Source organism: Sphaerodactylus townsendi, linkage group LG11, assembly GCF_021028975.2.
Source record: "Sphaerodactylus townsendi isolate TG3544 linkage group LG11, MPM_Stown_v2.3, whole genome shotgun sequence".
NCBI classification, from domain to species: Eukaryota; Metazoa; Chordata; class Lepidosauria; order Squamata; family Sphaerodactylidae; genus Sphaerodactylus; species Sphaerodactylus townsendi.
Window position 1 is genome coordinate 12,660,251 of NC_059435.1, and position 71,884 is coordinate 12,732,134.

The 71,884-nt window shown below is 47.9% G+C and overlaps 1 protein-coding gene across 1 annotated transcript; it reads right to left on the reverse strand.

The window, feature by feature from the left end:
- Window positions 1-7,641: 7,641 nt before the first annotated feature.
- On the reverse strand, window positions 7,642-52,133 carry IGFBP3 (insulin like growth factor binding protein 3). Its single transcript, XM_048511865.1, has 4 exons — window positions 51,161-52,133; window positions 41,745-41,965; window positions 30,623-30,742; window positions 7,642-8,125 (listed from the first exon to the last, which is right to left on the reverse strand). The coding sequence occupies exons 1-4, from the start codon at window positions 51,564-51,566 to the stop codon at window positions 8,000-8,002; spliced, it is 873 nt and encodes a 290-aa protein (XP_048367822.1). The 5' UTR covers window positions 51,567-52,133; the 3' UTR covers window positions 7,642-7,999.
- Window positions 52,134-71,884: the final 19,751 nt, after the last annotated feature.

Sequence of the window (71,884 nt, forward strand, 5' to 3'; positions counted from 1 at the left end):
CCCTCGCATCTCCCAGAACTAGCCAGAATTCTGTTGGGCCAAGAAAATGCACCCGTTTCCTCCCAGCATCAGGAGACGGTCTACACAGAGTTTGCAAAGAGTGCTGGGAAGAAGGGTAGCTGGTCTTCCGGCTGTCCCATGGCTCAAGGTTTTGCTATTGCAGGCGGCGGCAGTTTTTGAGGTCTTTCTCTTGAGAAAGTAATTCGGCAGGAATAAGAACAGATAGTTTAATTGGGGGAAGGGGAAGAAGCAGGCGGACGTTCCTTGGGTAGAACAGAACAACCGTTAGGTCATGCACCAATGGCTCTTTTTCAAAACAGCTCTCCGTATAAACACTTCCTTTTAAATATTAAACGCCTGCCATCAAGCAAAGTTGCAGAGCACTTTTCATACTTTAAATATAATTTGAATGGCTAATACAGAAAATCTCTGTGGAGCCATCCACGGTTACCGAGCTCTTTTTTTTTTGTTTTTTAAGAGTGAGCAGAGATACCAAAAAATGATTTCCCCACAGATTTATAAAAAACTATTACTTAATTTTAGTGCTCGGGTCAATAAAGGATTATGCTGTGCTAATATTTCTATGGCATTTACTCGTAAAAAGTTCAGACTGTACTAAAAACTAATTAATTCTGTGGTTTTGGTATGCATTGAACCTTCCGTCTCCCCATGCACAAATAGCTAACGTTATGCCCGCTGGGCTGTGCGTGCCAGAGAGGTAGAAGGAGGTATTCTGAGTTCAGAAGACTATGGCACTGTATGTCAAAGCAGAAAGGACACTTTCTCAAGTCGCTTGGGAGATAATGAGTCCGACTGAGGGCTTGTATTAGCTTGATTCCTTGTCGTTTACGGGGGATTTATACAGCTATTTATTGCTCTCCTTAACATAAATGCTAACCACATCAGTCTTACGTTGCACACGGTTCCCATATAACAGCTCATTATGAATTACTAGCTGGCACAGACTGTAGTCCCATGAGCGGAGAACGGCCCTTTCCCCTCCTCCATCATGTCGGCCAATGGGATCCCAATAAGCCACCTCCATAGTCTTTTGTTTGAGACACCAAAAATGGGGTGGGGTGGTAAAAGTACCAAATGCTATTGAATTGCAGTTGACTTATGGCGACCCCACAGGGTTTCCACGGCAACAGACATTCAGAGGAGGTTTGCGGTTGCCTGCATCCATTGGTGGGATCCAGCAGGTTCTCACAGGTTCCCGAGAGTAGGTTACTAATTATTTGTGTGTGCCGAGAGGGGGTTACTAATGGGTGATTTTGCCACGTGATTTTTGCCTTAGTTATGCCCCTCCTCTCAGCAGTAGTGCGCAGAACTTGAAGCAGTCTAGCAGGAGGTGCACGTGTGGCAGCCTGCGCCTGTGTGCATTCGTTTCCTGCCCAAGGACCGACGCAGCGGCTGCGTCCTTGCCACAGCCCTGCCCAGGAATGTCCCGCCCCCGGAATGCCCGGCCACGCCCCATTGGCGCTACGCCACAGTTTGAATCCCACCACCATGGGAACCTGTTACTAAAATTTTTGGATCCCACCACTGCGTGCATCTGTGCAACAATCCTGGAATTCACTGGTGGTCGCCCATCCTATTGCTAACCAGGGCCAGCCCTACTTAGTTTCTGAGTTCTGACAAGATCAGGCTAGCCCGGGCCATCCATGACAGAACAATAAAGTACCTCGAGGACTGGAATATATATGGCAAGATGGCTGTATTCAGCTTAAAAGACCACACGTTGTACAGGCTTGGTTAAGTATCACTTCAAGGCTCTTCCCCATCCAATTTCAAGCTTTTTTGATTCCATCTCTCCCTGGTGAGACCAGAACCTCTGTATCTTTATTTTTGTGCCATTCTCTGTTTTCTTTCTGCGGCAAAAAAAAAGTGTTCCGGGAGTTGGATCCAACCACTTTTTCTGCTGGTAAAAAAAGAGAGGGTCCCTTTTGATTTTCCTGGGAAAGTCCTGGAAATTGAAGGGTGAAGGGCGGGTAGAGTAGGGTTTAGTGCGGGGAGAGACTTAATAGGATATAATCAGTGGTGGGATTCAGCAGGTTCGCCCCACTTCGGCAGAACCGGTTGTTAAAAGGGTTCTTGTATGCAATCAGTTGTCAAATTATTTGAATCCCACCACCGGAACTGGTTGTTAAATTATTTGAATCCCACACTGGCGTAGGAGGTTAAGAGGTCGTGTATCTAATCTGGAGGAACCGGTTTTGATTCCCAGCTCTGCCGCCTGAGCTGTGGAGGCTTATCTGGGGAATTCAGATTAGCCTGTACACTCCCATACATGCCAGCTGGGTGACCTTGGGCTAGTCACAGCTTCTCAGAGCTCTCTCAGCCCCACCTATCTCACAGGGTGTTTGTTGTGAGGGGGGAAGGGCAAGGAGATTGTCAGCTCCTTTGAGTCTCCTGCAGGAGAGAAAGGGGGGATATAAATCCAAACTACTCCTCGTCCTCGTCCTCGTCCTCTTCCTCTTCCTCTTCCTCCTCCTCCTCTTTTTCTTTTTCTTTTCCTTTTCCTTTTTCTTCCTCTTCCTCTTCCTCTTCCTCTTCTTCTTCTTCTTCTTCTTCTTCTTCTTCTTCTTCTTCTTCTTACCTCCAAATAAGACATTTTCTCCAGGGGACCTGATCTCTGTTGCCTGGAGTCCAGCTCTAATTCTGAGAGGTTTTTGGACCCCACCTCCCATATGAAGGTTGGCAGCTGAACCTTTGACCATCCCCACAAGGCAATGCTGACGATGAGGTATCTTCTTAGCTCCACACCTTCTCACAAACATGATACAAGAGAAGTAATAGAAGATTGTGAACCCTCCCCCCCCCCCCACCCCGGCAAATACTGGCGAAAAATGGAACAAGTATTTTACAAAGGCCCGTGCAGCTAATTCATATACTTTCCCCGATTTCTGAGGGGAAAAAAAATTATTAACATTAATCAGGTGTAATCATGACAGTTTTCAAACTGGTTGTTTTCATTGGGATTTTTAGAATTGCCTTCTAAATCACAAGCAAAGTGTTTGTTTAATAAGATATCGAGCTGAGAGCAGAATGAAAATGCGAGCCACGAATGCACAAAATGAGGCATTAAGTCACCTCGGCAGCGTTCTGCCTTTGGCTTGCCAAAAATAACAGAGCTAATTCCACACATTTTACTGAATTATGTCCTGTGCTAATTACAGCTGGCATCCTGGAGGAGTCGGTTTTTAAACTTTCTGGGTGGAGGGAGAAGAGAATTTCCTCGGGCCAGTTTCAGCTGTAGAAAAGAGAAAACTGTGATCCCCTTCATTTTAATCAATGTTTTGGTGATAGTGGCAAGATTCCTATTAATTGCCTACCGAGGATAGGATGAAAAAAAAACACAATCATTTCTTCAGCTCAAAGCTACAGTAACAACTATGAATGCTTGGGAGTTGCTTTGCTGCATCTAGCATGCATTTCTTATTCAATGTTAGCTGTTTTATAAGCATTAGCGATTGGGAGGGGTTTTTTTTGAGTGAAATTAGTCGCTTTGTTATTAAATTTCGTGTATTTTTATTTATTTACTTCCTTAATACCTCAACAAGGATCCAAAGAAGCTTACATCATTCTCTATTTCATCCTTATAACAGCTCTGTGAAGCAGCTTAAGCTGAGGATGTGACTGGGTGTGTGTGACCCCTCCCTGCAATGCTACCCCTCCCCCTCTCTCCCCTCCCCCATGGGGTGGGAGGGCCATGTCCAGATGCTGGGCCCTCTCCCTTGCATGCCACCCTCTCCCTCCCCTTCACTTGCATGCCACCCCTCACTCCTTCCCCTCCCCGGTAGTCAAGTGTTATTGCTTGTGATGCCCCAGAACTTAGTTGAAGGTCCTTTATCCATGCAATTCTTACCCCGAGGCTATCTGCTCCACTATGAGGTCTCCCCACGTTTCTTAGTTTACGCACGAGGAAGTGCTCTGCCGGGTTTGTCAAGCCCAATCGCCATTTTGCTTGCCCCCTGCTTCTGGGTCGAGAGGTTGTTTGCCACCTTTTCTTTTTCAGGAGGTGTTTTAACGATCTATCGCTCCTACAATAGATCCAAACCTTTATTAATTAATTAATTAATTAATTAATTAATTAATTTTAAAAAGGAAGCCCAGTTGATCTCCTGGAAATGCTGGCTGAGAAGTGGGCAGAACTGCTCCTGCATGGAGTGTGTGTACATGTGTGAGAGAAGTAGAAAATCTGAAGAAAGGGCAATTCCGCGCACAAGTAAAATAGGTTCGACCCAGTTCCCTGAGAAGGGTACTAACCTAGGTCAAAGCCATTGTTGTTCCCCACTGCAACCAGCTTGATCCCAGCTCGGAGGGTGGAATCATCCTGTGCCTCTTCGCCACTCCGTTCCGATTGGCTACTGTTCTACGGCCATGTTCCGTCTATCCCCACACACGTTATAAAATAAACTGCCACAGGAATGGAGGGACGAAGGTGGCGTTTTTTGATTGGCCAGCTGTATGCATGCCCGAAACACTCAGCTGTGATTGGCTGAATGGGGGACTCCTGGCACCAGAGATTCCGCACTTTACTGGAATCGAGCTGAGTTCGAGCGTGGTTCCCTGAAAAAGTAGTAGTTCCCAACTGGAGTTGGAAATTTGACCGTTATACGGGGCGAAGCTGGTACAAAACCACGTCGATCCCAGTGGTTGTGCGGAGCACTTAGGTCAAACGCAGCTCGAACATAGGTTGATAATGCAAGTGCAGAATCAACCAAAGACAGGCAGCCCGTTCAAAGGCCAGGTGCCAGAATGTGGCGCCACAGTTGCACCTGCCTGCTGTTCCTGAGGAGGCTTTCCAGCAGCGTGGGGAGGCTAAAAACACCCAAAGCCTCCCTGCTGCCAGAAAACCCTCATTGCGCTTAATGAACTTACGCCACCAAAAAGGTAGCAGAAGTCCAAAGCCTCAGCTGCCTGTGCAACAGAGCTAATGACTGGGTAGACCGGCCATGCCCCCAGACTGTCCCTGCTACCCTGGCAACGGCAGGGCCGCAGGGATGCTAGCACAACATTCAGCAACCCATCTCGCTGCCATGGAGGGCTGTGATAGCTGCCTGTTGGTGGATCTGCTAGGGCAAATGCTTTAGAGGGCAAATCTGCTGGCGTAGCCCTGCTTCACTCTCAGCAGATTTGGCCCCTTGGATGGGTCTGAAACACTGGTCTGCTTCGCTTTCCCTGCGCAGACGGGTGAAAAGTCACACTTTACCCGCTTTCACAAACTGTGGGGATTATCTGATCTGTCACATGTTGGCCAACAGAATCCAGGTCACACCTGCTTAGTGTTCTTGATGAAAGCAAGTTTAGAAGAAGAAGTGTTTGGATTTGTATCTTCCCTTTCTCTCCTGCCCTTCCCCCTTGTCCTTCCCCACTCACAACAAACACCCTGGGAGGTAGGTGGGGCTGAGAGAGCTCCGAAGAACTGTGACTAGCCCAAGGTCACCCAGCTGGCGTGTGTGGGAGTGTACAGGCTAATCTGAATTCCCCAGATAAGCCTCCACAGCTCAGGCGGCAGAGCGGGGAATCAAACCCGGTTGCTCCAGATTAGATATATGAGCTCTTAACCTCCTACGCCACTGCTGCGCCATTGTTATGATGGGTTTGGATGGCGATTTTATTTCCTTGGTTTTGCCAGAACTATCGTGAGTTGCAGCTTGCCCATTTCAGGAAACAAATATCGCATTTGTGTGAAACCTGCTTTTGCCACTGCTAAGATCATGTGACTTCATACCAAAGAATTGTAAATCCTTGGACTAGTTGCTTATGTCTTTCACTGCACCATAGAACTTACCATATCGGGCAACACTTCAGTGCCCTTGAGACCATCGGAAAAAAACGCCTAAAAGTCCCAAGGCCTCTGCAGGAGTTGTGGTCCATATTTTTTTTAAGTCAATCTTTATATACATTTAAATACATATATTTTTCTTAAACCATATTCTAACTATATATAGGTATCTGTTTATTGCTGCCCGAGGGTTAGTCCTTCCCCATAAAGTTTCAAATAACTTCAAAGCCAGCCAGAAATATTGCCACAGGCCATTAAGCTTTTTACAATGTTTTTCCTAGGGAAAGAGGCAGAACTCTGCTTGCTTGCTCTTCTCCTGAGAATGCTCTCGTTCACATTTTCAGCAGGTCACATACAAGGGCTGACTGATATACGCAAGGAGCAGAGGGTTTTCATGCGTCCCAGAATACTGGCCAAGAGGGTTTCTTGCTCGTTTGCAGCCACTTTCCGTGCAAAGTTTACAGGACAACAATCTAGCACAGGGTCTCTTTAAGGAAGTGTGATTCACACGCTGCACAGTTCGTGTGACAGACAAATGGACTAGGAGATCCAGGTCTGGAACTTTATTATCAGGCGGGTGTGGACATGGTTTACACTGGGAGCTTAACAAGGCCATTCTATGAAGTTACTCCAGCCTAAGTCGATTTGGCCAATTTGGATGGGCCAGGCTAGCCTGATGTTATCAGATCTCAGAAGTTAAGTGGGGCCACCCTTGCTTAGTATTAGATGGGAGACCACCAAGGAAGTCCCAGGTTGCTACACAGAAGATCTGAAGATCAGCTGCAGCTGCCATTTTGTGGCTTGCTCCACCTCCCCTGGCAGCCATTTTGTAGCAGCATCCACTATGCTGAGTTTGAATTTTAAAGCCACTCCAGCCTCAAAAAGTCTGAGGGACCCCTGAGCTAGATAATCAAGAATCTCTTTCTCCCTCTCTGAACTGGCTAATGAATGGCTACAGGGAAATGGCTATATTAGTCTGGAGAATATGGAGAATGGAAACTGCTTCCAAAAAGCCCCTCTTCTTACTGATCCTTTTTGCACAAATCCCCCCAAAAACATTTCTAAAACATTTTCAATCCCCTGCCCCTCAAAAAGACCGCACAGGCAAATTAAACAATTTTGAAAATGTTTCAACTAAAGAATCGTTGTTAAAACGGCGTTCAATTAAAATGTTTTGAGGCTGCAAATAAAACGTTTTGGTGTAAAGACAATGCAGAACTCTATGGAGGAAACATTTTATTTCTTGCCTCAAAACATTTTAAAGTGTCTGCGGAGAAAGGGCTACTGTCTCAGTGGACTTGTAAAATATAGACTCTTGCTGTCACGAGGGGTGAAGGCCCTTTTCTTCGATCTTCCACTCCTTTTTGTAGATGGAGCCATTGGGCTTTTGTCAAACCAGCAGGGGAAGGAAATTCCAAACATACTGTTTGTATACGATGATGTATCCATATGTTACATTTAAATAGTTTATTAAAAAACATTTATATTAAATACAGACTAACAGAATATTCATAATACAGTATATTTTACAGAAAAAAATAGCCATGTAGAAACATGTTTCTTTTAAAAAGTTCTTTGAGCTTTTCATAATAAAACATTTTTACCCGTGAAGATAAGTTTCCCGTCAGACCTGTATAAAAACAAAACAGAAGCTTAAAACTTAAAACCTCGGCACAATCCAACTCAGGCTAAGCATTCCTTCGATTTCAACGGGAGAGCAACAAGTTGATGCTTCGCTCTCCTGCTGAAATCTACAGGACTGAAAAGTGCTTAGTTTGGGTTGGATCGCACCCGATGCATTTAATATCTTTAACAAAGCTTACAATCTATAAATTCTTTATTTTTTTTTAAAGTCATCTTTCGGGATCAAATTGGTCACAGGCCGTTATTTAAAACAAAACAAAACAAAAGTCAGTGGAGACTCCCTGAATCCATTCTGAAGTGCCTATTTTCTCTTATTCTTTCTGGGGATCAATAGTGCAGATTTATTGGGGATTTCAGAGCTCCCTGCATGCACTTATAGAAAGCTGGAAGCTGGACGGTGGCCGGATGCAGCTGCAGCGTCCACAGAGTCATTCATTCCCCCAATATAAGCAGGGGGCAGGACCCCGAATTCCCAAGTCCAACACAGTCCGCGCTATATCCCAGTCACTCTGAGGTCTCTAGATGCCACACACAGATTCCATGGAAGATGGTGCACGTCGTCTCTCATTTGCTTTCTAAATTGTAGCAGTGAACGTCTCCCTTTCCCTTCCCATCATACGCAGGGAGGGGTTGCCCATATTTATCCACACACCAGCAGTAGCCTCTTTTCCGGCCTCTGGAAGGACGACACTGTGAAACGAGACAGAAGATACCGGTTGACAATATTTGGAATTTGGTACCATAATGCATTCAGATAACTAAAGGTCTTCTGACACTTTTACTTATACCCTGCTTTTCTCCCCAGTGGACACTAAAAGGAGGTTACGTCCAGCAGTGGGATCCAACTGGATCAACCACTGGTTCCCGGGCCCCCCCTCATTGTAATGAACTGAGTCAAGACAATTAGAATCTCCATAAAAGAAAGGGATCTTTATTGCAAAGCTTAGGTCCGTCCAAGGCTTTGTAGCCAATGAAGCAAAAATCACAGATAGAACTTCAAGAGAACTTTGGCCCAGCCCTCTCAGACTCATTCTCACGCCAGGCTAGGCCAGTCTGGGAAAGACGCCAAAAGAGAGGCAGGCAAGATAGCAGTAGAACAGTAGAACAAACAATGAACTCTAACAGGTGTTAACAGTAACGGTACACATTCCAATTCCCTCTTCACACTTACCTGGCTGCTGCGCCCGGCCCTCCCTTTCCGATGTTGGGTGGGGGAGGTGAGGGAAGATGGCTGTGGTGAGGCCCTCCCCCGAAGGCTGCGCACCATGCCATCACCCCAGAGTGGCCGCCAATTGGGCCGCGTGTCTCTGGGCCGGTGGCCCGATCTGCAGCCACCCTGGGGTGGTGCATTGGTGTGATTCAGTTGGTTAGCTACCGGTTCAGTAGAATTTCACCTCTGGTTACATTGCTCTCCCCGAGAATTGACGCAAGGTCACCTTGTGACCTTCCATGGCAAAGTAGGGGATCTGAATCTCCTAGGTCAGGGGTAGGGAACCTGCGGCACTCCAGATGTTCAGGAACTACAATTCCCATCAGCCCCTACCAGCATGGCCAATTGGCCATGCTGACAGAGGCTGATGGGAATTGTAGTTCCTGAACATCTGGAGAGCCGCAGGTTCCCTACCCCTGTCCTAGGTCCTCATCTCGACACGCTAACCACCACACTACGCTCACTTTGGCCCCTTCCGCACACGCAAAATAATGCGTTTTCAAACCAGTTTCACAACTGTTTGCAAGTGGATTTTGCCATTCTGCACAGCTTCAAAGAGCACTGAAAGCAGTTTGAAAGTGCATTATTCTGCATGTGCGGAATGAGCCGTAGTCTTAAGAGTGAATCCAGCTGTAGCACCCTAAGAGCTATCACAGTGGGCTCCTTAATCATGATGCACACTTAGCTTTGCAACCTTGGTTCAAACCAGACAGAAAACTAAAAGCAGCATTTCACTTTTCCATTCCGAGGAAGGAGGAATTCCTTGGTCTGGCTCCATTCCTTACACATTAGATAGGCTGTTCACCTTTGCTAGTGATTTGCTTTGTTTGCATTCCTGTTCATTCTCCAGTGGCGAATCCAAACAACTGACATCACTCTCTTGTCACAATAACCCGAAAGGTAGGTTAGGGGAGGAAAGGGTGTACAGAATAGTCCAGTATGAAAGCTAAGCAGGGTGGGAGAACACCACGGCAGGCGATGCAAAAGAAGGCATTTGTGAGCAACCTCCACTCCTCAGTTGCCTAGAAAGCGTCTTGCTGAGGTTACCGCAAGTCAGTTGAAATGTGGTGGCCCTTATATACATAATGAAGGCTGGTCTGAGAAAGACACCAGGCCAAAGATTACCCGGCAAGTTTCCCTGCCGAAGTGAGGATTCGCCTGTAGCTCTCCCAGATACCAGCCTGCCTTTTTGTTTGGAAGTGCTGCACAAACAATTATTTGCGAACGATACCTTCATCAAACGTTTGGGAAAACTCGAAAAAACTGCTCTGGAGAATGGCAGGGGTGGGGTTGACCCAGTACGTCTTGAATGATGCTGAAAATCCACAGAAACAATTTGTGGCAAAGCTTGCCTGAAAACATACAAATGTATGTGTATCTGTGCTATTAAACCACCTCCCTTAAAATAGAAAGACTCATCCACAGCCAGGGGCATAACGAGGCAAACTGTAGCCCTGGGCAAAACCTGAGTTGGATGCCCCCCCACCCCCCATGGGCGGCCACTCCACCATGACCAAATTTTTTTTGCACCAGGACATTGGTGCATGCAGGGGGTGCATTTTTAGACATATCAGCACCACAATTTCAGCGTATCATCAGGAGACTGTTCTTATGCTACCCCCCAAGTTTGGTGAGGTTTGGTTCAGGGTGTCCAAAGTTATGGACTCCCAAAGGGGGTGCCCAATCCCCCATTGTTTCCGAAGGGAGCTAATAGGAGATGGGGGCTACAGATTTGAGGGTCCATAACTTTGGCCCCCCTGAACCAAACTGCACCAAACCTGGGGGGTATCATTAGGGCAGTCTCCTGATGAGACCATGAAAGTTTTGAGACTGTGCCTTCAGAAATACGCCACGCCCCGACAGCCTACCCCATTGACAGCAATGCAGAAAACTCAATGCAGAACAAAGGTTCTTGGACAAATTTCGGGATGCTCCTGCAGGGAGGGCATTCTTGGACGTATCAGCACCAAAATTTCAGGGTATCATCTGGAAACTGTCCTGATGGGACTCCCCAAGGTTTGGTGCAGTTTGGTTCAGGGGGGCCAAAGTTATGGACCCTCAAAAGGGGTGCCCCATCCCCATCCTTTGCTAAGGAGATGGGGGATAAAACTTGTAATGGCAACAGGCCGTAAAAAGAGAGCCTCCGTTTGAGAATATTTTAATGAAGCCACTCTACCTATGGGTAAGGCAGGCATGCATGCAAAATGCAACACAGCAACAAAGAAATGCAAGGCCTGGTTTCCTGCGTGGAACATCATCATGAGAAGAACTATTTATGCAGAAAACCACTGATTACTGATTTAAATGGTGATTTAAATCAAATCCGCCCTGATATTAATAACACCTCATTTAAGTCAGTGCAACTTAAATGTGCTTAACTTTGAGTGTCCTCACTGGCTTATTCTGGTATAAGGATTCTGTGTGTTCCTGCCAAGTAAAACACTAGAACTGTGCAAAAGCATTTAAGATCAGGCTTGGGTTTACATGCTCAAACCAAAAGGTTTGGGTAATGTCAGAAATTTCCACTGAGTGGGCGCAGACTGAGGCTCGAGGCCGGGCATCTTTATCTTATCGAATGAGTGGAATTTTGATGATCCTCGCTGAAGAACGACAATGAAAGTTTACCTCCAACGCCAAACGGCTATTAAAGTTCTACTTATCACACCATAAAACCTATTCTTAGGGGAAAGCCTTATAAATCACTTGAAGTAACACTACACACCACAGCTGTCCGCCAACACGAAGCTGCATCGGACTTTTAACGGGCCTGCGGTAATCCCAGGGGTAACTGAATTAAAGCATGGACCCTTTATTTGGGAAAGAAAGGCAGTCGATTCTTGATAGGTCTCAAAGACAGCACATGCCCGGCCAAGACGCTTTTGGCAGAAGTAACAACTTCACTTGCATCTGTCTGCCAGAGGAATTCTAAGCTTGTAGCTGACATTTATTAGCAGATACATAATCCTCTGCTACAGAGTTCTTCAACAACTGCTAGGGATACTGGTATATTGAAGGGGGGGGTGTCTATGTTTCTCTTTTCCTATATACAAGGTTGCCTACATACACAACCGAAGTAATTCCGAAACAAGGCAATCAGCTGGTGTGACTGAGCTAAAGATGACCTTGCCCCAAAAAACATTTAATAAAAGTGTGTGTGTGTGTTAAGAGGAGGGAGAAAGAGGTCATTCTTACCTATTTCACACAGTGGCGTACCGCCCATTGGGCCAAGTGGGCAGTTGCCCAAGGCGCAGAAATTTTTAGTCAAGTGGGGGCGCCTGATTTCTAAGCCCCGCCCACTCTGGCTAAGCCCCACCCACAAGCCACCAGAGGCAGAGTAGGAGGACGTGGAGCTCTGCCTCTGGTGAACTTGGGCTGCCCAGGAAGGGTGAGTGACACGGCCGGGCTGCTCCATCCATGGGGGGGGGGCATCAAACTCAGGTTTTGGCCAGGGCTCCAGTTTGCCTACTTACGCCACTGATTTCACAGACCTGCCTGCCTATTCTTTAAGTCCCCATTAACACAGCAAGTTTTTTTTTAAAAAAAGCTAATTTCCATAGCATGCGCAGCATTTATTTTACTAAAATAATTTGCACCCCACTTTTCCAAAACAGCCTTTCTTGAATCGTCTATAAATGAATTAAAACAAATACCCAAAAATGTAATATGTGGCACCATCGCATTTATGGTGATGTTTCTTTAGAATACCCACTTCCTGGAGATGTCTTGTCGGCAACGTTGTGTGGAATGCTGTCTTATGCATTCCATGGTTAACCTCATTCTCCCAAATTGTGGAACAAACCGTCCACATGTGAATTGCTCAAATGATAGACTTAATGGCACGCGGTGCCCAGCTGCTAAAACATGTTCTACAGAGCTCTGGCAAAGGCCATTTTGCTAAAGAAGAATTATTTTTAGGGGAGCGTGGCTTCAATTCGACTTGTCCTGACCTAGCAAACTACCAGTATGAGTGCACAGATATCCTCAGGGAAATGCCATTTGGTTGAAAATCCTAATTCAAAAAAATTAAAGGAAGACTGTCTTGACAGTTAACAGAGCTGGTTTGATGTATCTTCATTCATGCTCATAGAAACTGTGGCATTTATGAGCTACTTCAGATACTGTGGTTTTTAGGGGCAGACCAAAGATAGACCAAAGATGCTCTATTTACAGTGTAATCCTATGCAGAGTTACTCCTGTCTATTTCCATGACTTTGTAGAATCATAGAGTTGGAAGAGACCCCAAGGGCCAACAAGTCCAACCCCCTGCAATGCAGGAACACATAATCAAAGCAGTCCTAACAGATGGCCATCCAGCCTCTGTTAAAAAACCTCCAAAGAAGGAGACTCCACCACACTCCGAGGCAGTGCATTCTACTATTGAACAGCCCTGATGGTCAGGAAGTTTTTCCTGATGTTTAGGTGGAATCTCTTTTCCTTCACCTTGAACCCATTACTCCTGGTCCTAGTCTCTGGAGCATGGCAAGACAGCTGTGTTCGTGGCTGTTACAAAAGTTGGCTGAGATGTTTAGATGTGGCAATGTTGCTGTTAAAAGCATTATATTTGTCTTGCAGCCCAATCCAAAGGGGAATGGCTTAAGCATGGCCTGGAAGCTGCATGGGCCCGCTCCGACATGTTTGCCCACTCCACCAGTGTAAATGACACCTATGTCAGTGGGGAGGGTAAACAGGGCAGTGGACAGGGGTCGCAGAGTTCTGCGGCGCCCAACCCAGAAGAGGTGCCTCCCCCAGAGCTGCACTGGCATAACGGAGGATCCTAGCACAAGTGGGGATGGACTAGGCGCATTCCCATGGGTGGATCAGCGTTCATTTGGCTTCCACTAGGCTTTTGGCCCAGTGAGGTTCAAATGGAGTAACACTGCTTTAAATAGTAAGAGATCTGATCAAGTTGCCATTCTCTCACTAGACAGCCTGTGTGTTGCAGTGGTTAAGAGTAGGTGGACTCTAATCCGGAGAACCAGGTTTGATTCCCCACTCCTCCACATGAATGGCAGACTCTTGTCTGGTCAACTGGATTTGTTTCCCTGCTCCTCCACATGAAGCCTGAAGGGGGACCTTGGGCTAGTCACAGTTCTCTCAGAACTCTCTCAGCCCCACCTGCCACACAAGGTGTCTGTTCTGGGGTGAGGTTGGGAAAAGGAGTTTCTAAGCTGCCTTGAGACTCTTTACAGGAGAAAAAGGTGGGGGTATAAATCCAAACTCCTCTTCTAGCTTTTCACAACGTTGTCTAAATTTGGTTTTCCTCAGAAATTTTGGAAACGGATTTGAATTTGTTATTCATCTCCCATATCCAAGGTGCCGACTAATGGTATATTTTCTGTACCATTTCCTCCTGAGAGAGGTACTAAACAGGGTTGTCCACTTTCTCCTCTTTGTTTTGACCTATATCTACCACCTCTGGCTTGCGCCAGGGGATAAATAATAATATTCATGGCTTTGTACATAACTCCTAGGAATTTAAAATTATTCTTTATGCAGATGATCTTTTATCATTTAGTTCAGTCTTCCATTCCTGCATTAATATGACTAATACCTTTTAAGACCTGTCTGGATATTTGTTTAATTAGGCAAACTTTTGAGTTGATGCCAATACGAATCAATATATCATGGAGTGCATTCGCCTGTGGACATTTTTAGTGGTGCCCAGATGTCATTGAGATATTGATTCCTAAATGTGATTATGCTAAATTTTAACATGCCCCTTGATGATGTATCTTTGGATTTGGACGGACGGACGGACAACTTTAAACTGTCAGGACTGCAACTCCCAACATGCACTGGTTCCCGCCTTTTCCCCCAAAGTGCGGGAAAACAAACTGAGAAGCTACATTCCACCAGAGCTTCAGCACCAATGGGAGACCAGGAGCTGGGAGGAGGGGAAGAGTTGATTGGTTGCTGTCTGTTTTTGTAAATAGTTTAAATACTGGAACTGAGGACAAGAATCCTCAGTTCCAGCACCCTGTACCTAGGGCGACATATATCAATAAAGTTCTTTTTTAAGCTGCTTTGTTTGAGTGTGTTCAGTCTTACATAAACTTGTCTTTATGGGGCAATACAAATACATTCAAAATGAATATTATTTACTTAGGATTATTTATATTGTATGTGAAATTTCTTTCAACATACCTTCCAGATGTATTCATAAAATTAATATTTTGTTTTGGAAACTTAAATGGGGTTTGTTCTGGGAAGAAGTTATTGCTCATATACATTTTAATGTTAATTGCTTTTCAGGATACTAGTCTTTCCATTTCTTGGAGGATAACGGATGGTGAATAAAAACAAACCCTCCACGCTCTTACTACCCCTAAGAGACTCATATTGCAACGCTGGAAAGATAAAAATCCACCTCCAATAAATCAATAGACTGAGGAAATTAGAACTCAGAACTCTATCAATATTGAATGTATATAGACGACAATATTATACAGACTTATTTTTAGATATTTGGAAACTTGTGCGTAGATCAGGCACCACTGCTGTCAAATTTTTGTCTCTATTTTATACGAATCTTTTCTTTTGAGTGGTTGATCTCCACCCACCCACCCTTAAAAGAACGAAATAATAATAAAGAAGAATGGAGTAAAGAGAGGATCGAAACGCCAAAGATGTGCACATGAATGAATGCAATGTACACATGAACCACAATGAGCACATTCATGCTGATCAAGGAACCGGGGACATGATTTCTGCTGAGTCACAAAGGAACAAATCAGTGCGTGCTCGAGCGCGGCATGAAATGGATCGCTGACTCAAGAGTTTACTAATGGTATTCTCCAGCTGTCACAGTGAAACTTGCTGAGTCACAAGCTGATGGTAGCTTCGTTTTCTTCCTTCTCCCATGACTATTTCCAATACTAGACAGCACACCGACAAACCCCTATCATAAGAGGCCATATATTATGTTGAGAACCTGGGCATTCTCAAGTGTTGCATGTTTACACGAGGTCGTATATTACTACACGGCAAATATCATTCCACACAGATGAACCACAGTGAGGAAGTCTCCTGGGTGCCCTCAACTATGAAGGATCTTGGATGTGACCATGTTTTCCTAATAGAAGAAGAAGAGTTTGGATTTATACCTCACCTTTCTCTCCTGTAATGAGTCTCAAAGTGGCTTGCAAACCACTTCTCTTCCTTTCCCCACAAACATTTCCTTTCTCCTCCTTCCCTCCCTCTCCCCACAACAGACAGCTTGTGTGGTAGGGGGGAGCTCAAAGAGTTCTGAGAGAACTGCGACTATCCAAAGGTTGCCCAGCAGGCTTCATGTGGAGGCGCGGGGCAATAAATCCAGTCCGCCACTCATGTGGAGGAATGGGGAATCAAACCGGGTTCTCCAGATTAGAGTCCACCGCTTTTTCCCTCTACGCCACCCTGGTTCTCCACACATATTCTTGCTGACACATAAATATTCTTGCTCAGTTTCTCAACCTGCACACTGAGAAATCAATATTTTGAGAGAAGTGGCCTGGCTGTCATCCAGAAATAACATTGGTCTTACCTGTGAAGGAGACTTCTCCATTGAGCATTGGATGACATCTGGGTTATTGTCAGCTACCATTCAGATGTCATCCTGCTCAATGGAGAATAAATAGCAGCCAGTGTGGTGTGCTGGTTAGAGTGTCAGACTAGGATCTAGAGACCCAAGTTTGAATGCTAACTCTGCAAAGGATGTGTGCTATTGTGAAATGTGTCACACGCTCTCAGCTGCACCAGTTTCACAAAGTTGTGAGGCTAAATAGGAGGAGAGGAAAATGATGCATATTGCATTGGGTCTCCATTGGGGAAAAGTACAAATTGACTGTCCGAGATATGTGGGCATTAGGAATTTCTCTCCCAGGCTGGCCCTAGACAAATCTGAACGTGACTCTGACTGTTCTGTTGTGGAGCTTCTGTTAAACAACACAGATGTCATGCTCTTGGAAAAAGCAGCAAAATTTCTTTTACAAGTGACCAAACTTTCTAAGTAATGTAATATACAGTCTTCCTGTCTGCGCTTTGAATGTACTCTTGATTTGTATTTCAAAAATGTCTGGCAATGCTCTAGAACCTATTTTTAAATGCCAAATAAAGGTTGTTGTTGTTGTTGTTGTTACAAATGAAGTAAGTAAATAAATGAAATTGTCAAATGGCAAATGTGGAGAGAGAGGGAGTGCAGCTTCTTTAGAACTATTAAAACCTGGACAAAATGTTTCTGGCTAACAGAATTCCATTTACTCAGAAGAGTAATTTCCAGGAGACTAAATTCAATTAGAACAGCGATTTTTTAAAAAGACACGGAGCCATTTCAAATTAAAGGGAAAACACTGATGTTTGCAAGACGCTGGAAACCTTGGAACGCAACTTTGATAATAAATCCCACCCATATTTGTCCCCCAACTCATTTTACTTCTTTTATCCTTCTGCTGGGCAGCAGGAGCCCGGCCTACAGATTCCCCTACTCTCGAGGAGGCCAACCTGCTCCGTGGATGGCCACAGGGGCTTAGGAGGATTCTCAAGCTTCACCAACGACGTGCAGGAACATTCAGCAAAACAGGAAACTTTCTTGGTCTTAGAGACTGTTTGGGTTCTTTTATCCCCAGCATGTGTTAGCTCTACAGTTCCTTGTCTAGGACAGTTTGGGAGGAGCAGGTAGCCGGAGTGATTTCTTAGTTGGAGAGCCACCCCCTCTGGTTACCGTCTCCCGCCACGGAGCCAGCGTCACCCACAACCTTCCAAGGGCTTGCGTTCCTCAAAAAGCTAGGTATTGTGCTGGGCAGACTCCTCACCCTCCCAAATGTTTGTTTTATCCATGTTTATATCATTACAGTATATGAACGAACGCCACTTACTCTAGCTGAAAAATAAAGGGTGTATTCTCTTTATACCTTCGGGCAGGAAAGGCAAGCATCATACCGCATGCTAGAATAACACAATGCTGGCTGCCCTTGAGTCCTTCAAGGGCCAGACTCTTTGGCCTTGCCCGAACACAACAACCCGGTGGACTTGGATGCAGCAAGTTTGAGAAAGAAGGATGAAGCTCGGCATGAACACAGGCTTATTGGGGGGGGGGGGGGGGGCCAGAAGCCACATCGCATTTTGCTCATTAATTGCACAGCTGACACTTCCCAATGCATCTGTTTCCAGTGCAATTTCTTCAGTGGCCTAATTTATACTTGACCTTTAACTGGAAGCGTTGTCAACGGTACAGCAAAAGCGGAGAGTGAGATTTTTCCCCTCTGCATCTCTAAGTATACGAGAATTCAAAATTGGTGGGGGGTGAAAAGTGTTGTGAAGATACAGACCACTGTAGGGTTTTCAGGGCTAGAGATGAGCAGAGTGGTTTGCTCTCCCCGGCCTCTGCAAAGCAACCCTGGACCTCCCATCCAGGTTCTAACTGCGGCTGACCCTGCTTAGTGGGACAAATGCCCATATTTGGGAAATGGATTCATAAGAACATAAGAACTAGCCTGCTGGATCAGACCAGAGTTCATCAAGTCCAGCACTCTGCTACTCGCGGTGGCCCACCAGGTGCCTTGGGGAGCTCACGTGCAGGAGGTGAAAGCAATGGCCTTCTGCTGCTGCTGCTCCCAAGCACCTGGTCTGCTAAGGCATTTGCAATCTCAGATCAAGGAGGATCAAGATTGGTAGCCATAGATCGACTTCTCCTCCATAAATCTGTCCAAGCCCCTTTTAAAGCTATCCAGGTTAGTGGCCATCACCACCTCCTGTGGCAGCATATTCCAAACACCAAGCACACGTTGAAGAAGTGTTTCCTTTCATTAGTCCTAATTCTTCCCCCCAGCATTTTCAATGAATGCCCCCCGGTTCTAGTATTGTAAGAAAGAGAGAAAAATTTCTCTCTGTCCACATTTTCTACCCCATGCATAATTTTATAGACTTCAATCATATCCCCCCTCAGCCGTCTCCTCTCCAAACTAAAGAGTCCCAAACGCTGCAGCCTCTCCTCATAAGGAAGGTGCTCCGATCCTTCAATCATCCTCGTTGCTGTGAGAATCATCCTCGATTCCAGTGAGAAACTGCACTGAAATAGCTAAGTCCTGCCCGGTCCTGATTGGCTAGGGGGGAATAGCCTGAGAGGAGAAAAAGAGGCATCTCCAGAGCTGTGGAGGTTCTTTTTCCTCTGGGGAGAGTTGGAGTGAGGGAGACGCCAGAAAAGGAGTCTGAGCCAGAAAACCTATGAGGGCTACTGAATATATAAAATTAGGGTGACCTTAGGAACGTGTCTTTGGGGCTTGCTTACTCTCCCTTAAGGGGAGGTCTAGATTTGGCTGCAGGGAAACGCCTGAGGGAGACTGGTCAGTTTGAAGTGGAAGACCAGCTTCCTGAGGACGGAGCTGTGACCCTTCTTGGTTTAAGCCAGTAGACACGGGGGTTCTAGGCAGGGACCCAAACTGTCGGTCATAGGACCATCTGAGAGCCTAAACAAACAGTCTGAATGAACAGGTTGGCCTCCATGTCGGACAGGATGCTGAACTAGATGGACCACTGGTCAGAACCAGCAAGGCTCTTCCTATGTTCCACAACTTTCCCAACTAGCAGCAAAAGAGGAGCGTTTTCAATGCTGACACATTCAAGGAAAATGTTCTCCTTGTAGATGACCTGACCTTGTACAAACTGACCTCTTACTAAAAGTGGCCTTTGGCATTTTATTTCTGCTCTCCATGGAGGAGACAGTGAAGAAGAAGAAGAAGAGTTTGGATTTATATCCCCCCTTTCTCTCCTGCAGGAGACTCAAAGGGGCTGACAATCTCCTTGCCCTTCCCCCCTCACAACAAACACCCTGTGAGGTGGGTGGGGCTGAGAGAGCTCCGAGAAGCTGTGACTAGCCCAAGGTCACCCAGCTGGCGTGTGTGGGAGTGTACAGGCTAATCTGCATTCCCCAGATAAGCCTCCACAGCTCAGGCGGCAGAGCTGGGAATCAAACCCGGTTCCTCCAGATTAGATACATGAGCTCTTAACCTTCTACGCCACTGCTGCTGTCTTACAAACTCCTTCCCTTCCTCTCCCCACAACAGACACCTTGTGAGGGAGGTGGGGCTGGTTTTTAAGCAACTGGTTTTTTTCCATTTGTTTTTAGAAGAAGAAGAGTATAAGAGTTTGGATTTATATCCCCCCTTTCTCTCCTGCAGGAGACTCAAAGGGGCTTACAATCTCCTTGCCCTTCCCCCCTCACAACAAACACCCTGTGAGGTAGGTGGGGCTGAGGGAGTCTGAGCTGTGATTTCGCCCAAGGTCACCCAGCTGGCGTGTGTGGGAGTGCACAGGCTAATCTGAATTCCCCAGATAAGCCTCCACAGCTCAGGCTGACTATTGGTGAGCTGAGAATCCCAAAAACCCTCCGGTTCCTCCAGATTAGATACACGAGCTCTTAACCTCCTACGCCACTGCTGCTCCTATGCCACTGCTGTGAAGTAGATCTCTAAAGATGAAGCAAGTAACCTAACGACTGTCAACTCCTCCATCCGGTCCATCATTTCTCCTATCTGAATGAAAACAAATCACGCTGGCGGGAAGTGTGAATAAATTACTTACAAGCAAAGCCAGCGATGGGTTTATTATGGAGGTGAATCAGCAGTTTAGCAGACCTACAGCCCATTCCTATTGCGGGGGCGGGGGGGGGGGGGCAGAATGGGTGCTTGGAGTTGGCACGGCACATTTGCCCACCCCGCTGGCATAACTGGCAATGACACCAGCAGGGAGAGCAAACTGCGGGGGCGACCCACAAGAGAGTCTGACCCCCAGAGCTACGTTGACGTCCAGGAGGATGACAGCACGGCTGGGGGTATTCTGGTGGCAGAGCTGGACTTTGGATCTGGGAACACTTCTGGCGAAACTCTGGAGCGTGCTTTGGGGGCTTTCAGGCAGCCGGGGAGTTTCTGGTGTTTGCTGCCTCCCTGCACCAGCCGGCAGCCCACTGGAGGCAGCGCAGCAGCAACCGTTCCCAGTCAACCCTGTTGACTGGGCTAGTAGAGTAACAACACCTAGGGCAGGTACCAGGACACCACCGGTCCCTGACAATAGTGGGACCCCACCTGCAAACAGTAAGCTTCTATCCCTCAACATAATTACAGGGGAGGAAGCTTGAAAACAGGATGCCTGAAAGATTTCCAGTGTAATTTGCTGAGAGTGAACCTCACTGAAAACACCTGAGTAGGATTCCAAGCAGACATGCTTGAGGAAAGCACACAGGCGACCCTGCTGCTCAGATGGGATTAATGCCAGTGAAGGAGATTCCCAAGGCAATGCAAAACCAATTCCTATCACCTTCTGTTCTGCAGCCCAAAAGCCTTCTGGGAATATTCAACACAAACGGCGCAAGCTCCGCACAGAGCCAGTTGGCTGGGGGAAGGAACTGCTGTTGTCACTCTTGGTTCACGACAGCTTTTTACAGCGGGGAAGCATTCTTTTGTTTTCCAGAAAACAAATGCTACTGACTGTTGTGCGTATTCCGGGGCGTTTGGCCGTGGTCTGGCAGCTTTCGGTCCTAACGTTTTGCCTGTGGCAGATGCCAGCCCCAGGTGCAGCCAAAACGTAAGGAGCAAAAACTACCAGACCACAGCCACTTACACCCCCCCCCCCCCAAAAAAAAAATCCACAACAGCCAGTTGATTCTGGTCATGAACGCCTCCGGCAATACAAATGCTACAGAATTTGCATCCAAGCTAGCAACAGCAGCAAGGAAGGAAGCAAACAAAATAACTTGTTTTAAAATGCCACATGGGCGATCTGATCCTCAGGTCTGTTTTTGCATGAGTTAAATAACCGTGTAGGGAGGAGAGGCAGCGTAGTGTAGCTCAATCGCATCAGAGAAGCTCAGCAGAGTCAGTACACAGAAGGGAGACAACCAAGGAAGCCTCTGCAGAGGAAGGCAATGGCAAACCACCTCTACTCCTCGCCTGTCTTGAAAATCCTGCGCTGAGGTCACCATAAGTCAACTGCAACTTGACAATACTTGACCCGCACAAATAACCATGGAAGACGGGAAGGGCAAGAATTGCTTCAGCTGTGAAGCCGTCACATTATTATGGTGGGAATATAAGCCAGAGGCGAGGGTTGCCAACTTCCAGATAGGGCCTGGAGATCTCCCAGAACTACAAATGATCTCCAGACTACTGGGATCAGTTCTCCGGGAAAAGCTGGCTGATTTTGGAGGACCGACTCTACGGCATTATACCCAGCTGAGGTTTCTCCCCTCCCCAGATTCCTCCCCCCCCCCCCCCCCGGACCCCACCCCAGGCTCCACCACCAAATCTTCACAACTTGGGAGTTGGCAACCCTACTTCAGGTAGCATCCTAAACTGGATGCAGGCAACAGGCAAAGAAAAGGCACCGTAGAGGTGGGGCAGATATTACACTGGAAATAACTCAAATCCGCAAGGGTTTTCTGGAGTGACGCCCAATAAGATGTAATCCCGTGACCAAGTGGATTTGCAGGTCAGTGGAACACAGCAGGATAAACTTGCTCCACAAGATAAGAAAGTAAATGGAAGATCTCTGGTAGCAAGAAACAAAACCTGTTTTTCTGATGTTGCAAAAACTGAGCAGTGGAAACTCATGATGTGGGCGTGTCTTGTAGGCTCGACGTGTTCCCTGGAACTACATTTTTAAATTCCTTTAATGCAGCACTTGCTTCTTTCCTGGAGTTAATGTCAGATGGAATCAGAGATTCAAACTAGACCAGACCTGGGCATTATACGGCCCGCGGGCCACATCCGGCCCACCGGATGACCCTGACTGGCCCCCCTGCCGTGCTGGGGAGCGAGGCATCTTTGAAAGCCCCGCAGAAGCCGGTTGCCTTGGCTGCTGGCTTCTGCGGGGCTTTCAAAAGCGCCTCGCTCCCCTGCCTTTTGGCCCAGCCCTCCACAATATTTTCTGTTTCTTATGCGGCCCCATGGAAAAAATAATTGCCCACCCCTGAACTAGACAATCACCAGGGATGACAACTTTCTACCCAAAGCACAAATATATGTTCGTACATATTTACCAGAGGTTCCCAACGTGGTGCCTGCCAGCACCTTTTCTGACACCTGCCAAGTGTTTTTGGAAAGTGGGCTATGCTATACTTTTTTCATTTTCTTTTTCTGAATCGCTGTGCAGTAGCTGGGGCGTTCATTTTGTAGCCGGCTCCAGCTGCTGCGCCAGTCATTTTACAGCTGTGCCCACTACCCTGTGTCAGAATTCCCAAAGTGCCTGCAGGTTCAAAAAAAAGGTTGGGGACCTTGGGGCAGATCAACATTTGTATAGTAGAGGAGTCAACATGATGCGGCAAAACACGTTTCTTCCAGAGGAGATAAACATGAGAGCCAAAGGTGACCAGAAAGGCTGAAGACAAAGTATAAGCCCCTAAATCAGGGGTAGGGAACCTGCGGCTCGAGAGCCGCATGCGGCTCTTCTGCCCTTGCATTGTGGCTCCACGAGCTGAGCCGCCGGCCCCATCCTTTCCCACCCTGCAGGCAGCAGTGACGCCTACCAACTTCACCCATGATCGGCTGGGCTGCCAGCGCTGGGAGGGCTTCCCCTCTACCGCCCGCGTTGGAGGCGGGGCAGGCGTTTTCCCGGTGGCCGGAGAGCCCGAGCTGCCGACTTCATCCTTGCCCACCTGCTGCAGTAGCCGGGCCGAGGTGCATCCATGCGCTTCTCGGGGAAACGAGCCGAGGAGTAAAAGGTAAAAGGCCTATATATATAGTGTTATCTTTATTTTAAATGTCAAAAATTATTTGCGGCTCCAAGTGTTTTCTTTTCGCATGGAAAACGGGTCCAAATGGCTCTTTGAGTGTTAAAGGTTCCCTACCCCTGCCCTAAATGTACTTAGTCACCAAGTCTTCATCCTGTTAGTCAATCTGATCACAACCTCAACTTCAATAAGACTATCAGTTGTTGCTTTTTAAAGGTAAAGAGAGTGCAAGTATTGGGTCATTACCGACCCACGGGGCAACGTCACATTACCACGTTTACTAGACTGACTTTGTTTATGGGGTTGTTTGTGTTGCCTTCCCCAGTTGCCTACGCTTTACCTCCAGGAAGCTCATTTTACCGATCTCAGAAGGCTGAGCGAACTTTCACTCGGCTACCTGAAACTAGCTTCCGCCGGAATCGAGCTCAGGTTGGGAGCAAAGCTTGGACTGCTTTACTACAATTTACCAATCGACTCCTGGCAATCAGCCCCCTCAGTGTTCTTTCAGAAACGCTCCCCTTTTTCATTACGTTGTTCATATCTGCCTGCGGCGAGCTCTAGGAGAGAACGAATGCCTACTTGGTTCTACGCCAAAAAGGGGAGAAGGGAAGGCGTGATTATACGCGGGGATTGGCTAAGGGGCCAGAAGAGCACACGGGACTTCTCAAGAATCCTGTGCATCCGACAGGAGAGATCCCCAAGGGCACATTTGGAAGCGTCAGATATTCCGATGGACCGTTTGGAGCAGCGCTGCAAGCGCCCGGTCCTTCCGGAGCACAGCAGCTGGGACACCGGTATCCGCTCACTGGGTGGAATGTATCCAACACTCATGCCAACATGGACGCCGGCAACAGCTGTCGTTCCATGGAGCCTCTGTCTGAAATTACTGCAAACGATAGCTGTGAGAGCCAGCGAGCGCGGATTTCAAGGAGCATTTCTTCCGTTATTGTTCCAAGTAATGCCCCGGGAAGTGTCCGTTCTGGCAGAAGCCTACGCCCAGGGGTGATTAATTTGATTCCAAACGGTTCTTAATTTATGATGCCTTCATTGAGGCAGGAGGTACAAAAAGCACATTGTACGCGGGCAGTTGAAGACTTTTGTTAAGCAATTTGTACCGGGGCAATGAGAAATGAAGGAACTGTGGAGGATAAGGGTGTATCCAATCATGCTGTTCAACAGAATTCCACCCTCCCCCTCCCCCAGAGAATGACCCCAGCTTTCCCACCCCTCCACCAAATAGGTGTATATAAAGAGTTATCACGCAGCAGCCGACTTATGGTAACCCATTAGAGAAAGAAGCAAAGGTGGTTTGCCATCCAAGGGCCATCCCAGCTCAGCTTCTGAGATCTGACAAGACTGGGCCAACTTGGGCCATCCAGTCAAGATCTTCACCAAATACTCAGGTATACTGTCATTTTTTTAAAAAGGTGCAGCACTCACTCATTCCCTTATGTTCTTAGCTGCTGGTGCTCAACTTTGAAAGGCTGGTCCATTCAAAAAGAAATTTAAAGGGGATGGTGAGGCGGGAAGTGATGTCACCAGCATGCCCCAGTCAGTGCTCTGCGCACTGCAAACTGCCTTCTGCTGCACATGCGCAAATACTTTGAGCTTAACCCTACAATAGGTACTAGATAACTCTTATTGCCTGAACAGTTACTTTTGTTATATTGTTATGGAATCTGGAAATTTTACCTACCTATTTATCTGGGTGAATGCATTTTCACAGTAAGACATTGTGTGTTTGAACTACACCTTCCTCGTGTAAGAAATGTACGTTTTTGCAACGCTGTTTACAAAACTGCTTGAAGCAAACAACTCACCACTGACAGTACCCCACTGTACCCCACTGACAGTACCAGACTAAACATGTGCAATGATTTCCAGAAATAAGTCAGCAAAGCAGGACCAACACAGAAATAAGTCAGCCAAGCAGGACCAGCACAAACAGAGAATGGGTTGGATCCTTCCAGCTTCTCCCACCAAAAGGCTAGGACGCTCAATCCCCCTTCATCCTGCAGTCCCTATCCCAAATGGCTTTTGTAGATGCAGGTCCCGTGATTCATACGTAGGGCTGGCAACCTCCAGAGTGGGCCTGGAGATCTGGGATTCCAACTGATCTCCATGTCAGTTTTTCTGGGGGAAAATGGCTGTTTTGCAAAGTGGATCCCATGGAATTATACCCCACTGGAATTCTTCCCTTTCCCAAATTCAACACTCCTAAGGCAACACCCCCAAATTCTCCAGGTATTTCCCACCCTGGAGTTGGCAACCCTACCCACACAGCCTTTTCGGCTGGTCAAAGAAGACAACTTCCTCCTTGCTTGCAAGCAAAAAAAGTTAGAAAGACTGAACTCAGTATGGCCTCCAGTAAGAAATCTAGCAGCATCTTCAAAATCTCAGCCTGTTGTATTTGAGAGGCGTCAGGGGGCAAAAATGCTTCTCATCAAAGTTTAAGGACCATTAAAAATCTAGACTGCAGCTTCAAGCCTTCGGTCTCTACTGACGCACAGTATCTTGTCTACCCCCCGCGGTCCTTTTTGAACCACTGCTCACTTTCCATAGGTTCCATCCCTTTTTTCCTATTTATTTTATTAAATGTATATCCCACCCATTCCCAGTCAGGGCAGGGCTCTGGGCAGCATACAAGGAATGAAATTAATTGCCTAGTTCTTTGTAAAAGGGAACCAAACACATGAATCCTGAAAAACAGGTTGCAAGAGAGAATGCACAACAACTCAATCTATTGTGCACATAAACAGCTGTCAAAAACACTTTAAAATACATTCCTAATCAGTAACCTGGAGAATAAAGACATACTACCGAAATTCGAAGCAAACTTTTGATTTCCTCAGAATTCCTTTCTCAAGTTCAATTCTAAACAATGAGGAGGAAGAGTTCCAATTTATACCTAGCCTTCCTCTCCTGTAAGGAGTCTCAAAGTGTCTTAGAAGAAGAAGAGTTTGGATTTATATCCCCCCTTTCTCTCCTGCAGGAGACTCAAAGGGGCTGACAATCTCCTTGCCCTTCCCCCCTCACAACAAACACCCTGTGAGGTGGGTGGGGCTGAGAGAGCTCCGAGAAGCTGTGACTAGCCCAAGGTCACCCAGCTGGCATGTGTGGGAGTGCCCAGGCTAATCTGAATTCCCCAGATCAGCCTCCACAGCTCAGGCGGCAGAGCTGGGAATCAAACCCGGTTCCTCCAGATTAGATACATGAGCTCTTAACCTTCTACGCCACTGCTGCTGTCTTACAAACTCCTTCCCTTCCTCTCCCCACAACAGACACACCTGCATTGAGGGAGGTGGGGCTGAGAAGAGTTCAGAGAGAACTGTGACTGGCCCAAGTCTCACTCAGCAGGCTTCATGTGTGAAGGAGTTGGGAAACAAATACAGTTCACCTGATAAGAGTCCACCACTCATATGGAGGAGTCTCGAACAGTTCTCCAGATTAAAATCCACCGCTCTGCATGAGCTTCACTGCGCTGGGAACAAAAGATATTTCAGGGCTCTTCACAAATGAATTGTTGGCTGGAGGAAGGAAAGCCTCCAGATTAGCCTTCCCTCCAAATCTATGAAAGCCAACAGTTATTTGACTCTTGTCTCTTATATTAACTGGAACTCACTTCTGTCAAAGAAGTTTTGATAGATTCAAGGCCCCAGATAAGTATGGTACCTACAACTTTCCCTGTGTCCTGTAGTATTTTTTAACAGTGATTCTACTACAGTCTCTCCCAATGAGAAGTACAACATTTATGTATAATTTCACATCACAATATTTTCTGGTCATTGCTTGTTTATATGTTAACTGTACACCGAAGGTGGCTCATGAATTTATTACTAAACTAGTTGCTTTCCTTGCTAGCTCCAATATTTAACAGACCTCTTAAAGCAATAATGGAAGTATCAAAAAATAGTGGGGAAGTCAAGACCAGGGTTACGGGGTTAGCTGTGGCGGCAACCGGGATTATTCCTATCTTTATTTGTATACTGTTAAAAGGCTAGGAGCAAAATATGGACTTAACCACTATGTTCAATATATCTATCTCTGCCTTTAATATGTTTCGGGTCGCCTGCAAACGGTCTTTCGATGCCACTTGGGGAGAAAGTCAATATATAAATGATCCACAGAGCAGCAGTTTTCCAATAGGGAAGTCTGTGGACTCCTTGGAATCCACAGCAGGTTGGCTGGTCAATTTATGTTGACTTTCCTCATTTCCAAGACCCAAGCCACATAAAAGGGAAGCTTAAACACATAGAGAATGCTTTACTAATAATATTTTCTAATGAAAACCCTGCAGTCAGCGCTGCTGAGCCGCTGCAAAATTGAAACTGGAAGCTGGGAGTGTGGATTGAGAAACCATTCACGGGAAGGCTGGGTGATCCTCCTAGCTCAGCGGTGGCGAACCTATGGCACGGGTGCCAGATGTGGCACTCAGAGCCCTTTCTGTGGGCATGTGTGCACAGAGTCTGTCACAGTGATGGCGAACCTTTTCGAGACCGAGTGCCCAAATTGCAACCCAAAATCCACTTATTTATCGCACAGTGCCAACACGGCAATTTAGCCTGAATACTGAGGTTTTAGTTTAGAAAAACGGTTGGCTTCAAGGCATGCGTTACTCGGCAGTAAGCTTGGTGGTAGTCGGTGGTTTTGCTTTGAAGCAACCGTGCAACTCTTCCAATGGGCGAAACATGACTCTAGGAGGGTTTACTCAGGAGCAAGCCCCACTGCCAGAAGCCGAGCTTACTCCCAGGTAAAGGATCACGCTTTAGTTCTTCGCATGAAAATCTGTGGGGTTTAACAGCGCTTAACAGGGTTGCCTACACTGCTTCCCCAAAACGAGGTCTTAGGTTTAATGCCTTCTTTAATAATGGAGCCCAGTGGCCCAGGCCAACCTAGATGTGAGGGGGGGCACTCTGTTTGCGCGTGCCCACAGAGAGGGCTCTGAGTGCCACCTCTGGCACCCGTGCCATAGGTTCGCCACCACTGGTCTATCATGTAGAGAGGCAGAAAATCACCCCCCACACACACACACACATCTAGGCTGGCCTGGGCACGATCGTTCACCTGGGAGTAAGCTCGGTTGGTGGCAATGGGGCTTGCTTCTGAGTAAACCCTCCTAGGGTCGTGATTCACCCATTTGAAGCATTGCATGGTTGCTTCACCAAGTTTACTCCCGAGTAACGAGTTTCTAAACTAAAACCTCGGTATTCAGGTTAAATTGCCGTGTTGGCATTTTGCGATAAATAAGGGGGTTTTGGGTTGCAATTTGGGCACTCTGTCTCGAAAAGGTTCGCCATCACTGTCCTAGCTGAAGCTCACTAAATCAAAAATGCAGACTATGCCACAAAGATGGGAGAGAATGACTCGTCCACGGCCTTTTTTATTAAAACCTAATCGATCAACCTCAAGGGCTACTTTTGAAAATCTCCGGTACCACTGCTTGTGCCTGAGAAGAACCAGCAATATATGAGTGGCAGCAGGTGACGCAAAAGACCAACCTTGCTTAGCTTAGAAGAAGAAGAAGAAGAGTTTGGATTTATATCCCCCCTTTCTCTCCTGCAGGAGACTCAAAGGGGCTGACAATCTCCTTGCCCTTCCCCCCTCACAACAAACACCCTGTGAGGTAGGTGGGGCTGAGAGAGCTCTGAGAAGCTGTGACTAGCCCAAGGTCACCCAGCTGGCGTGTGTGGGAGTGCTAATCTGAATTCCCCAGATAAGCCTCCACAGCTCAGGGGGCAGAGCTGGGAATCAAACCTGGTTCCTCCAGATTAGATACATGAGCTCTTAACCTCCTACGCCACTGCTGCTCATTGGCTTAGCTTCGAAAAGCCAATGAGATCTGGCTAGTTTGGGCAGTTCAGGATGCACACAACCACGTACACATAACACGACTGCAGGGTCCCTTCCGCACATGCAGAATAATGCACTTTTTGCTTTTGATGCACTTTGCAGCTGGCGTTTACTGTGTTGAATAGCAAAATCCCCTTGCAAACAATTCTGCACGTGCGAAAGGGCCTAAGTGACACAGTTCCAGAATACAAGAGGAATCAGAATGACTCCAAGGCCCCTTCCGCACACGCAAAATAATGCATTTTCAAAGCACTTTCACAACTGTTTGCAAGTGGATTTTGCCATTCCGCACAGCTTCAAAGAGCACTGAAAGCAGTTTGAAAGTGCATTATTCTGCATGTGCGGAATGACTCCTAGGTTTTGACATCAGCACGGAAGCGTTAGCTTCTAATTATCTTGCAGCTACTTTCTCACAATTTTCCATCTTTGCTTCCGTCTGCACTGCATTGTCTGCAGGAACAAAGCGATGTTCAACTTCAGTACAGAATACTATCCTGATTGATATGCTGCCCTGATCTGATCTGTTTTTGATGTACAGCCTTTTGAATGGCAGTGTGATACGTTTGCAGCCTGAATTTTGCAGACCTATGTGATCGACTCAGCAAAAGTTCTACCTTAAACCAAGGAAGAAATCACATTTAAAAAAAAAACCCACTGGAACAAGAAGAAATATTCACTCAGAAGTGAATGAACTCAAGCGATCAGCAACGTTATTCGCAGAAGCAATGCTAATGAAGCACATTGTTGTAGTTCAGTTTACATGAAGCAAAGCTTGGGTGAGCTGCATTTGTCAAAAAGGTCACAACCTCGCAGGCCGACGCAGATGGAAAACCCGGGGTGGTGGAGAGGCCATGTTACGGTGGAGTAAATGCTGAGCGGGTATCACTTTCTCGATCACATCACCTAGATCTTGGAAGCAATCCTCCGGAGCACATAAAGTACAGCCATATGGGGTTCCTCAGGTTGCTGTCTGTAATCTGACCCGATTCAATCCTTCTAGGAACCCTCGGGCAGCTATTTGCAATTCAAAAGCGTTGATCCATTACAGTCATATGGTGAGATGGCAGCATTTTGCTAGTCTCTCTCTCTCTCTCTTCCCCTTCCTTCAGAGAGCTGTTTCTTTTTTTAAACTGAAGGGCACTGGTATTTAGGATTTGGGGGTCATCTCGTCAGCGACTTTAGAATGAGATTTCTCAGACTGAATCTGTTGTCATGAACAACGGCAAACACAAACACCAACGACACCTGGCGCGCTGTGTCGGAGCCAAGTCATCAAGTGCCCCAATCTAATGCCAAATTAACGTTCAATTAAAACAGCGTGCAGTTTTAAACGCACACCGATTCCCACCCCACCCCTAGTAAAGGTTATGCTGGAAATTGATCTGCCGCGTTAGTAAAGGCTGGAGCAAAACATTGAAATGCAACTCACCTGTTTTTTCTTGTAGAATCCCTTCTTGTCACAATTAGGAATATGCAATCCCCTCGGGCTTAAGACGTTCAGTATCTTTAGATTGTTTAATGTGTCTTCCATTTCTCGGCGGCAAGGACCCTGTCAATTACAATGGGTTGGCTTTGTTTTAAAACAGGCAATTATATCATTGTATGCAGGCAGCATTTTACACCTCGGCGAAAGGCTTGCATCAAAATGGGGATGCAAATTTGGTCAAAAGAACACTCAGGCCCCAAAAAAAGTGGTAGCAGAGGGCAAATCCTTAAACTGAGATTTACTTAACAAACACAGGAGATCCTCACTGGGTAGTCCCCTTTCTTCTCACCTGAAAGCCTCTGAACTCATGCCCACTTTACAGAAAGAATGTGACTGATCGTGTAACTTTTAAACTTGGTTTTGGAAAACGCTGGCTCCAATTTTACAGCATTTGAACACACAGCCCAGTCAAATAATCTGCAATAGCATCAAAACATTTGGATGCTGTGTGGTTTCCGGGCTGTACGGCTGTGTTCTAGCAGCATTCTCTCCTGAGGTTTCGCCTGCATCTGTGGCTGGCATCTCTGATCCTCTGAAGATGCCAGCCACAGATGCAGGCGAAACGTCAGGAGAGAATGCTGCTAGAACACAGCCATACAGCCCGGAAACCACACAACACCCCAGTGATTCCGGCCGTGAAAGCCTTCGACAGCATCAAAACAGATGTTCCGCAGGAAAAGGGCTAGATCCAACCCTTTAGGCAGCATAGTGTAGTGGTTAAGGGTGGCAGACTCTAATCTGGAGAAGCAGGTTCAATTCCCCACTCCTCTGAATGAAGTCTGCTGAGTGACCTTGGGCTAGGCACGGTTCTCTCCGGACTCTCTCAGCCCACCTACCTCACAAGCTGTCTGTTATGGGGAGAGGAAGGGAAAAGGACTTTGTAAGCAGCCTTAAGACTCCTTAAAGGCAGAGAAAACAGAGTCTAAAAACCAACTCTTCTTCTTTCTTCTCCCTCCTGAGTAGATGATTGGCTCAACTGCTGCTTATTTTACAGACCTAGGCACACCCCAAAGCCAGCGTGGACTCTGATCTGGAGATCCAGGTTCAATTCCCCACTCATCCACATGGACTTTCTTAGTCCAAGCCACCTCTGAACATCCTTTGCCTTGAAACCTCAATCAGTTGTACCTGCGGGACTGCATCTTCCCATATTGCCCACAGGAGACCTTTTGGTCCTTCAATAGCAATGATGGTTCCCGGCCCTGAGGACACACGACTTCCCCAAGAGCCAGGGCCTCTTTGGTCCGGGTCCTACATGGTGGAATTCACTGCCAGCAAACAGCAGAGTTCTGCAGGACACCCAACAATTCTGCAGAGCCTGAAAGACTGAGGTATTACGCCAAGCCCGCAACCAAAGCTGAGATGGTTGTCCATAAGTTAAATTGGCCCCGAAAGCTACACCCCTCAAACATGATCTACAAGACCGAGCAAACTTGGAACTCTGTGTGAGCAAACATTTCTGATTGACTTAAATCACCACCATTGAAAATTTTTTTTGAAACGTTTTAATAATTAATTGTTTAAATTTTTGTTTTATGATTGTATTAAATTATGTATGGTAGCTGCCCTGAGCCGGTCCTCAGCTGGGGAATTAATTTTTTTTTTAAAGTTAGCTGTAACTTGACAGGACTTTCCACTACCACCAGGAACATGCAGTTTCAGCTGCGGCCTTCAGGAATTGCCCACAATTCACTCCTTCACGTGCACAATCCCACAAAGTCAGAAATTTGTATCCTTTGGATCCAGAAGCGTGGAGCAGCACGTAAATTCCCCACAGTAAATGCCAGCTGCAAAGTGCATTGAAAGTGGATTGAAAGTGGATTATTCTGCATGTGCGGAAGGGGCCTCAGAGACACTGAGTTATTGAGACTACTAAGGGCCTGATTGACACGTGCAGGAGAATGAGGTAGCAAAATGATAAAAGCATTCTCCCTGCTCTGCTAGCTTTCTAGATGCCTGGAGACTTGTCCATCTGGTCCAGAATTCTGTCCCTACAGTGGCCAGCCAGCTCCCTCTTATAAGTCCACAAACAGGAAGATAGTAGCATTATCCTGCTTATACCCACCCCATTCCCCCAGCAACTGACTCAAAGAAGAAGAGTTTGGATTTATATCTCCCCTTTCTCTCCTATAAAGAGACTCAAAGGGGCTTATAATCTCCTTTCCCTCCCGCCCCCCCCCCCCAACAAACACCCTGTGAGCTGGGTGGGGCTGAGAGAGCTCAGAAGAACTGTGACTAGCCCAAGGTCACCCAGTTGGCGTGTGCACGGGCTAATCAAATTCCCCAGAGAAGCCTCCTCAGCTCAAGTGGCAGAGCGGGGAATCAAACCCAGTTCTCCAGATTAGAGTGCACCTGCTCTTAACCACTACGCCACTGCTGCTCTCTCTGGCACTGGAGGAAGCAGGCGCCCAGCATGACTGATAGTCTTTGATAGCCCCATCCTCCAAGAATTTGTCTACTCGCTTTATGGTGGCTTAGTTGGCCACCATGACATCTTATGGCAGTGAGTCCTAACTATGCGCTGTGTGAGGAAATGCTTCCTTCAGCTTCAGCAGACCTTGTGTTCTAGGATCATGACAGAGCCCCTCTCTCTACTCCAGGAATAATCTTATAGCCTTCTGCCATGTCTCCCCTTACTTGCTTTTTTCCAGGCTAAACAGTCCTAAATATTTTAACTCAGGGGTGTCCAACTCTGGTGCTTCAGATGTTCATGGACTACAATTCCCATCAACCCCTGGCCATGCCAGCAGGGGCTGATGGGAATTGTAGTCCACGAACATCTGAACTGCCACAGTTGGACATTTCTGTTTTAACTGCTCCTTAAAGGGCAGATTCATTTTAGATGCTCTTTCCGGCACGTTTGAAGGTCACCCTTTTCCCGATGTGGTGTCCAGAACTACATGCAGTATTCCTACTCTGGTCTCACCATGAATTTGTATAAAGACCGTCTTAACCTACTGCATCTGTGTATGGTTCTCCAGTTGCACAGTGGCAGATAGGAAGGCGCTCCAAAGGGTGATCACTACTGCACAGAGGATTATCGGCTGCCCTCTCCCCTCCTTGGAAGAACTCTACAATTCCCGAAGCCTAAAGAAAGCCCAAAATATTCTGACAGACTCGTCTCATCCAGCACACTCTCTTTTTGAACTGTTGCCATCCGGCAGACGATACAGGTCTATCAAAACTAGGACAAAGAGGCTTAGTGACACCTTCTAATCTAGAGCTGTGGCGATGCTAAACTCTGCGGCTTCGTGTTGGTGTGTTTGGGGCTGTGTAGGGATGGGTGGAGGAAGGGGAGAGTGAGGATGGGGTATGAGTCTGAAATTGTGTGCATCGAGGAATGCTGCTGTAAATTTCGTTGTGCGTGCACAATGACAATAAAAAGTGCTTATGTATGATGGTGGCAGTTTTATTCTCTATTCCTGTTCTAGTTATGGCTAGCCCGGAAGTTGCCTTTCTCGCAGCAACCAAACACTAGGTCAACACTGTTATTTAGCTATCCACTACCACCCCGAGGCCCTTCTCTTGGTCTAGTCTGATGTAATCTTCTTCCTAGCGCTGTCCCACTAATGCAGGGTCCGCTGCTCGGATTTTTAAATGCCACTCCTCTCGATTGAGCACGATGTCTGATTGCAGGCCTGTAATTTTCAGATCCGAAATGATGGTATCTTGCCATCGCTGCTTTGGCCGTCTGCATGGCCTCCGACCAGCAACCTCAATGTGACAGGCGATGCATGCTCGTCGGACATGGCCAAACCAGCGCAGGCGCCTCTCTCTCATTTTTGCCTCGATGGGCGCAATGCCAAATAGTTTTCAGACCATGTCGTTGGTGATGTGGCCAAGGAGGGATACACCCAGTGTCCAGCGAGTCATGGGCGTTTCCATGACATGGAGTCGTCTCTCAGCCACCTTCGTTACGGGCCAGCACTCCAACCCATAGAGTACTATGGGGCGGACCGTGGTCTTGTAGATTTTTTTTTTAACTTCAGGTGTATAGGCATTTTCTTACCACAAAAACACCAGGGACTCCCTTCCACCTCAGCCATGTCGCATTGACTCTCGCCCCTATTTCACCATCAATGCCGCCGTCGCTCTGTAAGATCGAGCCAAGGAACCAAAACACATCTGTTTCCTTCAGACTGTCACCACTGGCCTGAATCAAGCCCATCCCAGAAGTTGTTTTCAGATATTCAGCCTTTGCAGGGTTGAGGAGCAGGCCGGATGTAATCCCATTGGCGTATATGAGAAAGCAGAACTGCTTGACCCAATTTGCCTCACAATATCCAACTGGAAGACTCCTCCATCTTCTCGTTCACTGTTCTAGTACTGACGGAAAGCGAACGGGAGTGGTTGTGAGACCTGTGTGCTGTAGCGGTTAAGAGGATGAGCCATGAGCCAGACCGTCCCTGGTCCAAATTTCAAATCTGCCTTGAAGTAGCCATGACAGTCATATGGAAGGCCAGTGACATTAGCTGGCACAGCGTTACTTCCTGCGAAGGATTTTCATGCTCATTTTAAAATTAACCCATCTCTTCTTGAAGGACGGTGAAGGTTTTGTATGGTGGAGTGGTTAAGAGTGGCGGACTCTAATCTGGAGAAACAGGTTTGATTCCCCACTCCTCCACCTGAACTGTGGGCTCTTATCAGGTGAAGCAGGTTTGTTTCTCCGCTCTTACACATGAAGTCTGCCGGGCGACCTTGGGCCAGCCACAGTTCTCTCGGAACTCTCAGCCCCATTCACCTCACAAGATGTCGGCTGTTGGGATGAGAAGGGATTGTAAGCCACTTTGAGAAAAGAAGGGTATAAATCCAAACTCTTCCTCTAGAATTAACGGGTCTGGCTGTCCCTGAAGGACGACACAGAATTTGCCTAATTGGCAGCGACAGACTGTGGGCCAGAGAATTCTAGTGAGGACAGCGCATCCCGTTAGACCAGTGTGGTGTAGTGGTTAGAGCACTGAATTCGGATCTGGGAGACCTCAGTTCAAATCCCCATCTTGCCATGAAAGTTCACCAGGCAACCTTGGGCCAGTCACATGTTCTGTTTAATCTACCCCACAGGGTTGTTGTGAGAATGAAATGGAGGGGAAGAAGAAGAAGAGTTTGGATTTATATCCCCCCTTTCTCTCCTGCAGGAGACTCAACGGGGCTTACAATCTCCTTGCCCTTCCCCCCTCACAACAAACACCCTGTGAGGTGGGTGGGGCTGAGAGAGCTCCCAGAAGCTGTGACTAGCCCAAGGTCACCCAGCTGGCGTGTGTGGGAGTGTACAGGCTAGCCTGAATTCCCCAGATAAGCCTCCACAGCTCAGGCGGCAGAGCTGGGAATCAAACCCGGTTCCTCCAGATTAGGTACACGAGCTCTTAACCTCCTACGCCACTGCTGCTCCAGGAGAATGGCATAAGCTGCTTTGGGCCTGCATTACGAAGAAAGGTGGAGTAAAAATGAATAAAATGAAACAAACCCCAGGGCATCCAGAGGGGATAACCTGCTCAAGGGTGTCCAAATTTCAACCTAAGCCCTCCTGGAAGCAAGCCCCAAAATGCTATAACCAGAACCACACTGCATGCCAGAAATATAGGGTTCCCCTCAAAAAATAATTCTACGGCCTTAGACACATAACGGATCACTACATCAACACGATGAACGACTGGTGTCAATTTCATTAAGCCAGTGATCGTATAAATAGCCATATTAATACATTTTTTTCTCATGAATCGCTGTTCCCCTGAAATTTCCTCAAAACATACAGGCCCAGCATTTTGCATTTGTTTATAGCTTGAGTCAGCAAACGGTCTCCTGACGGCTCCTGTACATTTGTGCCCGCGAGGCAATCGCTCCCAGCTCTGAATATGCTCTTTAAATCGCAGCACTTACTTGCAGTCTCTTAAACAAACAAAGCCGTTCAGACACACTGACTGCAGGTCACATGCTTTTAATTTTTTTTTTTAAAAAAGAGATAAATAATTTAATTAAGAGAGCAATTTTTAAACAAGGCTATTCAGAATCCCACACGGGCCTTTTCACTGGGATTTACTTCCAGGAAAGCGTTGTTCGGATTACACTGTAAATTACCCACCTGCCCAAACCTTCCCCTTGCAAAAATGAGCAGCTGGGGAACTAATTTTAAAGAGCTCTGAACTGGACAATTAGGTGCTTATATAAGCTTGAAAAGATTTGCAGTTCCATTCTGCGAAAAAAAAAAATCTCAGTGTAATTTCTAGTTGCACAGACCCGTCCCCTTCTTTATTTTATTTAATCGTAATGCCGACAGCAAGAGAAGGAGCATTTGCATGGATTAGCAACCGCTAGCAGGAACTTATTTTTATCACCACCACTGCCTGCCCCTTTCGCAGCTATCCGTTTTCAAAGGACAAAGGCACTAACGTGGTCGTGTCCGCAACTTCATGAGTGGCGTTGTCAAACCACACGAATTTCATTTATAAAATTAAGGTTTCTAAACTCAGTGGTGTCAAACATGTGGCCCAGGGGCTGGATCCGGCCCCTTCAGGGGGCTTGGGATATCAGGCCGGCGAGCCAGCTTAGGCAACACCACCTCCCCACCCCCCCTTCCCCACTCTGGCCTGGCGATTTGAGTGCTTGGAAGGGGCATACCACCCTAGGGCACTGATGGCGAACCTTTTCGAGACCGAGTGCCCAAATTGCAACTCAAAACCCACTTATTCATCACAAAGTGCCAACACGGCAATTTAACCTGAATACTGAGGTTTTAGTTTAGAAAAAAATGGTTGGCTCCGAGGCACGCGTTACTTGGGAGTAAGCTTGGTGGTAGTCGGTGGCTTTGCTTTGAAGCAACCGTGCAACTCTTCGAACAGGTGAATCATGACCCTAGGAGGTTTACTCAGAAGGAAGCCCCATTGCCAGCAACTGAGCTGACCTAGGTAAAAGATTGTGCTTTAGTTCTTCGCATGAAAATCAGTGGGGTTTAACAGCGCTTAACAGAGTTACCTACCCTGCCTCCCCAAAACTAGGTCTTAGGTTTAATGCCAATAATCGAGCCCAGTGGCCCAGGCCAGCCTAGATGGGGGGGGGGCGCGACTCTGTTTGCGCGTGCCCACAGAGAGGGCTCTGAGTGCCACCTCTGGCACCCGTGCCATAGGTTCGCCACCACTGCCCTAGGGACATGACAAAATGGCATGCACTCGAGCCGGCTGCCGTGGCTCCCCACCCCCCTCCTGCCCTCCCTGCAGGTCCTGGGGAGAGCAGAAGCCAGCCTGCAGGGACGCGGAGGGGGAGCTCCGCAGCAGGCGACTGTGGTGCCCTGCCCTCCCCAGCTCCCTTCAGGCTGGCTTGGCTTCTGCCCTCCCCAGAGCAGGAGCAGGCCTTCAGGGACGCGGTGGGGGGGGGGGGGCCTCCATGCTTTCAAAAGCCAGCTTTCAAAACTCCTGGCTTTCAAAAGCTGGCCTGCACGGAGGCTGGGGAGCGGGGCTCAGGGGCGCTCAGAGAAGGGGTTGTCTCCGGGTGCCATTTCCCCCCCAATATGCTTCCGGCTCTTGGCACCCCCCAAAAATTAAAGTAACCTCGCATACAACTCTGATTTTAACATTTGAGGCTGGGAGTGGAAAGGATGGAAATGAAAACAGTGCGCCTGTTTCCTTCACAACACAGAGCTTCGGTTTCCTCCCCGTGAAGGAGAAACGGCCCACTGAAAAGCCAGGTTCCTTTGGACGGATTTCTTCTGGAACATCTACCTTTCGCGACAGGCCAAGCAGGCAAAGGACAGTTTCCACATTTATCAGGCTTCTCCGTGAGCTTTCCGCTTCTGTCGGTTTTTCTGGAATGGTCACTCCCTGCATTTCTTCCCCCCCCCCCCTTTCAACAACACGGAGCTGTGTCTGGGACCAGCCGTGAGTGTTTTGATGACAAGCCAAGAAATACCCAGCAACGTTTTTGCGTGCCGGCTGGCACGGGGCACGGAGAAGCGCCTCTCTTGCCAAGAACAGTACATGAACCAGCGTATTCTCTGCCCGCATTTCCTACAACCCGGCCGGGCCTGTGGACTTTGTCTGTGAGGAGCGCGCGAAAGAACAAGGAACAGTGGCCGTTTCATCTCCGCGTGTTATTTAGCCCGGAGGCATTTTCAGCATGGCAGAGCAATCGCTAATGAAGCTCGATGCTGCTTTATGCGCAGTGGAGGACTTTTAATACTCAGCCAAAGGTTGATACTGAGTCCGGCATTCACAGCACAGGCTACAATTTGCTGCTTGGGGTTACAAGGATCACAGAACCAGAAGGAACGCAAGACGTTTCTATTTCATGACCCCATCTTTCTTTTCTGTGGGAGGAATCACAAAAACTAAACCAAGGCACGGATAGAACAACATCTGATCTTAAGGAACGTGTATTATTGGTGAATGGGGATTGTGTAGACTCTATGGTACCTACCCTACTCTACTGCCCCTTCTATACAGCACCTAGAACAGTGATGGCGAACCTTTTCGAGACCGAGTGCCCAAATTGCAACCCAAAACCCACTTATTTATCGCAAAGTGCCAACACGGCAATTTAACCTGAATGCTGAGGTTTTAGTTTAGGAAAAACGGTTGGCTCAGAGGCGTGCGTTACTCGGGAGTAAGCTTGGTGGCTTTGCTTTGAAGCAATCGTGCAACTCTTCGAACGGGTGAATCACGACCCTAGGGGGGTTTACTCAGAAGCAAGCCCCATTGCCAGCAACCGAGCTAACTCCCAGGTAAAGAATTGCACTTTAGTTCTTCGCATGAAAATCAGTGGGATTTAACAGCGCTTAACAGGGTTACCTACACTGCTTCCCCAAAATTAGGTCTTAGGTTTAATGCTAATAATCGAGCCCAGCGGCCCAGGCCAGCCTAGATGTGTGTGTGTGTGTGGGGGGGGGGCTCTGTTTGCGCGTGCCCACAGAGAGGGCTCGGAGTGCCACCTCTGGCACCCGTGCCATACGTTCGCCACCACTGGCCTAGAACAAAATTGCTATCACTGTTGTTAGACAAGAGAGAACATGCCTCTAACTCGCAGAAGACTGTCTTTTCATTAGACAATACTAGCAGTGACGTAACCGATTCAGTAGCCAAATTTCTTGATTTATATATAACTCATCACTCCAAGGAAAAATTTGATTAATATCTTCTCCCCCTCCGTCCTCTTTCTCTTCTGTTTTCCTTCGCTTCTCCCCTCCGTTTGGTCTGAATGAATTTTCTGTTGATGATATTGTATTGTTAGGCCAATAAAGGTTGTTGATGGTTTATTCACATCCCACTTTTCTCCGTAACGGGGACCCACGGTGGTCACATTGTTCTCCACTCCTCCATTTCATCCTCACAACTACCCTGTGAGGTAGATCAGACTAAGAACACTTCCATGGCTGAGTGGAAATTAGAACATGCGTCCCCCAGATCCTAGATCAACACTTCAATCACTACACCACGCTGGCTCTGTGGATGTGCGGAATCCCCTCAGAAATCTCACCTCATCCTGAAAAAATGCTCATTTTCCTCAAAATTCGTCCAATGTCCTTCCTGAGTGAAACTCGCCCAGTTTGCCTAGAAATTGCACTTCAGCTACAGCCGTTCGGTGGCAAGTCTAATCTTAGATCTGACTGACTTTGCATATTATAAAAACCATTTCTTCATCCGCCCTCAGGCCCACGTTCACTGCTGACAAGAGAGAGATGAACACATCTTGAGCAACAACCTGTCCTTCGGGGCCCTAACAGACCTTATTTCATATTTACCTCACTTTTCGTCCCACTCAAAGCATCTTACCTGATTCTGTTCTTCCCTGTTTTATTAGCACAACAATCCTGTGAGGTAGGTTAGGCGAGAAGTGTGGAACTGGCCCAAAGTCACTCCACCAGCTTCCATGACAGCAGGGGATTTGAATTTGGGTCTTCCAGACCCTAGTCCACCATTACAACCGCTACACCACGGTGGCTTTCAGAGTGTCCCTAAGCTGGCAAGGGCTGATGGGATTTGTAGTCCATGAACATCTGGAGAGCCGCAGGTTGCAGACCCCTGAGCTAGTCTAATTAAAACCCTTTAAAATTATTTGGTGAAGTCTAGGACTCATTCACGGAGGATAACGATCCTAAGTTGATCTACTGGGAACCCTTCAATTCGGCATCCTTCAGCGCAAGAGTTCTTAGGACCACATGGTATGAGTTTTCTGTGGTAACCTCACAAGGGTTTAATTTGCTCACAAAATGCTTACTATGTGCCAAGGCTGATTATACACTGGCGTTGTCTGGCTACTCGCATACAGTTCCTGAGGGGCAGAGATTCTTGTATTGAGACCAACAGAGTTGCATCACAGGAGATCCTGGACGCACCGCAGTTTGTGAGAATGGGGACACCGTGAGTTTCTCTTTTGCTGCGGGGTTTCCCTTCTCTTCGGTTGCCACAGTCAGAAGGCAAGATGAAAGTTGCCTATTTTGTTCTTTTAAAACCCCAAACTCGCGGCCCTCCAGACATTATGGACTACAGTTCCCATCATCCCCTGCCAGCATGATGCTGGCATGGGATGATGGGAACTGTAGTCCATAATGTCTGGAGGGCCGCGAGTTTGACACCTGTGCTTTAGAGGTAATAGCACTTTTTGTAGTTTTTCAATTTTTAGGGACAAGCTGGCCGTGGATCCCTCAAAGGAATGAAGGGGGGGGGAGGGGGAGAACCTCCCCCACCCTGAAATCCAACGCCAACTTTTCCCAAAAAATGCAAAAGCAACCTCAACAATATTCATACAAGCAACGTCGATATTACCTTTAAAGGCAATATCTAGCCTTCTGAACAGGAGCAGACAACTGGTTCCTCCTCACATTTAAACAGGGAAATGCAAGGAGACCCCACTATGAAGGGACCGCGGGGCTAAGAATGCCGCAGAAAGCACTCCATGCATAACGGGCCCTGTACCACCTACATCTCCGGAAGCCGCCCAGATTTTGGAATCCGCTCTTCTAAGAACTCTGAGGTTTTCACAAGCTCAGACAAAAGAACAATATCTAGAGCCTTTATCCATTTAAGGCATCGTTCTTGGACTATGTTGTTTTTCCAGTTAAACAAAGACTCATACTTACATATTCAGTCTCCTGTTTGGACTCTGAAGAGAAATTCAGTGTGTCTGTGCTCTGTGAATCGTACTTGTAACGCTGGGTATTTTTGGTTTGCTCTTTCCTGATGATATCTATTTTGGTGTAGTGAGTGTGTGACTTGGAATCCGACACCCTGTGTGTGTTGGCGACAGAGTGATTCTCTGTGCTACTGAAATTCTGGTCTTCCTCTGAATCGCTGGAATTGCCTTCAAAGGGAAAAAGAAGAAGAAACAAAATCAGTCACTAAAAGCAAGCGAAGCCAACTTTGCTAATAAAACGTTTGCCTTGGGATCTGTGCTGTGTGTGATCATATCACGTCACAAGAGTAAGCGGTAGAAGAATCACATTGTTCTGAATTAGTTCTGCAATAATAACTGCAGGGAAAGCGAGTCGGGACCCAATTCACCAAAAACGACATCATTCCGTGGGGTCCTCCCATTCTGTGGTCATCCTCACCAAGATCTGAGTGTCTAGACCAGGGGTAGGGAACCTTTAACGATCAAAGAGCCATTTGGACCCGTTTTCCACAGGAAAAGAAAACACTTGGAGCCGCAAATAATTTTTGACATTTAAAATAAAGATAACACTGTATATATTGGGTTTTTTACTCCACTCATTCTGAGAAGCGCATGGATGCAGGGCAGGCAAGGATGAAGCCGGCGGCTCGGCCTCACCAGCCGCTGGGAAAGCACCCGCCCCGCTCCAATGGGGCGGGGGAGAGGGGAAGCGTGCGGCCCAGCCGGCCACGGGCAATTGGTGCGCCTGCCCTGCTGCCTGCAGGGCGGGCAAGGATGAAGCCGGTGGCTCGGCTCGTGGAGCCGCAGTGCAGGGGCAGAAGAGCCACATGCGGCTCTCGAGCCGCAGGTTCCCTACCCCTGGTCTAGACACTAGCCAGGGTCAGGGCTGAGATTGTGTGACTAGTCCAAGGTCACCCAGCAAATTTCCATGGCAGAGTGCGGATTTGAACCTGGCGTCCTAGTCCGACATCTTAAACTGGGATTTCCAACTCTGGCGCCCTAGATCAGTGGTCCCCAAACTTATTGGGCCTACCGCCCCCTTTCCAGAAAAAAATATTACTTAGCACCCCCTGGAAATTATTTTTTTTTAATTTTTAAATTTAAATCTCCTGATTCATAGCGTGCTCCAAAATCTGCTGGTAGTGCTGCCAGTAGCCAGTACTACCGCTGCCGCTCCAGGCGTTGGCCTTGCGATCGACCAATCGCACAAGTGGCAGTTGCCCGCAGCAATGCTCGTAGTGCTCACATGTTTTGGAACAGCAATTCAGTGGAACCACATGAACAGTAGCAGTGCGCGATTGCACATCCCTCAATGCAAGTGAGGGAGTATGCGGGAACCGAGCCAACGTCCGGTACGTTGTTCAAAGAAAAATTAAGCGTTATGAGCGGAATACATAAATCAATTTTTCTTAATCTTCTCTTCTTTCTTTTATGCTTTCACCGCCCCCTTACAGTTATTCATCGCCCCCCAAATGCACCCGTGGCCATCACCGCCCCCCTGGATCGCTGCAGCACCCACCAGGGGGCGGTAGCGCCCACTTTGGGAATCACTGCCCTAGATGTTCATGGACTATGGGGCTGCTGGGAATTGTAGTCCCTGGAATGCCAGAGTTGGACACCCCTGCCTTAAACATACGGCCTGTACCCAGAAGAATTCTGACTGTAGGAAAGCATCAAGGGGAACAGGGGAAAAGAAACTGCAGAAACTTAAGCTAATATCAGACATATATGCAGTTTTTGGCTACCTAAGTTGCAATGCTTAAACCAGCCACTTATGCTGGAATAGCCCACTGAAGTAAGCATCGCTATTTTAGAATAAGTGGTTTGAAAACGGCTGGCCTCGGGATCATATAGGAAGTTAGATCTATTTCCTGAACAGACAGAGGTAGTGTCTTTCAGGCTGAAGGAACCTACTGACTTTTCAACCTATCATCCCACTGTTATTATTGGGTTCTCGGGAGTTGTGTATCTTTGGCTTATATTTAGATGTTTGAAAACTTTCCTATAAGCTCTAAATTGATTTGTTTTCTCAGTCGTAATTTCTAAACCGCGGGCATCTGAGCACGTTGCCTTCCCTGGATTTCTGTTTCCCACCAGAAGAGGGCACTGCGCACCCTGTCTCGGTCACTTGGAAAGTCTGAACTTTGTCAATGCAAAAAATGCATACTCACAAAAACTCACCCAGCGATGTAACTTGTTCCTGCCTTAATAATCAACTCTTGCACAAAAAGCACTGTTGTAGCACCAATATATGTGACTACTATGAAATAATGACTCTATTATTGGTAAGGAACAACACATATTTACTTGCCTACACACAATCACCTGCTTGAATGGGCATTATTACGAATCACCGAAACAGTTGTTTACCTTAGTTTGCACACAATTTGCTGAATTATTTCATATTTGGGGGTCCCTGGCATTCAGTTCACAGTGGGCAACGTTGCTGTATTATGTTGGGGAAGTCAAACGTTCTGCTAATTTGCTTTTTGTTATGAGTTAACAGTAAAAAAAAAGTGTTTCAGAAAAAGGTGTTCTAAAATATGGGGCAGGCGCAGTGTTTCCTTAAGAGGAAAGAGGTTTCCTTAAGCCTTTGCCTTATATTTCTTTCCAGAGTAACTGCAGCTGGCTGCCTGTCCCCTGAGATATTTTTAAAGTTAATTTCTCGTGAACTCATCTCGATGCCTGCATTTCAGAAGTCTGGCTGAAGGCCACCTGTGGCCATAACACAAGGAACAGGCAGCTCATGAGTCAGGACTAAACTTAAGTCTGACCTCAGACACTGATACTAAATCGACAGCAAGGACTTCATTTGAAACTTTTAAAGCAGAAAAAGAAGTCAGCTCTGTGGATGAAAGACCAAAAGGGAAAGAGGGTATGATCAAAGTCACCTTTTAGCTGAGTCACTGCTTGTCACCCATAGATAAAAAAATCCCCACTTTCAATCCACACATGGTTTGAGGGAGCCGCCTGTCATGGTTTCTATTAAAATTTCAGTGCTGTTTAATCTTTTCAAATGCATCCGAATGCCTCTCCTTATAGCCATCGTCCTAGAGATAGCAAAACTATATCACGTGGGTCAAAGGTGACATACCATGATGATTCGGGTGAGTGAGCCATTTTTGTAATTATTTGACTTTTCTTTATATAATATGTAGAACCACATATGATCGGACTGTATTTTAGAAAAAATGAATATGTAAATAATTATTTCTCTCCTGTTTGCAGGGCAGGGGGTTTACATGCCAGCAGAGTCAAGTTAGCCATTTTGACACGCCAAGCCCCAAAGGTTTACCATCACTGCCTGCAAATTGCTTCAACAGGCCAGACTTGTGTCTTTAAAACACGGTTCCTTGCTTTGCAGATCTGATTATAACCATCCCTTGTTACTTATGCAGATTTAGAAAACACTACTGTTAGCTCTCTGCTAATTTAATGCTTGCAATCTGCCCTGTGAAGACTTCTTAAAACAGTAATCATGCTGCCTTCGAATAAGGAGGCCTTTAGAAAGTGAACGGCTGTTTTAATGGCATCCCACTATTTTATACAAACGTTGCCAAGGTTTGTTACATATCCATCTACAGTGGCTTCAGAGTCAGTTTGGAAGGAAAATGGTGCTTTAAGCAAAGACACACACACACACACCCTCAGGGTTTTATTTCATTTTTTGCCAGAGGGGGTGGGGGAGATATTTTCATGGTGTCTTAAAGCATCCAAATACCAAACAGCTCTATGAAGCAGGGACCTCATTCTACCACCTGCACAATTATAGCAAGGGGATTCCTGTGATTGAAAGGGGTAGAATTTAACAAGCAACATGGCAGGAAAATAACATTGCTGAATATATAGAACAGAGGTCCCCAAACTTTTTAAACAGGGGGCCAGTTCACTGTCCCTCAGACTGTTGGAGGGCCGGACTAAAAAAAAACTATGAACAAATTCCTATGCACAAATGATTGTAAAATGTTTGATTTCACGTTTCAGCCTTTCTGTCATGGTCTATTTTTAGAACAGTGACCAAAGTATGTCAAGTACAGGGTGGGCTCCAAATATTGTTGGGGAGGCTGTGGAATACCTGTAAAAAAAAAAAGCAGAACTTTTCCAATGAAGCATTCCATCTAACCCAGGATTAGGTATCTTCCTGGGTTCTTCCTCCCTAGCAGCCAGCGAGCGATTCGCCAGCCTGGCTGATGCCAATGGGAGTGAGGTGGAACAGAAAGCCTGAGAGCAACACATGGAGTAGCCGACAGGGAAGGGCGGAGCAGGAGTTGCCACGTGTAAGGTTTCCAACTCTGGGTCAGAAAATTCATGGAGATTTGGGGGTGCCATCATGTAATTGCAATCAACAGCCGTTGGGGCCGGTTCCTCCTCTCCCTCGAGCCCCCACTGCACATGAATGGAGCCATCGCCGCCATGCCTGGCGGGCCGGATAAATGCCTTCAGGGGGCCACATTTGGCCCCCGGGCCGTAGTTTGGGGACCCCTGATATAGAAGAAGAGTTTGGATTTATACCTCACCTTTCTCTCCTGAAAGCAGTCTCAAAGTGGCTTACAAGCTATTTCCCTTCCTTTCTGCACAAAAGACACCATGTGAGGTAGGTGGGGTTCTGTGAGAACTGTGACTAGCCCAAGGTCCCCAGCAGGCTTCATGTGTAGGAGCAGGAAAACAAACTTGGTTCACCAGATTAGAATCCACCATGTGGAGAAGTGGGGAATCAAGAGCAACGGACTCTGGTCTGGAGAACTGATTTTGATTCTTCACTCCTACACAGGAACAGTGGACTCTTTTCTGGTGAACTCGATTTAATTCCCCACTCCTCTACATGAAGCCTGCTGTGTGACCTTCGGCCAGTCACAGTTCTCTCTGAACTCTCTCAGTCCCACCTACTCACAAGGTGCTCATTGTGGGGAGAGGAAGGGAAGACGTTTGTAAGGAGGAGGAGGAGGCGTTTGGATTTATATCCCCCCTTTCTCTCCTGTAAGGAGACTCAAAGGGGCTTACAATCTCCTTTCCCTTCCCCCCTCACAACAAACACCCTGTGAGGTAGGTGGGGCTGAGAGAGCTCCGTAGAGCTGCGACTAGCCCAAGGTCACCCAGCTGGCATGTGTGGGAGTGCACAGGCTAATCTGAATTCCCCAGGTAAGCCTCCACAGCTCAGGCGGCAGAGCGGGGAATCAAACTCGGTTCCTCCAGAATAGAATGTGCCTGCTCTTAACCACTATGCCACTGCTGCAAAGAATATGTTCACAGCCACACTGAAACCTCAAACCTAAGAAGGAGTTTTCACATGGATAGGGCGGGCTTCCTCACTCTGCGTGAGCCCCTCCCCCAATTGTGCTCCCACTGACTGATGGGACGGGGATAAATTCACCTGCCCGTGGGATTCTGAATCCGTTAGATGTTTTCAACATTTTCTTTATTAGGGGCATCAAGAAACAGCTCGAGGTGCTTCCGTCACCCAAGCACACTGCAAGAGATTTTGAGGCACGTATGTAATTCCGGTAGGGTTATTCATTTGGACAGCATCGCAATGCCATGCTCACAGAAAGCGCAAGCTTGAACATACCAAACATTCCTTCTGCCACTGATCATTGACTAGGAACACTGAAAGTGGCGGGCCACCTTTTTTTAGTGTGGTGGGCTTTCTGCATTTGAGGAAACCCCCCAATCACGTCTTCAAGGAACCCACAGGGGGTTTGCCAGACGAAACCTGAAATCTACTGCCCTATGCAACGTAGTACTGTGACCCGCATGGCCTAAGGTAGTCTGATCTGATCAGATCTTAGAAGCTAAGCAGGTTAGATCTTGGATGGGAGACCACCAAGGAATACCAGGGCCACCACGTAAACAGGCAAATGGCAAACCACCTCTGTCCTGCCCTGTAACACATAAGGCAGCGGTTCTCAACCTGTGGGTCACGGCCCCCACAGGGGTCGCCTAAGACTCCCTGCATCAGTGTTCTCCATCTGTAAAATGGATCAATGTTAGGGTTGGGGGGTCACCACAACATGAGGAACTGTATTAAAGGGTCGCGGCATCAGGAAGGTTGAGAACCACTGCCATAAGGGGTCGCCATAAATCAGCCCCTGACGGCATTTTCCACCACCACCATGACATGCAACAGCCGTAAACAAATCTGTGCTGGATTGCCTACTCTGCAAAGACTACCAGGGCAAGTAGCTTTCAATTGTGGCCTGCCCCGCAGGGCTGCAGCTTCCGCCCACTTGAGCAAGTCCTGCACAAGGGCCCTCCATTAGCTCCGTGGAGCAGGCAGGAAACGCTGAAACAGCACCTGACGGCTTAGATCTTCTCACTCCTTTTGGCCTAGTTCCTGTTTCCACTTCCTCCTGGTATGCCAAGGCCCACCTGCTATTCAGCCTAGCCCAGGAATGTCCAACTCTGGCCCTCCAGATGTTCACGGACTACGATTCCCATCAGCTCCTACCAGCATGGCTGAATGTACTCCACAAACATCTGGAGGACCAGAGTTGGACACCCCTGCCTAGGCCGATCTCTTAACGGTTTCTGATCGAAGATGAAAGAGCAGAATTGGGGTACAGGCGCCCAACCATTCCTCCCGCAAACATCTGCCAATGCAGTTTAAAACTTTAAAAAGAAGAAGCCGTCTTTCAAGTTGCCAAAATATTGGGTCCTTCCGCACACGCAAAATAATGAGTTTTCAAACCACTTTCACAACTGTTTGCAAGTGGATTTTGCCATTCCGCACAGCTTCAAAGAGCACTGAAAGCAGTTTGAAAGTGCATTATTCTGCATGTGCGGAATGAGCCCTGGAGTTGTGCATTTATAACGGACAACGCGGCATGCTGTGTTACCACGGGGAAATAATGTCAGAGTAGACCGATTCCCAACTTGCTCAGCATTGGGGGGGGGGGGGGGGGAGGGGGGAATTTCTCCTGCAACTTATCTTGCAAAAGGAAACAGGATGCTATACAGAATGATCATGCAACTGAGAAATGTCTTTAGCGGCTCTCTCTAAAGTGACAATTCAAAATCCATTTTAGATTGTAGTCCGGAGACGACTGTAGTTTAGATTGTAGTTCGGAGACTATTGCAACACCCTCTGCTGGGTTTGCATCATGCGTTATCGCCTCCCCCTATGCCAGCGCTGCAATTCGAAGGGCCCACGCTAGGTTGCCCCATCCCACCGTGCTCAGCGGGGCTTGCTCCTCAGCAAGCCCCCTGAGGACCGGGCCTGTATATAAAGGACACTGTTCTGCTTCAGCCGGCCGCTTCCAAAGCCCTCTGCCGTTTTCTCCCTCCCCTTCCTCTTCCACTTTCTAGGAAATTCACAAATAAATCATTTGGATGTAATTTACTGAGACGGCAAACGGCTTTTGCCAAGTCATTCATTCTCCCCCGAAGGCTTGGAGGACTTTAATCAGCCCTCCTTAATTCGGAGGCATGGCGGTCCCCTCCAACGCTCCACAGCGATATATTATCCAGCATTCACCTAAACCAACAGACTTTTGTGGCAGATTAGGAACTTATTTTGAACATAAGACAGAAATAATGCTTTTCAGACCTAACGGGAGGCGTCCAACAAACTTTCCTGAGAACTATTTCATTGTGTTCCCTTTTCCCCACAGCCAAGGGACATTTTGCATTCAAATCTCCTACCTGACCCCCCAACCATTTCATGCTGGATTCAAGTAAAACATTTGGGTAACACATGCACACAACTAAAGGGTGGCGGAAGTATTGCTCAGGATGTCTGAGACACGAGCATAAACAAAAACACCAGAAGGTGATGTTGCAAAGTAAACTTTACACACTCTCTGAACAGCAGGGGCTGAGATTGCACAGGAAATTGCACAAACACACTCACACACAACGCACCATCAGCAATTAACACAGCAAAGAGCCAAATAGGCACGCCTAGGCACAGACACGCACGCAGACAAGTTGCAGCCAGACCCAAGAAATCCCTGATACCAACCAAGTCTACTAACATGGAAGTCATGCACACACACAAACACAAAGACACAAAGGTAAAGAGTTTTCTCACAAACAACCAGAGCACAGATGTCCACATACATACAGAGGCCTTACTGGCACACAACATATTCACATAAGATCAACTGATTACACACGCAGTCACAGGTATGTGGAATCTATAACACAAACACACACATTACTTGCACGTTTGGGCAACACACATGTTCTTTCAGAGTGTAAGGCTGCAAAGACTCCTCACATATAGGGAACAGAGCACTCTCTTTGTACACACACACAAATATACACAAACAGTGGAACCCTAGAATTGTACAGGTTGTCTAGCAGGATCACAAGCTCTCTCTCTCACATACACACACACAGTGGGACACACTTGAAATGTCTTTGTTGGTCAAGCATGGTATAGTTGACAGCCCCGGCTTATTAGGATATTTATACCCTGCTTTCCTCTCCACTGGGTCCCCTCCACTGGTTTCCCCATTCTCCACTGTATTCTCACAACAACCCTGCGAGGAAGGCAAGGCTGAGAACATGTGACTGGTCCAAGGTCACCCAGCGTACTTCCCTGGCATAGAAGGGATCCGGATTGGGGTCTCTCAGATCCTACTGGCTACTCTGCCTGGGTGACTGCAGGCTACTCTCTTGGCCGCACCTACCTCACAGGGGGGTTGTGAGGCTGCACAAGGAACCAGGGAGACGGTGTACGCCACCCTGAGAGTTTTAGTGAAAAGAAGGGATAGGAAAAGGAGTACCAATGAAATACCAACCCCTGAGTGCTACTTCCTGCTACGGCCTAGGATTGCCAACCTCCAGGTGGTGCCTGGAGATCTCCCAATATTATAAGCCATCTCCAGAGAACAGAACCCAACCAGACATAGAAATTATTATTATTTATGAATGTTTACCCCACCTTATGCAAAGGCCTATAGCAGGAGTGTCCAACAGATGTTCATGGACTACAATTCCCTTCAGCCCCTGCTGGCATGGCCAATTGGGAATTGTAGTCCATGAATGTCTGAAACGCCAGAGTTGGACACCCCTGGCCTATAGGAATACCAATTCGGACAATTTTAGATATCAGTTTCCAAGGGGGGGGGGAGGGGCTCCTTCAGATCTAGACCAGGGCACCCAGGTAGGAGCTGGGAAGACCTCCCCAATCGCACCTGCCCCAGCCCCAGCCCGGGCGCCGGGACCCAGACACGAACGAGGCGGCTCCAAACCACCCCTTCCCCAACCAGGTGGTCAATCTCCAGGAGGGACCTGGAGATCTCCCGGAACGACCTCCCGACGACCGAACAAGGCCCAGGGCCGCTTGGAAGGGCAGAAAGCAGTCCCCTCCCTCCCCAACCCTTCAGGGCTCCCCGCCCGGGAGATGGCAACGCGCCGCGGAGGGCTCCCCAGCCGCCTTACCTGCGCGCAGGTGGAGGAGGTCGCGCATCCTGCCCTCGCCGCCGCCGCCGCTCCGCGCGGCTCCGGCGTCCGCGGCGGCGCTGAGGTTGGTGCAGAGTCCCCGGCCGTCGAGGAGCGCCTGCAGCGGCTTGGCCTGGCCCGGGGGCGGGCGGCAGGTGAGGCCGGCGCCGCAGCGCTCGGTGTAGACGCCGCACGGGCGGCCCTCGGCCAGGGCGCAGGTCAGGCAGCAGCCGCAGCCGGGCTCCCGCACCGCCTCCGCGCACCCGGGCGACAGCGGCTTGCAAGCCTCCCGGGCGCGCGCGTCGCACGGCTCGCACCGCACCACCGGCCCCGCCGCCGCCAGCCCCAGCGCCACGCGGCTCAGCAGCGCCGCCGCCCACAGCGCCACGCACGGCCGCCCCGACATCGCCCCGGCCCCGGCCGAGCGCCACGCAACGCGCGGAGGAGCCGCCCCGGAGCTCGGCGGGCGCGCGGTTGGGGGTCGGCCTCGCCTACTGGCCCGGCCTGGCGGCCATCCCCCGCGGGACGACGGCTCGGGCAACGAAGGCAGGCAGGCAGGCAGGAGCGCACCGGGCGGTGCAGCAAGAAACGCGCCAAACGCTGCAAAAAGAAAAGACTCGGGGAGGGGTTGAAAAAAGGGGGATCTCGAGCGCTCTCTTGCAAAAGTTGCTGAAAGGCGCTTTGGGGTGCAAAAAAAAAGGGGGGGAAAGGGAGAATGCCCCGGCGACTCCCTTGCAAGGGCGCTTTGGGGGAAGCACGGGTCGCTCGCTGCACCTCCCCCCGCCAAAAAAAGAAAGAATTTAAAAATGAGGATTGCGAGAAAGAAAAGGGCACTGGAGGAGAAGCTACGGCCGGGGGCTGCAAAACAATAATAGTTTGCAAAGTGCCCTCGCTTATGGCTGATGGGAGGGAGGGGGGGGGGCAACTCGCGTCTAGCCGGCCGGTTTCTCTGCTCTGCCCCGCTCAACTTTGCTCCATCTGGTCTCTCATCCCGGCCGAACGCCGGGCCTATATAGAAATCCTCAGCAGGACACGCCCCGGACTATGAATAATGAACAACTCTGGCTATTGGGGGGAAGGGGAGTGACCGGAGAAATGCAGGTTTCCGAGTCGAAAAGGAGGGGGGGGGAGCGGGGGAAAGCCAGTCAGGCTGTGCTGCTGAGTAGGGATTGAAATGCACTTTCTTGGAAACTTTCTTCCAGCGGATTCTTGTTGGAGAAGAGGGGGGGGGGGGGGGCTAGAAAAGGCGTCTGCATGTGCTTTTGTTTTAAGAGGAGAGGGTCTTGTGGTGCATCGTCCCCCTTTCCCCCCCCCAAAAAAAACAAAACAAAAAGGGGGATTGCCTTTGCATGCTTGTCTGCCAGTCTGTCTGCACTAGAGCTAGCGGAAAGGACAGATGGATTTGAGAGGTGTGTGCCAGTTTGCAGGGCATTATCTTGGAAGCCGCTTTTCATCTGGCAGGGCCGTTGGCAGCTCCTTGAGAAACGGAAACGCTAACATATGCCCGGTTCTCAGCCTCAGAGCTGTGGTTGCCAGCCTCCCGGGGAGGGCTGGAGATCTCCCAGCATTACAGCTGATCTCCAGATTCCATGCATTGCTTATTTATATTATGTATTTATTTAAAACATTTTTATGCCGTTTCTCCTGGAGAAAATGGCTGCTTTAGAAGATGTGTTGCATGGCCCTATTACCCTACAGAAATAATTTTCCTCTTCAACCTACCCCCCCCCCCCCCGCTCCATCTTCAAATCTCCTGGTATTTGTCAACCTGGAGTTGGCAACCCCTAATCCTGGCAACCATACTTTTTATTCAGTGCGTACAAATTCCATGTTGCTTCCTCCTCAAGGCTTTCTTCGAGTGCCCCCCAAACTCCTGATGCGTAGGCAGTCTGGAGACAGGAATCTATACCCTTGAATCTGTTTAATTTTACCTGGCTTGGCATTTCTCCCCCCCCCCCCATCCCTTGTGTTCCTTCTTTGACACTTAAATAAAGGACATCTTTTGTTCCTGCCATGTTTGCTATGAAGTGGTTAAAATGTGATGCCTTTGTAAGCAAAGAAAAAGCTAATAAGGTGCTCATGAGCAAAGCACAAACAGCCTTCCTTAAGTTTGGATCCATCCTTGACTATCCCCTGCCGCATGAGGGATGCAAACGCTGCCCAGAGTCGGTCTGTGTATTTCTCCATGAAAAAATGCAGCAAAGCAACAAAAAAAATAAAACACTTGTTTTCAGTCGTGCTCCAGGATCAATGCCTTTTAACCATTCCTGTCTCAGCAGCTAGTTATATCTGTAAGTCTGCAGATTGCTAACCCTCCCCACATCCCAAAGTGCTGCTGCTACATAATTGTAAACTGTGTGCAAATGGCTGATCTTTTCCAGCTAGGGCAACTTAAGGGAGTCCGATGTCTTGTAAGCGCTATTCTATATGCTGCTGTTCAGACCGTTCCAAGGTTGGATCTGGCAAGTTTCGACCGCGGATCTCACCCCATCCTTTTCCTTCTTGCAGCTCCTTTCCCAAATCCCTTGTGTATGTGCAGGTCCCAGGATACTCGATAGCTGTTTTTAGTAGTCAGAGGGAATCCTTCGTACAGCAGACAGGTGGCTTCCAACTGAGGGCTCTGACTTCCATCTGAAAACGGTCCGGTTTCATGATGTGCAGGAAGGAGACTGGCTATAGCAATTGGTGATTTTTTTTGGGAAAAGAAATACCCTTAAAATGGGGATCGACAATTTAACTTTTTCCTATTTCCCCGGAAGGCAGGGATGAATGGCAGACAGATTGCTTTGCCTTCACCAACAGAGGTCGCCAGTTGTCCAGCATTCACTAAAGGGGACTGAATAAATGGGGTTTGAGTTGATTCACAGAAAGAGCATCCATCACTTTATTCAAGTGGGAAACTATTGTAGGGAAGCTTTCTGTTACATTCTCTCACAATTATTTTTTAAGACAAACTAATCAAGCAAGGGGGGAAAAAATCTCAGGCTTTGGAGTCTGAAAAGCTTTGGGCTCACAATCTAAGGATAATGCCCTTAAACGCAGTAATCTCAGTGTATTTATCTATGCTTAAGTCATTACCATTCTTAGGTGTCAAACTCGCGGCCCTCTGGATGTTATGGACTACAGTTCCCATCATCCCCAAGTCTGACACCTGTGTGATCGCAGGGGTCTTCAATGGCAGTGTCCGCAGCCAGCTTTTCTGGTGCGCGCAAAATGTTGCCGACTTTTGCCCATCAAAAGTGCCGATTAGCCTCCGGAGGTCTGATCTGGCTGTGCAGATCTTTAAAAATTATTGCTACCACAACACAAGGATCTTTGCTGCTTGATAGAAAATAAGCTGTGTATACAAGGAAATACTTTTAAACAACTTTTTGTAAAATTGGAAAGGCATCAAATTGAAAAGAGCTTTGCCTGAAATGTTGAAGGATTTCTAGTAGAGTTATTTATTGTCGAAGGCTTTCACGACCAGAATTACTGGAGTGTTGTGGGGTTTCTGGGCTGCATGGCCGTTTTCCAGTAGCATTTTCTCCTGACGTTTTGCCTGCATCTGTGGCTGGCATCTTAAGAGGAGATCCTCTGAAGATGCCAGCCACAGATGCAGGCAAAACATGAGGAGAAAATGCTACTGGAACACAGCCATACAGCCTGGAAACCCCACAACACTCCAGAGTTATTTATTTTTGATTTTATTTGGTTTGGTACGCCACCCTCCCCAGCCAAGGCTGGGCTCAGGGCGGCTAACACACACTACATAAATAAGCTTATAGTGCAAACATATTAAAAACATTCAATATGTTGTAATTTCTTGGATGGTTATTACATCACTATAACTCCCTGACATTTCATAGTTGTCCACCCCCCAGGTGGTAGCCATCTTTGGTTGCACCTACCCAGTGGTGGGATCCAAAAATTTTAGTAACAGGTTCCCATGGTGGTGGGATTCAAACTGTGGCGTAGCGCCAATGGGGCTGGGCAGGGCACAACGGGGGCGTGGCCGGGCATTCCGGGGGTGGGGCATTCCTGGGCGGGGCTGTGGCAAGGACGCAGCCGCTGCGCCGGTCCTTGGGCGGGAAATGAATGCACGCAGGCACAGGCTGCCATGCACGCCGGTGACCTCCTGCTAGACTGCTTCAAGTTCTGCGTGCTACTGCTGAGAGGAGGGGCGTAACTAAGGCAAAAATCACGTGGCAAAATCACCAATTAGTAACCCCCTCTCGGCACACACAAATAATTAGTAACCTGCTCTCGGGAACCCGTGAGAACCTGCTGGATCCCACCTCTGCACCTACCACCCGCTGTCAGAATTTCAAAGGGGCAGAAAGATGGGCAACCCCATTGCATAGAGGAGCACATTATTCATGGATCAGGACCAAGAAATTGGACTTCTTTATATTCCAAAGAGCGACAGAAGTTCTACAGTCAAAATCACATTTCAAAAAAGCTTTGGTGAATCTGGGGATGGAAATGGGAAGGATTTTCTAGTAAAAACCATGTCAGGGAATGCATGTCAAGGTCTGAGTTATCACCGCAGGAAAATCCCTGTCTGACGCCTGTCAGTCTCATTTCTGAATGGGAGGAAGCCTTAGCAGCCAGAGTGTGATGTTTCGGGCCTGGCCCAGTTCTGGATGAGTTGGGGAGCTCCTTGACAAGAAGTGTACCCCTATAGAGAAGTCAATGTTCAGCGAACGACAGAGCACACCTGCCATTTTGAAGTACCACAGTGGTTTGTGAGATTAGCTTCCGTTCTCCTCACCTTGCTGACAAGAAGTACCAGTGGTTTCCCACAGATTTATTTATTTATTATTTTAAAATGTGTACCCGGCCCTTCCCCAAGGGGCTCAGTGCGGCCACAACATTTAAAAACAAACACAGTAAAATCATAAATATGTATTTTGAAACAATCGTTGCTAGAAATCCCAACTCCAGGTGGCAACTTACAAACTTTATATGTCCTCCCTCCCCTCCCCCAGGAGGCCAGAAAAAAGATGTTAACCTGGCTGGCCATCAGGGAAAACCCGGTGGAATAGCTCCGTTTTACAGGCCCTGCAAAAACTACTCAAGTGCCGCAGGGCGCTGATCTCAGTCGAAAGCATATTCCACCAGGTGGGGGTCAGGATCGAAAAGGCCCCAGCCCTTGTCGAGGCCAGCTGGATGGTTTTTGGGCCAGGGATTTCCAGGAGGTTCCCTTCCGAGGAACGCAGGGACCTACTAGGGCAGATGTCAAATAGCGCAGAGGTGAACTGGACCCCAAAGGCTCCCCAGCACATAAATGCCACAGTCAGAGCAAAAGTCTTCTACCACCCCCATGCCCACCTGGAATCAGGCCAACAGGGAGGAACAGAACCTGCGGAGGGTGGTGTGGTTTTGTTACCGCTATTTGCCAGGTAACAATAAGTGATTTCAGCTCAGCAACTTAATGAGGCGCAGGAAGCCGATGTTCTTCAAGCAGGGAGGTTCTTTATTGACAAGTGATTTCCTGGCACAGAATTCCAGGACTAACTTCCTTGTCCCTTAATATAAGGTGACCAGCTGTCCCGATTTTCGCGGGACACTCATGTTTTTGTGCGATGTGTCCCGCGTCCCGCCGGGCTTTGACATTGTCCCAGTTAGGGAATGTGCTCCTGCGGCAGCGCGCACGCGACCGCAGGAGCACACTGCCTTTTGCGGCGGCGCTCCCCGTCAGGAAACAGGGAAGCGCCCCAGAAGGCAGTGCGGCAGCACAGGAGGGAGCGCCTCCCGCGCTGCCGCAGTGCCTTTTGGGGCGCTTCCCTGTTTCCTGACCAGGGAACACCGCCGCAAAAAGCAGTGTGCTCATGTGGGTGCGCGCGCGCGCGTGCGTGCACGCACCCCGCTTTTTAATAGTAAAAATCTGGTCACCTTACCTTAATATCAACCTTTCTGGTCACTGCTTCGGCCATCAGACACAAATTTCAAAAATAACATTTCTAACTTAAACATTAGGGAAACCTTAAAGGATAAACACATGTACTTATACTTATGGGCAAGACTTTACAGATACTTATTGGCATGGCTTTCTTAAATCTAACAATAACAAAACCTTAAACTAACTGAAGAACCTAACTAAACTAACATCCTAAATTCAACGTAAAAGGGGCTTTTATTACATCCTAGAAAGGCACAAACAAGAGGGAAACCGTATAGCATTGGCACAAACATGCATATGCGTTCTCTGTGAACCTTATGGAGGCTTCTGAACCACACAAGTCTCTGTGTCCGGGCATGGAGCCAGTTTAGTCAGGCAACCTGACTTCAGGAAAATATTTTGTTTATTTTCCTGGCGGTAACAGTTTCACCAGTTCCTGTCCCAAACAAGTCAGAAGACCACCACCATCAATGCTATTCAAAGCAGCCAAGGTCCAGAAGAATTGGCAAAGTTGGCGTGTCCTCTCTTTCATCTGTCAGGGTGTATGTGCCAAGAACTGGACTGGAAGCTAGGCTGAAATAACTCCTGTTCATCTATCTAATCCAGGAATGCTTCAAGTTGCGCAGCAACTACCTGATCGCTTTATTCGGAAAGGGGAGATAAACGACGGGGAAATAAATCGAGCCGAGGGAGGGTTTTTTGAAACAGCCAGCTCATATCTGCACCCTTCAAGAAGACCAGGAATGCTTCCTGTCAAAGAGGAATCCGCCACCACCCAGACACGTGAGGTGGATACCCTTAGATGCCCTGCAGTTAGATACCCTTAGATCAGTGATGGCGAACCTATGGCACGGGTGCCAGAGGTGGCACTCGGAGCCCTCTCTGTGGGCACGCACACATAGAGTTCGTCATGTGGGGGGCAGAAAATCACACACACCCCACACACACACACATCTAGGCTGGCCTTGGCCACTGAGCACGACTTGTGCGCACCACGGTGAGCAGGGAGGACTCGGCTGGCAGGCCTGGTGCCTGTGCTCTGGATGGCTGCTGCCGCAGAGGAGGCAGAGATGCTAGAGAGGCACAGAGCAGCGCGCACGGGACTTGCTGGAGGCTAGAGCATGCTGGCCCCTGCTCAAGCGGGTGGGGTGGAGGAAGAGGGAGCCAACCATTTTTTTTCTAAACCAAAACCTCAGCATTCAGGTTAAATTGCCGGATTGGCACTTTGCGATAAATAAGTGGGGTTTGGGTTGCAATTCGGGCACTCGGTCTCAAAAAGGTTCGCCATCACTGCCTTAGATATAGATGACAGGTTGTAGGAGCCACCTGTCCAGCACCGTTCCTGTGACCACACTTCACCAGATTTCATCAGGGCAGGAGTGGCTTCGCAGAGCCAAGAGAACATCTTGTACCTGTTCTGTGAATCATGTGAAATGCAAACCAGGATGGATGCGACAGTTTCGTCTGCAGAACGCTTTACGAAAAAGTCACGTTTGGCTCACCCAAGGGTTCCAGTGAATCGTTTCAGGGATAAAGACGTTCCCGCAACACAGAGTGTAGTGCTAATGGATGACAGGGAGAGCACACAGATTACTGATGAAGAAGCAATCTCCTGTGGTTACATCATCGTAACAGAGCAGGTTCTAACATTTTCCCCGTCTTACGTTGGATTGTATTCCTTCTGAGTTTGACCTCACTTGTCTGGTAGCCATCCTCTCTGCCTCTTTATTGAAATTGCTCCTCTGTAAAACAGGGAATGGGCTCTTGCCAGCAAGAGAGGGGGCATATATAGGAGGTATCATCTCAGGGCCTTTCCCCACTTACCTTCTGCTGCACGCTACTCTCTCCAAATAGCGCGGGGTCCCACGGCACTCCCCACTACGGGGCGGTGACAACGCAGCCGCCCCGAAGCTGCCGCTCTCACGCCCCCTTCCGCGCGTGTCATTCCTGGCGCTCTTCAAAACTATGCCTTTTGATGACGGGGTCGTGGGGAAACCCGGGCGCACGGCAGAAATGACGCGCGCTGAGAGTAGCGCGCAGCAAAGGGGAAACGACCAAAGTGGGGAAACGGCCTCAACTGCCTGGGTTATTTTCGCACCCCAGAGATCAACCCAGAGTATAATTTGACAGGAGCGTAGTTTCTTAATACAGAACCCATGACTCTTTCGTTCTCGCTGAAGGCAGGGTTCTCGGTGTTTAAACTTCACCAGGTTGTGACGTACCGTGACAAAAGAGCTGACGAGAATAAGATTTTGGATTTCTACCCCGCTTTTCTCAACCGTGAGGAGTCTCAAAGTGGCCTACGACCTCCTTTCCCTTCCTCTCCCCACAACAGACATCTTGTGAGGTCTGTGGGGCTGACAGAGTTCAGAGAGAACTGCGACTGGCCCAAGGTCACCCAGCAGCAGAGGCGGAGCGCTCACAGGGACACGTGAGGTCACATGTCCCCGCGTGCATGCCAGCTGGTCACATGGGGAGTGGAGAATCGCCCTACACACCCCTCCTCTCAGCCCCACCCCACCAGGCTACTCCTTCAGCTGGCAAAGCCTCCTCCCCTGGTCGAACGCCCAGCCCAGAGTCTGTCAGTCCTGCGGGAGGGAGGAAGGGAGGGTGCCACGCCGGGGCTAGAGACTCTCCGGGCAGCCACAGGTCCAGCTGTGATGGAGAGGTCGCTGGGTGCCGAGGTTAGTGCAGGGCTGGCGTCATCGTAGCACGCAGGAACCCAACGGGTGCAGAGGCTGGAGAAGGCAGGAGGGAGGGAAGCGGCCGGCAGAGACGCCAACACTTTGAGCCTCCCTCAGTACTGGTTCCTGGCTTGGTAAGTGGGGTGTGGGGGGGGCGGTCCTGGAGCAGGTTTTGCCCCAGGCACCATTTCCCCCCCTACGACTCTGCCCAGCAGGCTTCACGTGGAGGAGCAGGGAAATAGAGTCCACCACTCTTAGCCACTATACACTGTGATTGAGTTTGCCCTTCTCTCTGAGACTCACAGTTACCAACCTCCAGGAGGGACCTGGAGACCTCTCAGAACGACAACTGATCTCCGTAGAATGGAGATCAATTTCCCTGGAGGAAACATCAGCTTTGGGAGGGGGGCTGTGTTGCCTCCTGCTGAGCCCCCCCTCCCCAAATTTAAAACCCACAAATCTCCAGGAATTTCCCAAGCTAACGCTGGCAGTGTTAGTCTGCAGCAGCAAAATAAAATCGGGGTCCAGTGGCCCCCAAGAGACAGACAAAATGAATGACAGCATCACCTTTTATAAATCAGAGGTCCAAGGCATACATCCATTAGGAATTGGATCTTGCTTTCAGTACAGTCGTGAATAAATGAACAACTAAATCACAAAGAAAAGGCCCCAGAATAGAGTGAAAAATATATTGCCTCCTAGTCCGTATACCTGGTGGCAAATGGAAAAAGAGACCTTGCTCGTCCAGTTTAGGTTTGCATTTAAATACCTTTGCATCACAATGAAATATTTGCGTCAGTTTCTTGCCTCACTACAACACAGCGATGCGTAAAACTATCTTTGGCTCCATAGGAATGATCTTTGCTGGCAAGAGGGCAAGAGGGGAAATAAGTGCCTCTTTTCCAAGAGTTCTCTCTCAGCTTGCGGTGTCCGTGGATGCTCACTGAATGTGCCACACGACAGCATCTTATGATATATCTCCCAAGGAAGTGTAGCTCTGAATGCAAAACATTGGCAAAGAGCTGCTTGGAAATTCAACCACCGATCCCCTTGCCACGTACACAACAATTGCACAAAACATTTTAGAAGAAGCAGTCAGGAGAACTGAGCTAAATAAACGATGCTCATCATTCACAAGAATGCTCCATTGCATGACCTGGTCACATCGGTCACAGACTTATAGCCATGCTCCCTCCCAATGGCCCTTTCCCCACGGGCCAAATACAGCACCCTGGGGACGGCAAAAACGCCGTCCCCAGGGAGCTGTTCACATGGGGGGCGCAGCTGCTTAGCAGCCGCACTGTCCTCGCACCTCCCCAGCGGCGCGAAGTCGCTGTTTCCCAACCTCGCTCCCCGAGCGAGGTTTTTGGGGAACAGCGGCTTCCAACCGCTGCAGTGCGAACGGCAGCGGCTGGAAGGCGCCATCCCTCCCCCCTTTCCCAATCGACCTACCTTCCCTGCAACCGTCCGGTGCGTCGCCGATGCCTGGGGACATGCCCCCCCTGCCCTGCGACTCTGGAGCGGTCGCGCAGGGCAGGCAGGGTGTCCCCTGGCCTCGGCAACACGCCAGACAGTCACAGGGAAGGTGAGTCGATCAGCCGACGGCGCAGCGCGGCTCCGCCTTCCCGGTAGTTTCTGGGACCATTCGTGCGAACGGTCCCGGTGGGGTTGGGTCGGCATCATGTACGCCGACCCAACCCCCAGCGTGGCCATGCGGAAACGGCCAATGAGATGTTCTCCACTATAAAATATAGAGTTTTTGAATGAGAACATCAGGAATTAGCTGCTCATGCAAAAAAGTTCTGCTCTCCCCTCTCCCTTGGCATTCCATATGGCTGCCTAGGCGTAGCCAGATATTTGTTTGCTCTTTCTGAACCAGAGCACCGACGTGCCATTACTTTGGCCAGATGCAGTGTGCTTCCTTCTGCTTTGAGGGATGGAAGAGGCTCCAAAACACCTCACAGTGAGCGTTTTTGCATCTGCACCCTGAAGGCTGCAGAAATTGTATACCATATTCTGTACTGCTGCCCCCTTTATAACCGGTCCAGAGCAAAGTTCCTCTCAACCTTATTAATGGGCTTAGAATGCAGAAGACAGTTTATCTATTAAGCAATGAATCCAGCTATGGGCCTAGAGCAAGGTTTTTATGCACGGTCATAACAAGAGATCCTAATTTCGCTTCATATGTTGTCTTTTAAATTGTTTTTGTATCTTGTTTTGGGTCTTTGTCCTATGCCATTAAAGGTTATCTGTTATCAGGTCACAGCCATTCATAAGAGAGCTTCAAGTGGAGAGCCATGTTGGGCCCCTTCCGCACGCGCAGAGTAATGCGTTTTCAAACCACTTTCACAACTGTTTGCAAGGGGATTTTGCTATTCCGCGCAGCTTCAAAGAGCATTGAAAGCAGTTTGAAAGTGCATTATTCCGCATGTGCGGAAGGGGCCACAGAAGAGCGAATCCAGCAGTGCCTTAAAAGACCAACAAGATTTGCAGAGGATAAGTTTCCATGTGTCAAAGCCCCCTGCCATCCGTTACGAGTAGGAATGGAGATTCGCTCAGGAACCCGCATCTCTTGAAAGCATATACCCTGAAAGCCTTCTCAGTCTAAGGTCTGGGCAGCCCAATACTAGTCAACTCCCACTGGACTTTCACCCCAGGAACGCTGGCAGTGGGGAGGATGGACTTCCACCACCCTTTTGGATGGTCATTTGCCACTGTTTTCCCTACGGAGAGCTTTTGGGCAGCAAGGTGACCTCCAAATTGGTGAATTGGTGACCTCCAAAACATTCTACAGGAAGAAAGTCACTTCCGTTGAAATGCAGTGTTGGAATAAAGTGGCTCTTTCTGCACAGCACAAATAAAATTTCTTGGAAAAAAGTGCTTGGAAGAAGAACTCTGCACAGGTCTTTCCCTAAGATGTCTTCAGGATGTTTTATTTCAGCACCACCTGGGTTTTTCAGAAAAAAAAATCCCCTCTTTCCCTCCTAGGGTTACGAGCCTCCTTACATCTGACCTCCAGGAGAGACCGCTGCAGAAAATGGCAACGTCAGAGAGTCGCTTCTATAGTAGACCTTAAATACTTGCTGAAACTCTTCTCTAGATTCTCACCTCTACACACACTGCTTCCAAGTCACCACAGATCCTATCACCTCCTCATGTGTCCTTGAAGAAGAACATAAGAAGGAGCCTGCTTGATCAGACCAGAGTTCATCTAGTCCAGCCACTCGCAGTGGCCCACCAGGTGCCTTTGGGAGCTCACGTGCAGGAGGTGAAAGCAATGGCCTTCTGCTGCTGCTGCTGCTGCTGAGCACCTGGTCTGCTGAGGCATTTGCAATCTCAGATCAAGGAGGATCAAGATGGGTAGCCATAGATCGACTTCTCCTCCATAAATATGTCCAAGCCCCTTTTAAAGCTATCCAGGTTAGTGGCCATCACCACCTCCTGTGGCAGCAAATTCCATGAGAATATGCGTATGCATGGGAAACGGGGCATTGAAGGATTCTTGAATTCGCTGTTTGTCGACGCTGCATCTGTGGCAAACTGGACCGTGCCCAGTATTTATTCATAAAGCTAAACTACATCCACGTATGATAATTGCCGGAACAGCTCTAATATGGAGGATATCGATGTGGATGTTTAAATCGGTGCATGCAGATGTCGTCCTATCAGGGCTGAGCGTTCACAGCATGAACTGTTTCACGGGATTGGAAGAGAGAGAGAACACTTAGAGCAGGGGTGTCCAATTCTGGCGCTTCAGATGTTCATGGACTACGATTCCCATCAGCCTCTGCTACAATGGGAATTGTAGTCCATGAACATTTGAAGCACCAGAGCTGGACACTTCTGACTTAGAGTCTTAACGCCCATGGAGAATACCACCGGGTGCGTGGCTATCTCACCCGGGACTGCACTACTGTCTGACAGATATATGGTCTCTCCCTTTGCCCTCCTGCAAGCTTGCAAAGCTCTCCTTGAGCTGAAGAGAATGGAAAGAGCTCGAGGGTGTGGGAGAGGACTTCTTAAAGCATTTCAGCAGGATCTCCAATAATTACTCCTTGGCTAAAATCCACCAGCGCGCTCCCTCCCACTCCCCGTAGCCAGTAATCTGGCTGTCATATAACTGTCCAAGCAGCAGTGAGAAATATCATTCTTGTAGCTCCGGTTGAGAATGTGCAAATGTTCTTCAAGCTAGGGGTTTTTTTCCCCCTTCCTCAAGTGCATACCGACATATATTCATGAATGGCAGGGGAAAGAGTCTGCTTATCATCCGAAACTTTAGCAGGAAGCCAGCTGAAAGACAGCTGGATGCGATCTTCGCTCAACCTCAGCCCCAGCCACTGACTCACTGTTTGGACGTTGCCGTCTTTTTCTGCCGTTTGCTATCTGGAAGCCGGAGATGACAGCGAACGGCTGCAAAAAGCTGCCAAAGTGCGGGAAACAAGGTGTGACTATCCGGGATGGTCGAGCTTTCCGCACACAGATCGAATCGCACCCAATGGAGTTCTAATGGATTTTTTTTTGATGGGACAAATACGAAGACTCTGAATTTGGGGAGGAGGGGGTGGTAAGGAACCCTTGCTGATTCAGAACCGCTTCCCATTTTATGGGACAAGCTAAATCAGGGTCAGCTGCCAGCTGCCCATCACTACCCCCCAGGCCTTCCTTTCCACCCCACATCTGCATGTCCCCACCTAACAGTGCATTTTTATCTCGCCTGCAAGACCTGCCGTTGTTCAAGCTCATCTGCATTATTAGCAGTCGGATCCCTCCTCCCGTTGAAGGGCTTCAGGGAGGCCAGGCGGTCTCCAAGGTGGGCACCAAAGCAGGGCCCTGCTCCCACAAAAGAGATGTCCCTCAAAATTGTAGGATCCATCATGTTGTTTTCAAGCCGGAGTAAGAAGGCGATGGCACCTCTGGCCTAAAAGTGTGCCTAGCTGGACAACTGGGCTAGCTAAACCCTGCTGTGTCACCCTAGGGTGATTTAAGCAGTGCTCCGAGGAGACTGTTACTCACCCAATTAGCACCCATCCCTCCAATCAATGAGGATTCAGGAGAATGGCCCAGGCCCTAGGCCAGTGATGGCGAACCTTTTTGAGACTGAGTGCCCAAATTGCAACCCAAAACCCACTTATTTATCACAAAGTGCCAACGCGGTAATTTAACCTGAATAACCCCCTCGAGCAGGGGCCAGCCTGCTGTAGCCTCCAGCAAGTCCCACATGCGCTGCTACCTCTCTAGAATCTCTGCCACCTCCCCCCCCCGGGGAGGAGTTACCTGGAGCACAGGCACCTGACCCACCAGCTGAGTCCTCCCTACTCGCTGAGGTGCACGCACATCAAGTCCAGCAGCCCAGGCCAACCTAGGTGTGTGCGGGGGCCTGAATGATGCCTAGCAGTAGTTCTCTTCTTATATCTAGCAGGTGCTAAGCCAGACAGATCTCCTCAAAACAGGTTTTTTAAGCCATGTTGCTTTCATTCCAGCAGTGGTAATGCTTTGCTGGCTGGGGGTGTGGCAGGAATGGGAGGGGGAAAGCTGGGATGTTGGTCAAGGATGTTTGGAGGCGGTTACATGAGGGTTTAATGAGGATTATTGCGGACACTGTTTGATATGTTGATTGCTGCATTTTAATTTAATTTATTTAAGAGTTTATTGTATACCTGTAATTTTATGTTGTTCACCGCCCAGAGCCCTTCGGGGGTAGGGCGGTATATAAAACCAATTAAACAAACAAACAAACAAACAAACAAGGCGAACTGTGTGCGCAGGTGCCCACAGAGAGGGCTCTGAGTGCCGCCTCTGGCATCCGTGCCATAGGTTCGCCACCACTGCCCTAGGCATTTCCTCTTGGGATCTAACAACCTGTTGAGTCCCTCCAAACCCTGGAAAAACAATCAATCCTTTGTACTCTGGCTTTCATGCCAGGATACCTGAGGACCCATTTTTGGGTATAAAAACCATTCCTTTGGCCTATAATAGCATTGGCGAGTCCTGGATCTGTGAACTCACCCCCCTTTGTGTGGGGGCTTTCTTCTTTGCTCCTGGAAACACTAGACATCCCCTGCCCCCAGTGCTGCTCTTGTAGATATCCCTCCAAGATTGACAGCTTTCCCTAAAATACTATCCAACCCTCGTCCCTTTTCCTCTAAGTTAGCTCTTGCATGGTTTGTGTGTGTATGTTCATTAGTTGAAATATATCCCTTCCTTGACAACAACAACAATAATAAAATAATTATTTATACCCCACCCACCTTCGGGCAGGCCAAGCTCAGGGTGGCTTACAATACCTACAAAGGTACACACAAATTCAACATTCACTTTAAAAGAATTGCAACATTAAAATACAATAAAATAATGATCACAGTCCTGAATTGGTACAGTCCTGAAGGTGATTTCTTGAGAAGATGGTCCAGTCCAGCATCTACCGTACACCCAGAGTGGACATGCCACCAAGGACTATGAGAGGGTGAGAAGGCAGGTGGATGGAGAAAAGGGGGAGGCCCACCGCAGATGATGATATTATTATTATTATTACTATTATTATTTGTTTAATTTAATATACCGTCCTATCCCCGGGGGGCTCAACCACTGTTGCCCTCAACCATATGCCTGGTAGAGCATCCCTGTCTTCCAGGTCCGGCGGAACTGCCCAAGATCCTGCAGGGCTCAAGTTTTGCTCGACAAGACAGTTCCATTTAATTTTAACTATCACCTGCTCAGTTAAGAGTTCTAACCCTGGACAATCCCGGTATACATAGATTATTGATCCCAGTTACCTCCTCTCCCTCTTTGTCTGGCTCCTTCTGCACATGCAGAATAATGCATTTTCAATCCATTTTCAATGCACTTTGAAGCTGGATTTTACTGGGCGGAATAGCAAAATCCACTTTCAAACAGTTGTAAAAGTGGATTGAATGTGCATTATTCTGCATGTGCAGAAGGGACCTCTGTCTCCAGCTAATTCCCGCGACTTAAGTGGCAACTGCCTGCCAAGAATAACAGTGTCACCTGTACACCCTTTTACTGGCAGCACTGGCCAGTATATTCAGCTGGGAGCTACTGCCACTCCCACCAGGTTATGCCACCACTGTGTGCCACCTGCCCTTCCTTAATGACCCTGGGCAGCTGGGAGCATGGGTACAGACAGATGGCAGGGAAGGGGTGGGTGTCTGCCACAGTGGACCCTGCCAGATGCCTTGGCAGCTGTCCCACCTCAAGGTATCTTGATGCCTACAAAGATTAGCTCTCCTCTGCAGCCTTCCTAACTAAGACCCCTCCCGCACATGCAGAATAATACACTTTCAATCCATTTTCAATGCACTTTGCAGCTGGATTTTACTGTGCGGAATAGGCAAAATCCACCTGCAAACAACTGTGAAAGTGGACTGAAAGTGCATTATTCTGCATGTGCGGAAGGGGCCTAATAGTTTCCCCTCAGTACGAAAACCAGGAGTGGGAAGGACAGAAGAGCACAAAGCTGTTTCTAACTTCTCAGCAGTGGCGTAGCACCAGGGGGTAAGGTGGGGGTGTGATGCACAAGGGGTGCACTGGTGCAGGGGCGTGGCGGGGGCAGGTGGGGGGTGGCAGGGGTGCAGGGCGCACGCGTGCCCTGGGCGCAGTTCCCCCTCGCTCCGGCCCTGCTTCTCAGTGCTACTAGTGGAAAGTTTTGGTTGGCCTCTGCGCTAAGAGTAAAGTCATTAGCACGAACTATTCCTGATAGTTGCTTGCATAAGTTATTCACTTGCTTAAAAACCTGCAGCAAAATAAACAAATAAAGCTAAAAACACTCCTTAGAGCACAAGATGAAATGGGGCTGGGGGGAGGGGAGACCTTTTAACTGAAAGGGTTTAGGGATGTGGTTCATTTTAAGAACTGTCCGTACACAAAGCCTGCGGACTGCTTCAAAAATGCAGAAATAGCCTCCAGCACTGTTCTTTCTAGACTGCACAACTTCACATGGCAGGCGGGGAGCTGTAGATTTTTGTTTGTCTGAACGTCCTTTTTCTTTTCGTTCTTTGAGAATGGAGCTCAAGGGCGTTCTGCCTAGCTTTCTTACTTCAAGGATTTTTAAAATATGGAATTTAACAGTGTTCTATTCTGAATAGATCACTCGCCATACATGTTTGTATTTTCTGCTCAGTGCTGTTCTAAATAATTGTCTGGTATCCTCATTCTGGAAGGCATTTAGATATTTAAAAAAAAATTAAAACTGAGCCTATGGTTTTTCTTATTATTTTGAGCAAGTTTCAGTCTTCCTTCTTGGACATAGATAGAGCCCCATCCCCAACTGGAATCACTGAGGCTATTCCAGACTCATCAGATCTTGGAAACTGCTCAATATTTGATAGGAAACCACCAAGGAATACTAGGGTTGTGATGCAGTGGCAAAAACAAACACTTGCCTTGAAAACCCTATGGGGTTGCCATAAATCAACTGCAACTTGACAGAAAAACAACAACGGAAATTCTTCATATCTTCAGTTTATCAGCACTTATTTCGCAGTGGGCCCCCCAAAACTCTGCATAGTAGTCGGAGACCCTTTATACATACAGTACTTAACCCCCACGGCTATTTGCGCCTCAGTGCGGTCTCCCCGCATTTCCTAGTTTACGTTCAAGGAAGTGGCCTGATAATTCCATTTTACCCACTTACTGCTTCCAGATTGGGAGGTTGTTGGCTACCTTTTTCATTTTTGGGGAGCCATTTTAACAGTATACCAAAAGTGTCAATTTGTTTTTTAAAAAAGAAGTCCCATTGATTCCCCCCAAAAATGCAGGCTGAAAAACAAGTGAAACTGCCCCTGTTTGGAGGGGTTGGGAAATGAGATGAGCAAAAAAAAAAACATCAAAGGAAGGCAAATACACATTGGTCTGCTTCACTTTCCCTGCGCAGGCAAAGAAAAAGTACTTGTTTTCGCAAACGGTGAGGATTATCTGATCTGTGGCACGTTGAGTTTGGGAGGGAAGAAAATATGTTTACAACCAAAAATCTGATCCAAAGGAAATGTAGGCTCCATGTGGGGCAGACCACAAGTGAATATATGACCTAACAGAGACATATGCAGCAGTAAGTGTACATAGTAGTTTTTTTCCCCACCTTTATTGAATTTAATCACAGTATACAATAAACAAAAAAATACAGAAAAAATACAATGTCAAGTTGTGTTTACATAGTAGAAAACATTAAAAAAAATATTAAGACATAAAGAAAAAAGGAAAGAAAAAAATAAAAAAATATAGTGCATTGAAAACAGACTTCCAGCTAGTAAAACATAGGATACACAATCTAATATCGAAAGTATTTTGGTACATCTCAAGTTTTTAGTTATGTATCATTTTGAATTATAATTACATTAATTCTGACCTACAAACTATATCAAGAATTAATTATTCAGTTATAGTTAATACTTAACCCAGTGTTGTATCAAATAAAATGTCCTCTTGATTATCTATTTATAAACTAGCCATTATGATCTAAAAAGAAAAACAAAGGGAAGAAGAGAAGAGAATACAGTAAAAAATCTATATATAATCAAAATTTACATTTTATATAATACTATACAATTTTCACTTACATAGTGTACATAGTGGTTTGACTTTGCGCAGCATCAGAAACCTTGGAAGTTCAGATACCAAAGTTGCACGTTGTGCTTGTGTGAAGTCATCCTAACCCATTCCTGGGGCAGCGGGCGGGGGCTCTGACCATTCCTCTTTAATGCAGCCCGACACCGTGCTGCGGAGAAAGCAAGGAAATGCCATCCCTCTTGCATGCATATTTCATGTTTCCCATTTGATTTCGTGGGGTGTCCAAGATTTTGTTTGTTTATGGTGTGGTTTTGCTTTGTTTTGTTGTTGGTGGAAAATTGCTATGAGAATCCGACTGATGATATAACCTCAGCTTTCACACCTTTGGTTGGGAATCATCAGTTGATGAGAAATCCAGCAAAGAGTGACCCAGGCCTGTCTGCAACACTATGCTCTTCCTCAATAGACGGTAGCTTCATTGTATACTCATTTGTGCTTAAAGTGTACATTTCCCCAGTACAAATCAGATCTGGTCAGATGTAGGTTGCATTACAAATTACTTGGGGCAGATGTGTATTATAAATCCTCTTGATCCTCAGCAACAAACTAAAGAAGACATGTGCGAAGTGCAGACAAAAACCAGAAACTGGAGCTGAGCTAAATGTTCTTCAGGTTTATAGTAAAGTTTAGGGAAGAAAACACCCTGGAAAAGCCCTTAATCCTTCCTTTTTTAGCTGGTTGCTACTCTGTGTGGTCACTCACTGTTCCTTTACTGTTATTTGTTCTACTGTTCTATTCCACTTCCTGTAGCCAAACAGGAATCAAATGCTGGACGTAATGAACTCACGGTGAAGTCCATCAGGAGAGCTACCTTAAACTACTCAGAATCTTAGGCCCTTTCCGCATGGACCAAAAGCAACGGTTGTGGGCCGGTAAAGCACCGTTTAGCGGGGACTCTTTGCACAGGCTGCGCCACTCCCAAATAGCTGCAGTGGCGCTCTGTTCCCGCCCAAACGGTGTTTTCAAACCTCGCTCAGGGAGCGAGGTTTTTAGCAAACGCCGGCTTCCATTCGGTGCCATGCGAACGGCACCGGGTGGAAGCCGGCGTTTCTCCCCCGGCCCTCCCAAATGTTGCTTACCTCCAGTCTCCTTCTGTCGTGTTGTGGAGGCCAGGAGACATGCCTCCTGGCCTCCGACTCCAGGGTCATCACTCTGGCCGGAGTGTGCGTGTGCGTGTGTGTCCCCTGGCCTCCCCAACACGACGGAAGGAGACCGGAGGTAAGCAACATTTGGGAGCGGCGCAGCCTGAACAAAGGCTGTGCCGCAGGCAGTGCGCCCAGCAGGATCGTCCATGCGAACGGTCCCACGGGGGTGCATCAGTTGTGTGGAAAGGGCCTTACACAGGCAAATCCCATGGAAAGTGTTCTTGATATTGCGTTTCAGATTTGGTTCTTTGCTGTTATCACTCACAAAGCCTATTTAAAATGAGAACAAAGTTTCCTATATTGTTCACATAAATAATCCTAGCCAGTTAGGGATGACTTCAAACCCCACCCCCTTATTGAAGCATATGACTTATTTTAGTCCCAATGACGTTTGTAAAATTCAGATCTTTTTCAGCTCAGCCTTAATGGGAATGTTGATTAACAGAACTGAATTGCTATATTAATTGTCTCGCAGACCCTCTTATTAGATGTCCCTCTCTTATCCCCCCACCCTTACACGCGTGCACGCGCGCACGCACGCACGCACGCACGCACACATTTGGTAAGGATTACATGTACATAACTGATCTAAGACTGAAACAATAAAAGGAATAATTTAAACCCAGTCATCTTCTGTGTTGTGCTGAGGGATCAGCACTATGTGGCAAAAACAGAGGATTATGCAAACAGTGTTCCTAGAAGAAATCTGGCATTCGGCATTAATTAGCTTAAGCTGTAAATTTGGCACTGGGTTAGACAACAGATTGATGCATTTCAACAAACCGTTTAAAATACACGAGTTTTAAAATCGGGGAAATAATGACTTTGCCCTTTGAAGGCAGCAGCATTCCCACGGGCTGTTAACACCCGTTGTCGCACTATACCAGTGATGGCGAACCTTTTTGAGACCGAGTGCCCAAACTGCAACCCAGAACCCACTTATTTATCACAAAGTGTCAACACGGCAATTTAACCTGAATACTGAGGTTTTAGTTTAGGAAAAACGGTTGGCTCCGAGGTGTGCATTACTCAGGAGAAAGCTTGGTGAAGCAACCGTGCAATGCTTTGAATGGGTGAATCACGACCCTAGGAGGGTATACTCAGAAGCAAGCCCCATTGCCAGCAACTGAGCTTACTCCCAGGTAAGGGATTGTGCCCAGGCCAGCCTAGATGTGTGTGTGGAGGGGAATGATTTTCTGCCCCCCTCCAGGATGAACTCTGGGCGTGCATGCCCACAGAGAGGGTTCTGAGTGCCACCTCTGGCACCTGTGCCATAGGTTCGCCACCACTGCACTATACTGAAATGCACGGTTGGCCACCACTGAGACTTTTGACTTTCCAGAGAATCCTCTTCCAGAGTAAGAGGCCACTTTTGAAATCCACCTTCTTATCCTGAATACCGGGTAATTTTCAAAGGGTGAGTGGACAA

Coding starts and splice junctions, on each gene's coding strand:
- IGFBP3 (XM_048511865.1), bottom strand. CDS start 51,566: ATGTCGGGGCGGCCGTGCGTGGCGCTGTGGGCGGCGGCGCTGCTGAGC. Junction 30,743..41,744: donor CCAAACAGGAGACTGAATAT/GTAAGTATGAGT, acceptor TGTAATTGACAG/GGTCCTTGCCGCCGAGAAAT. Junction 8,126..30,622: donor GATTCTACAAGAAAAAACAG/GTGAGTTGCATT, acceptor CTCGTTTCACAG/TGTCGTCCTTCCAGAGGCCG.